General features: G+C 43.1%; 1 protein-coding gene across 1 annotated transcript; it reads left to right on the top strand.

Moving 5' to 3' along the window:
* The first annotated feature begins 21,370 nt into the window (after positions 1–21,370).
* On the top strand, positions 21,371–71,543 carry WNT6 (Wnt family member 6). Its single transcript, XM_070957151.1, has 4 exons — positions 21,371–21,435; positions 61,432–61,652; positions 68,918–69,219; positions 71,082–71,543. Exons 1-4 carry the CDS (start codon positions 21,371–21,373, stop codon positions 71,541–71,543), a joined length of 1,050 nt encoding a protein of 349 aa, XP_070813252.1.
* Positions 71,544–72,089: the final 546 nt, after the last annotated feature.

The following is a 72,089-nucleotide window of genomic DNA, read 5'->3' as shown; positions in this document are numbered from 1 at the left end:
CTATGGTCATGTGATTTATATTATTTTGGATGCTTGACAGCTGACTCACATTTATGACGGTTGCAGTGTCCCGGAGTCATGCGATCCCCTTGTGCAAGCTTCCGACAAGCGAAGTCAATGAGGAAACCAGATTTCACTTAACAACCATGTTAATTTAACAACTGCAGTCATTTGCTTAACAAATGTGGCAAAAAAGACATAAAATGGGGCAAAACCCATGTAACAAATTTCTCACTGAACAACATAAATTTGGGGTTCATTTGTGGTCGTACGTTGAGGACGGCCTGTATTTCTCACCCAGCATTTACTCTTTCCATTAGCACTTGGTTTTCTGAACTCCTGTCATATCTATTAGCTCCTCCTGCCTTTTTTTGATTACAACTTGTATCTCCAGATTTCTAAAAAGATAAAACAGAGAGAAGAGAAACATTTGCCTGTAAAATAAGAGAGGGATATTTTGTGCTTTTCCCTTTCAGCAGTGCTTTAACCCAGGGGTGAAATCCAAAATTTTTCCCTACAGGTTCTGTGAGTGTGGCTTGGTGGGCATGGCAGGGGAAGGATATTGCAAGATCCCCATTCCCTCCCCACTCCTGGGGGAAGGATACTGCAAAATCCCCATTCCCACCCCACTCTGGGGCCAGCCAGAGGTTGTATTTGCTGCTTCTCCGAACTACTTAAAATTTCCGCTACCAGTTCTCCAGAACCTGTTAGAATCTGCTGGATTTCACCCCTGCTTTAACCTACATTTTTATCTTAAGATGCACCAGCCTCCCTTTGCCTGATTGCAGTGTCCATAGAAGAAGGATTCTGAGCTGGGCTTTAGTTCCTTATTTTTATTTTTATTTTTTAATTTGATTTATATGCCGCCCTTCTCCGGAGACTCAGGGCGGCTTACAATGTGCTCAGCAATAGCCTTCATCCTTTTGTATATTTATACAAAGTCAGCTTATTGCCCCCACAAACTGGGTCCTCATTTCACCTACCTTAGAAAGGATGGAAGGCTGAGTCAACCTTGAGCCTTGGCGAGATTCGAACCTGCAGTAATTGCAGGCAGCTGGTCTTAATAACCAGCTTAATAACAGGGTGCCTTAGACCACTGTACTACCAAGGCTCTTATTTGCCAGTTTCCTGTATTTGTAAGTTATGATCGATTCTCTGCTTCAAGGGAAAGCAGTGGCTATCCAGCAGGACATCAGTTTCAGCTACCCAACTCTATAGAATCTAGCCAGTTGCACAGTGGTGGCAAAATCTCCTCCATCTCTAAGAGGCTATTTCCACCCTGGTGTGCTCCCATTTTTTTTTAAAAAAAAATTCATATCCATTTAAATTAGAGAATTACCCAAGAAAGAGAAGTGTGTGTGTGTATGTGTGTGTGTGTTAACTAATCTGGATAAGCCAAAGGGTGTTCTGAAGTCAGACTCCTCATTCCTGCTGCAGTGCCTTAATTGGTGGATGCTTCTCCCACTAGCTGGTGATGGGCTGAAAAGGAGCATCTGCAAAGCCAGAGGAGAAAACCAATCATCTTGGCTATAATGAGCAGGACACTCACCTGTCAGCACTCAACACTCTTTGATGCTTATGAGCCGCAGTGGCACAGTGGTTAGAGTGCAGTACTGCAGGCTACTTCTGCTGCCTGCAATTTGGCAGTTCAAATCTCACCACGCTCAGAGTTGACTCAGCCTTCCAACCTTCCGAGGTCGGTAAAATGAGGACCTAGATTGTTGGGGGCAATATGCTGACTCTGTAAACCTTTTAGAGAGGGCTGTAAAGCGGTATATAAGCCTAAGTGCTATTGCTATTGCTACACACTCAGAATTGATGCAACAATGGCAGCATGTGGATTGGCAATAGAGAGAGCAGATTTTCTCTTGTTGATGGGTGACACTCAACAATAGGGGAAGACTCTCCTTCCAGGGAGGGAATGGTGGACCCCATTCCAAAGCACCATGGGATCCCAATTGTGGGATCCCATGGTACTTTGTAATAGATCCCCCCAATTGAATCCTGATTCAAGAGACAAGTACAGAAGAGTTCAAAAGTCCAGGAATTTGCTCTGTAGCCCCATCTTTTCACAAAACTAATAATCTACGTCTTGTTTACCTAAATCAACATTTGTTTCACTGGCAAAAATTTAAGACTGGGAAGGGCAATGATTTTGCAGCTGCTTTGTGAAGTAGCTGGGATTCAGAAGTCTTTGGAAAACTATTGCAGTTCACAGTAGATCCAAGCATATCTTCTCTTCTTCTTTGGTCTGGAGAAGGAGCATCTACCTGAGGTGGTGGAGGGGGGGAAGGATGTAAAACAAATGCAAAACGGGCAACTATAATCACACAATCAAAGCAGTGGCCTTTTAAACGTGTGTTATATGTGGAAGGGATGGGGCTTCAATCAAAAGATCATGGCCATAGCTTGGCTTTTTTATGACCCTCTCCAGGGGTGGGTTCTAAATTTTTTTACTACCGGTTCTGTGGGCGTGGCTTATTTTGTGGGCGTGGCTTGATGGTCATGTGACAATTTTTAGGATTTAGCAGAGGTACTGGTCTACCAGGCTTTTAACTGCTTGCAGAGCTATACTGGTCTACCCATTTGTTTTTGCAGGCACTGGTCTACTCATTTATTCTTTAGGATTTAGCAGAGGTATTGGTCTACCAGGCTTTTAACTGCTTGCAGAACTGTACCGGTCTACTCATTTGTTTTTGGAGGCACTGGTCTACCCATTTATTTTTGTAGGCACCAGTCTACTCATTTATTTTTGGAGGCACCGGTCTACCAGCACACTGCCTTTTAACACTGATCAGCTGTAGGGCGGCCCTTTGAAGCCCCACAGCAAGAGTTTAAACAGCTTTTTTCCTTCTAGCAGATCAGCTGGGACTCAGGAGGCAGCAATAGATTGGGGGTGGGGCCAAATAAAAGGTAAGAATAACGTGGGGTTGGGGGTGGGGGGGTGGAGGGGGAGAACCGGTTCAGTGACATCATATCATCACCGCTACCGGCTCGGTGGAACCATGCCAAACCGGGAGGAACCCACCACTGACCCTCTCCTCTTGCACCCTTGCTCTGGAGAACTCTGGAGATCTACATTCATTCCAGTGATCTGGTTGGATTCATTTAGCAGACCGCATCTCAAGCCTACATTGAAACAACACTGGGAATTGGGTGGCTTTGGGCCAGTCACTCACTCTTTCAATTGAACCTGGACTATTGCAGGGAGAAAAAGAAATGGGGGAAAATAATGTTCAGTATCACCTTGAGCTCCTGGAAAAAAAACACAAGCTATATTTAAATCTAATTACTCTGTTAGGTACTCTTAGTGTCATATAGATTCGTTCAATACTCTTTTGATCTATTATTTGAGGACTTATGTCCTAAAATAGCCTTTCCTAATATAGAGTCTTCTTGGTGCACAAGATTTATGTAAAAAGCAGCTCCAGTTAAGAGCAAAGAGCAACAATTTCCATCCTTTTAGCAACGACCACAAGAGGGAGCCAAAGAAGCGTACTTTTTATACCTTTCTAATGCTTTTCCCCCCCTCTGGTTCAATTTGTAATGCACAAAACTAACTTTCTGAAAGGCAGAGAGAGAGAAAGAAAATAAACACTTGAGGAGGAAGGCAGGCAGTGGCAGCAGCTGCTGCTTTGGATTTCTGGCTACTCAACAGCACTATCTGTGACCTTCAGCCAGAAATATCTCATAAGGAGATATTACCTCAGGCTTCTCCCTATCAGGATGGACGAGATAACAAACACCAGGAGCAATGCTTTGAATTTGAAACTCATCTGTGGTTTGCGTCTCTTTTGTTTTTGTTTTGTTTTTGTTCATATTGAGGCAAAATGAAAAAATGAGGGTGAGGCAAAATGAAAAAAACCTCTCCATACGCAGCAAAGCATGGAGGCCGAGGCCTATACCAGCAAATGGTGTCTCATCGTTCTCATCAGGAGATCCTGGCAGTGATGAGGTCCAGTTCCCAAAGAGATCCATGTCTCCCTTTCAAGTGGTCTGATTAGGATTTGAAGTGCCTGCAAGTAATGATCAGAGCGAAGGCGTTTTCCAGGAAAACCTAAGGACAGGCGTGTGAATCGCAGCACAGCCACAGCTCCCAGCAAGTGGGCCCGGCCTCTTGACCCCAAGCTCTGGATCTAAGTCCCTGCCCAGAGCTGTCCAGTTGGGTGGAGAAATGCAAAGGGGCCCCCGGCTGCAGGGGAAAAAGATTCAGCATCTTACATACTTTTTAGCTTATTCTTTTTAAAGTGCTCTGGTGGGGTGGGGTGAGAGGGGGGGGGGAATGCATTTGCAGAGCCAGCAAAGCAGTGGTGTCCCAGCCCCTGTTGCATATGGCTGCTTGCCTTCAGCCCTAAGCAAACCTGATTTTTATCTCTGTCTCCAGTCAGAGTTGGCTGCCTTCCCTTGCTAGATGCCTCCTACGCAGGCGAGGCTTGTAATAGTAAAATGCAATCTGGGACAGAAAGAAGCTGTGTGGATGGTTTGCAAATTCTCCTGTTGAGAGCATGTGCTTAAAGCCCCACAAAATGTCCTGTTTTTGCTTAAGAAAGAAAGTGGCCAGAAGTGGCCTCCTCTAAATTGTTAGGAAAAAAAATGGAAGGAGGAGAGCTACCCAAGCACTGCTGTGGTCATATCTCTTGAGCCACTGGAACATACTGCCTCCAGATGTTTCTGCACCTTTACCCAGTATTCTTCTATTGAAGAAAACCTGGAGATCTTCAGAGTCTCAAAACATTGGCCTTTGACATTCATACATGGTTATGCTACAGAGGAATGATAATGCTCATTAAAAAAAACCCAATCTGTATACTTGTGACAGAGAAATGCTGCATTTCCCCGCAAATTTAATCACATCTACCACCACAGCCGTGGTGGCGCAGTGGTTAGAATACAATATTGCAGGCTATTGTCAGAAGTTCGATCCTGACCGACTCAAGGTTGATTCAGCCTTGCATCCCTCTGAGGTCAGTAAAACGAGGACCAGATTGTTGGGTGCAATATGCTGATTCTCTAAGCTGCTTAGAGAAGGCTGTAAAGCAGTATGCAGTGGTATATAAGTCTAAGTGCTATTGCTATTGTTATTTTCTGGTAGGCTTGCCAGCGACTGCTGACTTTCATAGATTACAATACTGTGCCCATATAATTGAGAAGGATTGTTTCAAGCCAATTCAGAAGATGACCATTTTCCCTTTTCCCTCATGCTAATAGCTTTGGAAAATGTGTTGGGATGCTCTTGGCATCCATGTCTTGACTATTGTCTTTAATTATTATCAGTAAGAATAACTAAGATTGTAAAAATAGGCACAGTGTATTATCTGTGGCCCAACTGCAGTTCCCTGGAGGGTTTCCAAACTCTTAAATGTTTCAGCAGCCCATTCCTTCTTCTTTATGGGAACATCTGTGGCCTACAGGCCAGTCATTGTTGGAATGGGGATAGAGGATTGTGGATCCTCCCTTTTCCTCCACTTGGGTAGGGGAGTTGGCATCAATTTTCAAGCCGTTGCATCCAGCCAAATGGCCTCAGTGCGTGAAATGTTTGGAGAAAGAAAGCTTCGTGTGTGCTCTCTTCTTATTACACAGTGCAGCAACAAAGAGCAGAGATAAGAAGGAGACAGCGATATGGAGCAGGGAAGAAAAGAGTAACAGTAACAGAGTTGGAAGGGACCTGGAGGTTATCTAGTCCAACCCCCTGCTCACGCAGGAGACCTGAACTAGGGATTCGAACTGCAGAACTGCTGATCTTTCTGATCGACAAGCTCTTCTGGGATTGAGGGAAGAGTGAGCAAATGTGGAAGAAAGACCTATCATTAGCAGGTTGAAATAGCTGCCTTGCGAGAACGATCTGGGGTGTCAGTTTATAAGAAGAAGAGGTACTTGGGGTGAAAGAATCATTATTATAACCAGGAAATAAAAATAAGCTTTAGTTACTTGAATCATGCAACTCGGATTTCTGCTAAATTGATTTGCCTGGCTTCTTCACTAAACTGAATGCATTCAAATGCTGCAAAATCAGGATTTTAACATCTATTAAACTGTGATGACATACTGTTCCCGAGACAGGTAGGAGTTCCAATATTCAGAATTGATTGTTTACATCTGAAGACACCCCAAGGTGGGAAGGCCGATTCTATGCAGAATTGGAGAGCTGGATGTGTTTAGCCTTGTGGAGACTGAGAGGCGGGGGAAGGTAGAATAGGATATGACGGCACCAGAGGTGGGTTTCAGCAGGTTCTGACCAGTTCTGGAGAACCGATAGCGGAAATTTTGAGTAGTTCGGAGAACTGGTAAATACCACCTCTCACTGGCCCTGCCCTTCATATATTCTCTGCCTCCCGAGTCCCAGCTGATCGGGAGGAAATGGGGATTTTGCAGTATCCTTCCCCTGGAGTGGGGTGGGAATGAAGATTTTACAGTATCCTTCCCCTGCCACGCCCACCAAGCCATGCCCACCAAGCCACACCCACAGAACCGGTAGTAAAAAATTTTGAATCCCACCCTTTAAATATTTGTCACACAGGAGCCAAGACCTATTTTCTTTCATCCCAAAATTCAGGACATGCAATAATAGATTTAAGTTACAGGAAAACAGGTTCTGGTGGATTGTTGGATGAGCAGACCTAAGTGAAGGAGCAGTTTGACAGTACTGTAGAACCAATGACCAATGATGAATGCATGCCTACATTGGAAGTGCTCAGGTGGAGGCCAGACAGCTACCTACTGAACTAGGAATTTTCCTTGGTAATCCATTTACTACTTTCGCTGATGTGGTTGATTCCTTCCTTGCTTTACACAGGTTTTACATGCTCTGGGATATCCAAATATGCTTATAGAGCTTTGTATGCACACAAAATGCAAATATATTTGCTATCTTTTACTTCACCTACATACTCCACATTTTCTTCCCAAAGGTACCTGGACCAGTTAGGGATTCAGCAACTTCATTCTTCCTTTTATGCTCTTTTATCTTTGGCTGTGCCTCTCATCCTGATAAATTCCATGTTAGGACCATCTGTATTCCCTCAACTGGTTTCCTGTTGCAAGGAAGGAGAAATCTGAGAGCCATTTTAAGTGTATCAGATGGGACGCTGTTCTTTGCATTTAGATCCTAAATCAAGCCAAGGACCTCTAACATCCCATCTGATTTATAACAGGGTTTCCAAGCTCATCCCAACAAAAGGTCTGATGTGCATTCCCATCACCATTGATTATGTGCCATCAAGCTGGTGTTGATACTGAACAACTACATTGATCTTCTCCAGGATTTGTTCCCAACTTGGTTCTTCAGGTCCTCCAGTTATGTACCCTTTGCCACTGTAATCAAGTCCATCCTTGCTGGTACCCATCCTCTTTTTCTCTTTCCTTCCATTTTCCCCACATTATGGGCTTTCCTAGAGAATTAACATAATGTATCCAAAATGCAATAATTTGAGCCTGGTTATTTAGGCCTCATGCAAGAATTCTGGCTTTATTTTATGATCCAATTGTTTTCTGGGTTACCCAGAAAACTAGACACAAGAACAGAGTTTTCCCAAACACCATCACTTTGCTAAACAAATAATTCCCTCAACACTGTCAAACTATTTACTAAGTCTGCATTACTATTAAATCTTCTCATCGTTCCTATCACCCATGTCCTCCCACTTATGACTGTATGACTGTAACCTTGTTGCTGGTATCCTTAAGATTTATATTGACTGTTTCCTAATGTGATTTGATTGCTTATTTTGTTCCCTATGACTATCATTGAGTGTTGGAAGTGTTGTACCTTATGATTCTTGATGAATGTATCTTTTCTTTTATGTACATCAAGAGCATATGCACCAAGACAAATTCCTTGTGTGTCCAATCACACTTGGCCAATAAAAAATTCTATTCTATTCTATCCTATCCATTAACACGCCACAGTAATAATCCAGAAATGGCACTGAATAGTAACTGGAAACTTTTCCTTCATTAACAAAGATTTTCCTTTTCCTTTGTTCATACTTCTTATGTAGAGCCCATCATCTCCATCCCTGCCTCGCAAAAAAAAAAAAAAAAAAAAAAAAAAAACTTCAGAAAAGTCCCTTCAGTTAATTGGTTCCTTTATTTTTGTAAGTATTATCCAGTCCAATTTTTATTTGAACAAGGTTTTATTTGCATTGACATTTATTGCAGCATTCCTCCATTGTTTTGGGAATCTGTTTAAATGCAAGCCTACAGGCGGGGAGATGGGCTTGTTTGATAGAGTAGTCTGCTGGTGCTACTGGCTTGTCTCACAGAAGAACCTCTCAGCCACACAGAGGAAGAGAGTCTCCAGTGATCTCTGGATGGGCTCTGGCTCAGCAAACAGCCTCCCCCCCTCCCCCTTTCGCTCCTTACTGGCAGCTCATCTGCTTGTCTGGGCCGGCAGGACTGAATGGGCCTCCTGCTTCTCAGTCACTTCCCAGCTGCAGAGGCCCTGTGGTAGCTGCCTCCAGCTGGTGCAGACCACAATCAGAAGATCAGCTGGGGCTTCTAGAAAGGGAGATTTTGTGAGTCTGACCAGCTCTGTAGTGATGGGGTTATTTAACCTGACGTTCTAGGTATCAAATTCAAGGCCTGCCAGCCAGATCCGGCCTGCAAGCTGTTTAAATCTGGCCTGCGGGGCCGCCCTGGAAACAGCAAAGGACTGGACCTCCGGAGCTCCGTTTTTGCAGGCAGAGGGTTGCAGGAGGCTATCGCAGCTGAAAACTGAGCTCGGCAGTTCGTTTTTGCTGGCAGAACGCTCGGGCCGCCACAGGCGCCCCCGACCTGAGTGACGTCAAACTGGCCACGCCCACCCTGACCATGCCCACCCCAGCCCCCCAAGATCAAACACAACCCTGATTCGGCCCTCAATGAAATTGAGTTTGACACCCCTATTCTAGGTGAGGCCTTTAACTGGATTTGATCTGACGCTAGTGGTGGGGCACTGGGGCAAGAACCCTTGGCCTTAAGTTTATAAAAGACTGTTGGGCAGGCAACCAGGGTTCTGCAGGACCAGGCAGACTTACTTCAAGCATCTGATGAGTCCCTCACATGCTTCAGATGAGGTCTTCTTATAAGCAGGCAAGAAAGGAAGGTATAAAATGCCAAACTCCCAAATATCAGGAGCTGTCAAGTCTACGACAGTCATGATCCCATCTGGAGAAGATGGATGAAGATACATGAAACTGCACAGCATCACAGATGGACCCTTTTGTAGATAGTCCTCAACTTACAACCAGTGGTGCGATTCAGCTGGTTCGGGCCAGTTCGGGTGAACCGGTTGTTAAATTACTGGCTGGCCCCTCCCCTCCCCTTCCAGGAGTCCCCCCGCAGCCTGTTTTTGCTCCCAGGAGGCTGCAGGGAGGCCTACTAGGCCCAAAACGGGGCACGGGAGGGCCCCGTTTTGGGCCTAGTAGGCCTCCCTGCAGCCTCCTGGGAGCAAAAACAGGCTGCGGGGAGACTCCTGGAAGGGGAGGGGAGGGGCCAGCCAGTGCCCCTCCCTGTGACCCGTTTTTGCTCCCGGGGCCTGCAGGTGGCTGAGTGCTGCCTGTCACACCTCCTGGCCATGCCCACCCAGCCGGTCATTAGGGCAGACAGCCGGTTGTTAAATTATTTGAATCCCACCACTGCTTACAACCATTTGTTTAGAGACTGTTCAAAAGTGTAAAGGCACTGAAAAAAGTGACTCATGACAATTTTTCACATTTATAATCAATGCAGAATTCCCATGGTCATATGATCAAAATTTGGGTGCTTGGCAACTGGCATGTACAGTTGCACTGTCCCTGGGTCATATGATCACCCTTTGTAACCTTTCCAGGCAGATTCCAATAAGCAAAGTCAATGGAGGAAGCCAGAGTTGCTTAATGACTGTATGATTCCCTTAACAATTGTGGCCAAAAGGTCATAAAATGGAGCAAAATTCACTTAACAATTGCCCTCCTTAGCAACCGAATTTTTTGGTTCAATTGTGGTCATAAGTGAAGGACTATCTGTATTGCACAGATACTAGTGTAACATGCCAGTACAGGTAGTCCTCAACTTACAACAGTTCATTTAGTGACCACCATTCAAAGGTACAATGGCACTGAAAAAAGGGACTTATGACTGTTTTTCACAGTTACGGTTTTTGCAGCATCCCCATGATCAAAATTCAGACAACCGACTCGTATTTATGACGGTTGATCCCCTTTTGCAACCTTCTGACAAGCAAAGTCAACGGGGAGGTCAGATTCACTTAACAACATGTTACTAACTTTAGCAACTGCAGTGATTCGCTTAACAACCGAGGCAAGAAAAGTTATAAAATGCGGCAAAACTCACTCAACCAATGTCTCACTTAACAACAGAAATTTTGGGCTCCATTGTGGTCGTAAATCGAGGACTACCTGTATTTTCTCAGATTATCCAATCCTGTCAGGTACTTCAATCATAGCCTAAGTATGATGCCTAAGCTACAGCCTGTGCTATGAATTAAAAAAAAACAAAACCCAATTTATATCTTGCCTATGCTGAATGTTCCTCAGGTACTGTTAAACAAACTGTTCTCATTTTTACCTCAGAACAAAGCCCCATTCGTGGGGACAAAGAACATTTCTCAACCCTGCCGTGTTCCAGCAGGGATTACTGGAAGATTATGTACATGAAATGTTTTGAACAGTCTAATATGGGTTTTATTTTAAGCATTCCACATTATGAAAACTAGCAGGCCTGTTCCCAGCTTAGTTCCATATGGCACTTAAAAGGCGGGAGAAAACTGTTGTTAGCTATAAGAAGGGCCCTGAAGTAACTGTGAAAATACAAATAAGTTATACAGAAAGGCTGTTATTTAAGGAAGAAAAGATAAATGTACGAGTGTGTGGCAGTTCTAAAAGTGTATAAGGTACCCATTAATTCATGCTTTGTCTTACAAGTTATTTTTGGTACTTGAAAGGGGAAATCCAAATAGTGTTCCCGGCAGTCATTCTTTAAAAAAAAAAAGCATGGTGATTTGTTGCCTTTTATTAGTTTCCAAGTTTTGCTGAGGGGGGGCTCTCTCATCCTCTGTTCCTGTGATCAATGCCCCCCTTTCAAGGAAAGTGTGCAGCGGCAGAGAAGTAGATAAGCAAGAATAATCATACTGTTATTATTCTTGATACAGAAATTCCGGAGAGTTAAGAGGTAGCCAGTTGTGGGAGAAGTGACGACCTCATTGTTCATGCTACACATACTGGCTAGCCTCTGGACAGGGAATCCAACCACAGCTGCCCCTTATTGGGGAGGAGCTAGGTTTTGTTACAGATAGTCCTCAACTTACAACCATTTGTTTAGTGACCAAAGTTACCACGGCATTTTTCACATTTAACGACCGTTGCAGCATCCCCAGGGTCACGTAATCAAAATCCGGATGCTTGGCAACTGGCATGTATTTATGACAGCTGCAGTGTCCCATGTGGTCATGTGGTCACCTTTGCGACCTTCAGACAAGCAGAGTCAAGGGGGAAGCCAGATTCACTTAACAATGGTGTTACTAATTTACCAATTGCAGTGATTCACTTAACAGCTGTGGCAAGAAAAGTCATAAATTGGGGCAAAACTTACTTAACAAACTTGTTTAGCAATGGAAATTTCGGGCTCAATTGTGGTCATAAGTCAAGGACTACCTGTACTTCTGATCAAAGTGTTTTGGAAGCACTTAATTTAAGTTTAGAGAGCCCCAAGGAGTCCACAGTTCAACCCTGAGCTAGATATCTTTTCTTTTAGAATTTGCATGATAGCTGGGAGAGAAAGATAAGAATGCAAGCTATGGCAACTATGAAAACGTAGGTGCCCTCTGAGGTCAGTTTTTTTTTATATATACTAGACGACCCGTGCCCTGCTGGGTCATCCTTTCAGAGATATTTCCTATTCAGATTTCTCAATGCCTCCAAATGACAGAGCTCTAATGTACCGCTTTCACTGGAAAAGTTGGGACACATCCAGAGATGTAACCTGCCTTGAAAATACTTCATGTTGAACTATACAAGCATAGTCAAACACCAGTACAGGAAATGTTTTATGACATTTCATATTATGTCATAAACTGTTTATGTCATAATAAAATTAGCCAAATGTCAATTTCACAGGAGTCTCCAATTCTGGACACATTCTATAAATTAGCTTATGTGAGGTACATTGCTTCAAAAAGTGTTGCCCTATGATGCACCATTTTGCCCAGTTAAAGGTTACAGGTATCAGAGTAATGGATAGACACATAGACAAGTTACAATTCCCTCCAAGAAAGCTGACAACTGAGATGGGTAATAGCCTTCCTCGGATCAACCTGGCTGACATCTTTGCCTTTTAGGCAGAGAGATTCCTATGCCTTTCATGACTTCAGGTGGGAATCATCAAGCTTTTCCCAATTCCAAGGACAGCAGATCTCATAATCTCCATTGGCCATGCTGGCTGGGGTTGATGGGAATCATGATCCACACCCAAAGCACCATTTCTGACAGATGGCAGTCCAGTCTCTTCTTGGAAGCTCCCAGTGATGAAACTCCCACAACTTCCAAAGGCAAGCTGTTCCACTGATTGATTGTTCTCACCGTCAGAAAATTTCTCCTTATTTCTAGGTTGATTCCATCCTTGATCAGTTTCTATCCACTATTCCTTGTCTGGCCTTCAGGTACTTTGGAAATAGGTTGACCCCTGTATCAGAGCCCTGGATCTGTGCAGAATCTTATTCTAACTGGAGTCCTTCCAGGCTCTTCCTGATATCATCTCCCACAAAAGGCTTGGAAAAGAGTTGCAATTGTCTGGTCTGGATCTATACTGCCTGAGGCCAGAATAGTGATATTGTCCCCACAACTGGTTCTCCCTACCAGTGGTGAAATCCAAATTTTTTTATTATCGGTTTTGTGGGCATGGCTTGGTGGGCGTGGCAGGGGAAGGATACTGCAAAATCCCCATTCCCTCCCCACTCTGGGGCCAGCCAGAAGGTGATATTTGCCGGTTCTCCGAACTGCTCAAAATTTCCGCTACCGGTTCTCCAGAACCTGTCAGAACCTGCTGGATTTCACCCCTGCTCCCTACCCTTAGAACAACAGTGTAGTACCAATGCAGGGTCACCTGGAAGTCTAGTAACCATGTTGCCCCAACACCTTGACTGGAGTGCAGACTAGACACTACCAATTTATCTTTAATTATGTTTTCGTGGGGGAAGTTATACCCGCTAACGAAAGGCAGGCTGGTGAGCCTGCGCTGCACAACCCCAGGGACTAGGTGTGCTGATGGAAGTCCTCCAGACCCAATTCCTGCATTCTTCACTAAGGCTGGGCGTGAGTGGACGGAAAGGGAAGGTCCTGGCAAATTCTGCCGTTTTCACCAGACTACAGTACTGGACAGCCTGTTCAACAGCAGCAGCAGCAGCAACAACAACAGCAAAAACCCTCTCAGGATTAATGGCTCCCTGCTACCTTCTGGGGCGCAGCTCTTGTTGTTGCAACCAGATCATCCCCTCTCTCCCGCCATGAGGTCGCAACCCCGTCTTGATGACATCACAGCCCGCTGCTATTGGAGACGATCGGGATGTCACAAACATGGCTCGATGACCTCACTGCAGGAGCTGGGCACCCCCTCCCACCCCTCCCCGTCTCCACGGCCTTCAATCACCGACGGGACGGGAATAAATATAAGAAAGACCACGCGGAGCGCTGGGAAAATATGCGGCTGCCGAGCGGGCGGCTGTTTGAGTTGGAGACAGCCGAGGTTTTTCCCCGCAGCGGGATCGTCCATTTCCGTTCCCTCCCTTGGTCGACGGAGCGGCGGGGGTCGAGGCGGAGCTGAGATGCCCGAATGGCGGAGGGAGTGCGGGAAGTCGCCGGGGAGGGATCGCGTCCGGGAAACGCGCGTTTGGCGACAGGTGGCTCCGGCCTCTTCTAAGTAGTCCCTGCTGTCCCGAAGTGCTCGCTCCTCGTCGGCCTTCTGCCAGGGGTCGCTGTGCGCCAGCAAGCAGAGCCCGGAAAGCCACGGAGAGAAGCCTCGCCGCTCGGGCCTGGGCTTTCAGCGCAACGATGGAACCGCATCGGCCCTCCTTGTCGGACGCCGGGAGCTTTCCCAGGATCGAACAAGGGTTTGCGGGACGGGAGTGGAGTGGAGAGCGACTCACCACCGGGAGCCCTGCTGCCCTCCTGCTCCACGCAAAGTGGAAGCCTTGAGGGGCCTCCTGGGTTGTCCATCAGCCCTCGCGCTTCTGTCTAAAGAAAAGGGGATGGGACGAAGAAGCGTAACTGGAAATCAGTTTAACCATCATCTGGTCTGGCAGCCTTGGCCATACCTTCTGATGCGGAGGGGATCTGTTAAATTGCGGAGCAGTTATGAGGGCAAAGAGAAAGGAGGTGCCTGTCTGGATACATGTTTCTTTATGTCCACTCCTCCACCCACCCACTCCACCCCCGTGGAAATCTTGGAAGTGGCTAAAATAAGTTTGGCTTCTTCACCCCTCCTGATTTCCTTTGCTGTCTACTGTCCGAAGAAGTCATTTTTAACTGCTCCCTTGGGCAGGTCAGAGTGTTTGCTTGCATTAAAAAAAACAACAACAACAACCCAGGAACTGCTTACTATAGTGATTAATATTCTTAAAAGCTTGTCTAGTCTAGTGCTGAGATCATGGATTCAACAGCAAGATTTCCCAACCTGGTGCTTGGGAGAGATGTTGAACTACGATTCCCATAATCCTAAGAGAGTATAGCCATCTCTTTTAAGTGATAAAACCCTTGGTTTAGGGAGAAGAGAGGAAAGAGAAACAGGTGAAATTGTTTAGAATACCAGTCCTACACTAACCCGAGGGTTGCGTGGAAACCATAGCATCACCTGCACCCTCCTGCATTAGTTCTGAGAGCATCCTGATTGTGCTCCCCATGCAGGGGTGAAATCCAGCAGGTTCTGACAGGTTCTGGAGAACCGGTAGCGGAAATTTTGAGTAGTTCAGAGAACCTGCAAATACCACCTCTGGCTGGCTCCAGAATGGGGAGAGAATGGGGATATTGCAGTATCCTTCCCCTGGAGTGGGGTGGGAATGGAGATTTTGCAGTATCCTTCCCCTGCCATGCCCACCAAGCCACGCCCACAGAACCAGTAGTAAAAAAATTCAGATTTCACTACTGTACCCATGCCACAAAAGTTGGGGCAGAAGCCTTGGGAGAAGCAAAGTTAACATGAGGGTTCCTAGGAAAATGAGGTAAAATTCTTTGAATATATAGGGTAGGCAGGTTAATTGAGCACACCAACTTCAGTTTAATTTTTATAATGGTTGACAAGCATGGTATAATGAGTAATAGTTTATGGCCTATTTTAAGAAGCTAGTCATTGCTTGGAACAATCTTTCAAAATGTCTGAGCTCTGAATTTCCCAGTGAAAACGGGCAGTTAATTCAGGACAGAAATTCACTGAGATCACCCATCCTTCCAAGCCATGGTTTGCCTAAATATGGTTTGTTGAATGAGCCACAATTAGCTTGGTTGCCATACTGTGACAAGTGATAAGCCCCATACTTGGTATGTATGGTATATCAAGCCAAAAATCAAGCAAAGTACATTATGGTTAGCTTAGCCTGTTTATTACAAAATACTATATGTTGGCTTTGGGCTTAGATGGCTTTAAAAAGGGATTAAATCAGGGTTGGGCAGAAGACAGATTGAATCCCACTGGTACATTTTTGGACGATGTGCAATGGAACAGTCAAAATGTTTATCCTGTAATTGTAAGTCAAAACAAAACCATGCTTCTCTCTTTTCTCCCCCCCCCCAAAAAGTAGCTCGCCCTGTTACTGAACAAATCTCATTTTTTAAAAAATGAAATCTTATTTGCCATCCATCTCATATTCAGTGACTCTGAACATCTTACATCATATTTAAAGTAATCTTTGCTATGAAACTTGGACTGTAATACTACTTGGAAAAAGTAACTGCCTTATTCCAGAGTCTTTGTTTTGCACACAGTTCCTGTTGGTGGATCTTGGGTTCTGCTTTGAAGCAAAAAAAAAAAAAAAAGGACCCTGTGAACCTGGGGTCTACCCAAGCACCCAATTTTATGAAACTTTTTCCGTCAGCGCATAATGGGACTTCCATGTACAGAGACAGTGCATATCATTAACTTGTTGAGAGAAACGAGAGAGGGGCTATTACTGGCTGGTATGACTGTAAGTCTGTAAGCCTTTCAGGAACCTGGAAGGGCTCTATTGGGGGGTGGGGGAGTGAAAGGATGCTAGACTAAAGTGGCTGCCTTTAATCCAACCTGGCAAATCTCTTGCCAGTTTTGCAGACGAAAGAGCAACAACCCACCCAGTGCCCAGGGATTGTTGGTGTCAGCAGTGTCCTTCCGTAGAGAAGATTCTCTTAACAGCAAAGAGCAAGGAATTCCAGGGCAAAGATGGATTTCCACCAAGGAATTGTGTGCATGGCTTGCAAGCTATGCCTCCTAATTTAAGACTACACAAGCACCACCTAAGGTTTTCCATTAGCTGGAGCACTGCTCTCGCCCTCTACGTATGTATCTGTAGGGTTGTTCTCTGAAACTAATCCAGACCCCACATAGTTCCCGAAGAGTTGTTGGGAAGCCACGCCCTTCTGTTTTAAAGCGCCACCCTCTAGTCCTCGGGGTTTGCTGGCCAGTCTCTGGGATGTTGGTTCTATATGTCGGCTTGTTGCCAAAGCATCGTTGCCTCTTTGCCTGGACAGATAGCGGCAAGCACCACTGCTCCGGTGTCCTTGAGCAAGCCTCCCCCTATACGAGTTCTCCGGTTCAGTATGTTCTCGCTTCTGTTTAATCAAGGGGACAAGAACAGTGATGAAATCCAACATTTTTTACTACCGGTTCTGTGGGCATGGCTTGGTGGGCGTGGCAGAAGGATACTGCAAAATCTCCATTCCCACCCCACTCCAGGGGAAGGATACTGCAAAATCCCCATGCCTTCCCCACTCCTGGGGGAAGGATATTGCAAAATCTCCATTCCCACCCTACTCTGGGGCCAGCCAGATTTGCCGGTTCTCCGAACTACTCAAAATTTCCGCTACCGGTTCTCCAGAACCTGTCAGAACCTGCTGGATTTCACCCCTGGACAGGAACGATCTACCCAGTGTGATGTAGGGACCGCGGATGAATTCTGCCCAACCCAACGGGCCCAATAAAAGCAGCATGCGCGGACACACACACACACACACACACACACACACACACACAGAGGCAGGACAAAGGACTGGGCTTTTCAAATTTAGGCAGAGGAGGTTCCCGGGCCTTTGGCAGACGAGGCGGGGGGTGGGGTGGGGGGTTCAGCGGGCCTCAGCTCCCAGGGCTCGCGAACGCGGCGTGCCTGACCGGCAGCATACGAAGACTTTTGCTCCGCGGCGGTCGCTCAGCTGGCCAGCCGCATCCCCCCCTCCAGCAGCCCAACACAGCCAGCAGCGATGATGAATGGGGATTTGCCATCGGACGCACCTGCTGCCGCGGCAAACAGAGTTTCGTTTTCTTCCCGCTTTGAACTCCCCGGGACGAGGGAAATCAAAGGGATTTTTGGGCGGTTAGAAAATCAGATAAAGGGGTTTCACCTGCCCCGTGGCCTCTCTGCTCAAAGCAGAAGGGGCGTGGTAAGCTGTGCGGGAGTGGAAACTGGCGATCGCTCTGGTGAATCTCTGTCTCTCCCTCTCTCTCCCCTCTCCTGTTTCTCTCTCTCTCTCTCTCTCTCTCTCTCTCTCTCTCTCTCTGTGTCTTTCTTTCTGTCTCTCTGCGCGGGAGGGAGAGCGAGGCTGAGACAGACTCCCTGCGGGGGCGTTTAAAGGGCTGCGCTTATAGCCGCGAGCCCTCTTGCTCTTAAGAGCAAGGTCAGAGATCAGGTTAGGGATAGATCGTCACAGAGAAAATCTATGTACCGCTAGGAATCGAAGAGGACTTGATGGCACATATCAATCAAGAGCAAGGAGCTGCTCTCCCCCGCGCGGGGCGGGAATTCCTTAGGACTTCACCCTGGGGTGTGTGTGAAGACCTTTCTCTATTTGTTGGAGGGGAGATTATGTTGGGCCTGTGCTCATATGATTCATATTGGGGACGCCCAGAAAAGAAAAAGAAGAGCTGGGTGGATTTGGGCAAGTTGAGTGGTTTCCATAAGAAAGTATTTTTAAATGCCCTTGTTCATAGAAGAAACTGTTGGAGTAGGTAAAAACAGAAGAGAGAAAACACCACAATATAGCCAGCCTTTCTCTAGATGCGATTTTTTTTTTTTTTATCACCAAGCACGATTTCTTACACGTGACTCTTGTGGATATACATAGTTTTTCATTGCTTTTTATGCCAGCCAAGGCGGGGCAGCTTCAAAGGAGACAAATGCAGTTGGGTTGATTGACAAGCATATGCAGGCTACCAACTGGGATTACGCTGGATTTGGATTTGCCGCACTTCGGTTCCCTGCCAGCTTGTCTAGCAAAACAGATTTAGGTAAATGAGTGACTTTAAATCGGGCCCTTTGCTGCCTCCTGGTTCCGTGAAATGGGTACCTGATGCCCTCTTCTACCTGGGGAAGGACTTTCTATCCCCATATTTCTTCTATAGCTGGAACAGTGAGGAGAGCCACACTTAACATTTTTTGAGTGGGCAAGGGCTGCTGTGGGTGATCACTGATAGAGTGTGGCTGTATCAAAGAGGGTAGGGATTTTCTTTTCTTGGAACTGGGGGGAGGGATTCTCTTTTTAAAAGCAGGTTAAAACTCAGGGAACATGGCAACAATGTTGGTGGATCCACCTCCTCTCCCAATTGTGGGAAGCCATGCCATCAATTATGGGCCACACGTGAATTCAGGAACCTCCAGGGCTGCAAAAGTGATATTCGGGACGCAAAGCATTTAGCCTGAGCTCCCATCCAATAAGGCTTAACTAAGAAGTGTGTGTGTTAGTCCTGCAAGGAAGCCTGTCCAGCTATCCACGGAGAAAGTTCTACCTACTGGTCAGCAAGGCAAGGATAGACAGGACTGTAGCCTTATGTGGGCAAATGGCCAGTTTTAAACAAGTAGCTGACAAACTACCAATATATATATATATATATGCAGCATTTTGGGTGAACTTTCCTGAATCTGAATTAATGCCAGCTGTGCTAACAGTACTATATTAGGACAGAACATACAGAAATGTATTTCTTTTCCTTCTAAAATGTGGCTAGTGATAACATGGGGGGGAGCCTTGGGGATACTATTGTTACAGCACCTCCTCTAGTATTTATATACAGCAGCAACTAATGTAGACAAATACTATTTGATCTTTCATACAAGGCAGAAGCTGGCACTTTTTAAAAAAAATTGATTTATATGCCGCCCTTCTCCGGAGACTCAGAGCGGCTTACAGTGCGTTAAGCAATAGCCTTCATACTTTTGTATATTTTATACAAAGTCAGCTTATTGCCCCCACAAACTGGGTCCTCAATTTACCTACCTTAGAAAGGATGGAAGGCTGAGTCAACCTTGAGCCTGGTGAGATTCGAACTTACAGTAATTGCAGACAGCTGGTGTTAATCCCAATGCTTTTAGTTTGCTGAGCCACCAGGCCCGTGAGCAAGTGATTTGCAGGTGAACAGCCACTTGGCTCATAGCTAACTTTCTGTATTGGCTCACTGTTTGCTTTATAACGCAAGGCACCCTGAGGTTCTGTGAAGATCTGGACTATGATTCACACAGCATCTGCCTAGGAGGTTCTGAATTAACCCGTTTTTCCTGGGATCACACAATACCGGGAGCAATATATTAACGCCCTGAACTTGATTTAGATAATATGCCAACAAAATAATAATAAAAAAAACACAACATAAAAACAGTATTAATACTTGCCAGGCTTTCTGTATGTATCAGGCCAATGGAATGACTAAACCTTTAACGGACCTGACAATGTGTCGTGTGAATGCTGCCTATACAGCATGTGTGACTCATCTCTATGTAGGAGGGATTGTGAATGGAATGTGCGTGTGTGCTGTTTAGGTGTGCGTGCTCGAATGACAAATTGTGTGTGTCTGAATGGAGTGTGTGCATGAGAGTGGCTCTGGGTGTGCATGCGGCCCCACCCACTGCTGGCACGAACCAGTCTTCCAAGTCAGCTTGGCACCCAGACAGAAATAGGCTGAATATTCCACAGGCGCACTTGTATTGTCTTGACACTCCCTTGACCATTAGAGGTTAGCTGTACATTAGATGAAAGGGGAGGGGGGGAATAGAATAGGGGATATTAGAATTCAACATGTTGAACTTCAGTTCCTAGCAGTCCCAGCCAGAATGGCTAGTTGAAGGCAGTAGGGGAATTGTAGTCCTGCAACATTCTGGAGGCACCAAATTGCATCTGCTATTAATCACTGCATTTTAAATAGTTTTTGAACTGGGTGAGGATGTTAAAGTTGTCCCAAGGGTTTATGCTGGAAACTCTCAATTTGTTCTGATGAAAACGCCTATGACTTTTTTGGGATCACCCAGATTATTTTTTGAAGGGCGCGCGCATCCCCATCTGCCACTCTTAAAAACAAATAGCTAGTAAGAGCGCCTCGGCGGAATCCAAAGCTTCAACAGAGCGAAGGGAATCGAGGCTAAAGATTAAGAGGCAACGAAGACTCAAAATGGAGCCCTTGCTTCCAGAAAGGAAAAAAAGCAGGAGGCCTTTGTGAACAGAGATGAAAACCGGTTAAAAGATCGTGGGTGGGTGGCGGGAAAACTATTCCAGCCTGTGCACGAAGAATGATGTTGGCGACCTTGGGGATCCGACTAGGAAGAGTCCCACGCCCCGGTGCTGAAAGGAAGCGGCTCCAGAAGCTGCCCAGCTGATGGAAACCACCAGCGAGCAGGAACAATCCAACAAACCCGGTTGGGAATCGAGGTAGGGCTGGCGACGTACGGGAGAGCCGTTTAATGCCGGCGAAGTCAGGTTTTTGGTGATCTGGTCTGGGGCGGGTGGGAACTCAACTTCTGCCTTTTCTCCAGGCGGGCCCCTCCTTCGAGAGAATCCGCGCTGGTCCCCCTGCCCGGGCCGGCGGGAGATGGCGATCACGGTGCGCTCGGATCGGAATGCGCCGCTTGGCCCTCGCTCAGCCCCCGCTCAGCCCCCTCCCCTCCCACTCTCCCTGCCTTTCGCCGTCCCCTCCCCGCGCTCCGCTTTGCCTGTCAAGGGGAAGCAGCCTCGCCGGCCGTCCCTCCCTCCCTCCCTCCCTCCCTCTCTGGCTCTCTTCCTCCGCTTGGGACGGGGCTTGCGAGGAAGCGCTCGCCCAGCCGAGTGAAGCCGGTTTTGCCCTGCAGTGCGCTCTCTCTGCGCCTTTCGGGGCGCCCGGTGCGCCGCGCTGGAGAAGGGGTCGGCGCCCCAACGGCCGGGATCATCCGGGCGCTTCTCGTGGTTTCTTCACCGCCAGGATGTTGTCCCAGCTGGGGCTTTTCTTCATCTTGCTCTGCCCAGCCAACATCATCGGACTCTGGTGGTGAGTAGCTGGGAAGCCGGAGAGAGTTGCCGGGAACGACCGAACGGAGGTCCCAATCTCTCTCTCTCTCTCTCTCTCTGGAAGGTCCAGGCGCGCGGAGCTTGGTGGGGAGGAAACGACCTGACTTAAGGACGTGTGGAAGACCCCCGAGAGCCCCTTAAAGGGAGGGTGCGCGCGCGCGTGTTTGTGCGGGGTGCGGGGGTAAAGGAAAGCTGCTAGAGAGCTGGAAGTTTTCGAGGTGCGGTGGGGCGAGAAGGGGTGTCAGAAGTCTGTTTCCAACTTAGCACTCTCCTCTCCAGCTTCAAGCGCGCCTGGCTGGCCTGGAATGAAAAGCCGACGGGGGCAGCTTCAAAGAGGGACGCTTGCACACTCCGGAGGGCTCATGCTTCAACGGCAGCCTCCCTTGCACTGCAGGGCTCCCTCTAAGCGTTAGGACAGCTGGACGGTTGGGAGGACAGAGACCCTCTCAGAGTCTAAGAGCGCGCGCGTGCCCCTGTCGCAAGCTAAACCCTCCCCACGTGCCCTAAAAAAAACCCCCGCGAGTGGCTCCTGAAAGGACCTCCGAGGTGATCTTTCATCACCCCGGGACGCATCTCTCCCTTCTGTCGCTCATCTTCCGGGAAAAAGCCCTCCAAGTTTTTTTTTTTTTTTTAAACCCTTCTCCATCTCCCGCAGCTTGGCTCCCCTTTCTCCGCCTCGTCCCAGGTCCTCGAGGATCATAAGGTAAACGCCACAGACGCTCCTGTTCAGATGGGAGCCGACGCCGGGCGAGCTTTGAGTTGTCCTCGGGCTACATTCCTACAGAAGGCAAGAGAAGGAGGGGGGGACTCGACCGAACCCTTGTCGAAAAGCTCCAAAGCTCTGGAGAAGCAGGCTGTCTTTACTTGGCCTCTTTGCTAAAAAGTTAAAAACTTTTTTAGTTTTAAAAAGTCATGGTCTAAGGAAAACGCCAGAAGGATTCCAATAGCATCCTGTCTGTGCCCCATTTATGATCGGGCCTTCATCAAAGAATGGGGGGGGGGAACAAACCCAAGAGAGCAGAGAGAGGGTGGGCGGGTTCATGACAAGAAGGAGCTGTAGCTGAGAGAGACCCAGCCTTTGGAAGCCTAGATATCTGTCGAAACATGACCTATTTAAATCTATTAAGAATTTCACCAAACCTGTCCTGATCCCCTTTTAAGTGCTTTCCAGCCTAACTTCCTTCCAGGCGATCCAGAACATAATTCATTAGTTAAGGTGATTCGTCTCAACGTTGTCACACACTTGCCAGACCCCCAGAATCAAGTGTGGAGTAATCCTTTCATGGCCTTCTTCCCAGCTAGTCCTGACCAGCAGAGGAGGTCATCTCAACCACCTGTTGATTGTTCCAGCCAGCTTTAGGAAGGGGGGGGGGAAGGCCATACTCTTAAGACTAGATTCCGATTTTGCAGAAGGACAAGGGGAACTTTAACTCCCTTGAAAATGTTCAAAGTAGGAACTGAACTATACAATTTGATCAATGGATCATCCCGTACAAAATCACTGTCAGGCTGATCTGGAATTGGGGGGCAGATTTTACAGTAGCTTTTATGGATAGAGACAATTTTTCCTGAAATGGGAAAAAAAACCATCCTGCAGTATTTTGGTATCTTGTCAATATATTTTATTTATTTCAATTTGGATGCTGCCAGCTCCAACCAATTCAGTTTGGAACACATGGATCAATTAATAACTATATTGATCCAAAAGATATTGAGCTGATTTATCCATGGCTTTGCCCCAGACAGGGCTGATTCAGACATGCATGGCCACAATTAACCCACATTCAGTGACTGATAGCTGAAGAATGAACCAACTCCATTTACTAAAGCCATAGCATGCGAAACTCTGCCTGCTAATGGCTAATCTCTGAGGGTGATCTTGACATCAAGGGCTGACTACACATGTAGTGGTGTCTAGCCAGAACTGCATTTTCTTTGCTGTGCATAATGGAAGTCAATAAATCAACCTGATTCACACTTTATGCTGTGCCATGTCACAGTTTTTCTACACTGTGATTTGGTTTGTGGTGTAAACCCAGCCTGTACTGGGTATAAACTACGATTTGAGCATAACATGTTTGGTGAGCATCATGATGAAGCAAATGATAGCTTAGCAAAATATGTGACTCCAATGAAAAACATCCACAAACTTTTTTTTTTTTTTTGAGAAATGAGAAACAATTTTGCCTATATGTATATACGTAGATGTACCGGTAAAATCTGAGTTTTGTGTAACAATACACTGCCAGGGAAACCCAGATGTGTAATAACCAAATTGTTTCAATGTGTAATCTTTGACTTTGATATGCTGACATTCACCACAGAAATGCCAAGGGCACTGTCACCCCGAGGATCTGAGCCAAGATCCTCCTGGATGAATCTGAGCACTGGTCCTGCCAGTTCTGTTTTTGCACAGATTTTGTTTGAATTTAGTAGGCCAAGAACCTTCTTAGACTGCTGAATGGGGGAAGGAGGATTGGACTACTGACTTTCTAGAGGATAGTTGGGGTATATGCAGTAACATATTTGGGGAAGTAATCTTATGAATCTTTAAGGAACTGGTCTTCATGCAATATGAAACTAACAATGTTAGTAATGGGAGCATCTGCCAGTTACAGATTCAGGAGTCATGTGCTACTTCAGCCTGCTTGTCTACTTTCCTTCTCCAAGAGTGTTAACAATGCAAGAGGGGGAAGAAGGAGCCAGCAGCATCTACTGTATGCACATAGCCCCCCCTTCCCCTCCCAGGATGTGAACAGGTTGGAGTCAAGGGAAAAGGATTGAAAAATGGACAGAAGGAAGAAGCTCTACTAAGGGCATCTGCCAAGATTGTATGTTATTCAACTCTCCCATCCTTCAAAAAGCCTTTTGCCAGAGATGCTTTCCTTTTACTTTCACTCCTTTCAAGAGCATTTCAAACCAGCTTCCAGTTCCCCATGTCTCAAACTATGTATGTGACAAAGGATGGTTCCCATTGTAGGTTCTGTATCCATGCTGCTTTCCCATTTCTCTTCCAAATACTTTGCTGGGAATTGAGGGGCCAGCAGCTCTCATGGATTGATAACTGGTTAAAGAGTAAGAATAATAGGTTATTTTCACCTGAATTTATTCAGTGGGATCCCACAGGGATCAGTGCTAGGAATGGTGTTCTTAAACTGATATATGAATAAAAAATAAGTCTAAGTAATAAATTCACTATATTTGCTGATGTCAAACTGTTGAGGTTCAAAACATCAAAGAAGGGACTGTGAATGCTTCAAAAAGATAGCTTTCCACTTAAGTGAAAGAGTTTGACAATGGCAAACATAGTCAATATAAATAATATGATGCACACCTGCATAAAATATCCAAATATTACTTTATTGAGATCCGACCTGACATTTGCTCACCAAGAAGTGAATACATACTTAGGCAAATTCTGTGCTTGGAAGAATTTGATGAATAAAGAAATAGAATTGCCAATATCATCCTATATCAGTCAGTGGTGAGATCACGTGGATAGAGGTGATATTTCTGATCCCTGCATCTTAAGAAAGTGATTATAGAGTAAGATGTTGGAATTTGGAATTATAGTTTGGTGTCCTTTACGGAACTGTCCAATGCATTATAGTCAACTCTTCTTTTCTATGGTAATTCTTGCATTCTTGAAAAAAAATGAGGAAGTGAGCTATATGGGCTTTTGTATGCCAACTTTTCAGCACTCTTTAGAAGAAAACCCTCACCTAACCAGTAAGATGGTTGGTCTGACTTTTGCTTGTCCAATTGTTCCATTCTACAAGTATATCAAGGCCAACTCATTGACATCTCTTGCTTAAAACTGTTATTTCATCCAGGGTGTTGTGCCACATCACTCAGCCCCCCAGAAATGTGATTGCATGTCCTTCTGTCCCTATTCTCCCACATAGTTCCTAGTTTGGTATTGAAAATTTTAGATTTTATTGCCCCCACTTGCCTGTCCCTTTGCAAGAGTGGTTCCAGTGTCAAAGTGACTCTTCCAAGCTCTATTCAAAATGTTCCTTTGAAGAATCAAAGCAGAGAAAAATGGACAGATGCTTTGAATTATATTTAAAAATCCAGCTGCCTCCCTAGAAACTGATTTAGCATCACTGATGCTCAGTGTATGAGAACTGATTGGATGAATAAAGCTTGATGGTTTGACTCTTGGATCTGTGTGTTCCACTCCTCTTTTTTTCTCCTATTATTGTAGTTCTGACCTTTCATGTCAGCTGTCACAATTCCCATCTTCCAGCTTTAAAGAAGCACATTTGGTTCACCCTTCTTATAGAATCCTCAATTTCAATACATTCCAGAAAATGCTCTTGGACAGTTATTTCAGGGACATTTCCATGAGGTTCTGTTACAAAACATACCATTGAAGTCCTTTGTTCTGTATCATTAATGTCCGATGTGTCATCCAGAATAACAGAGAATAATAGAATAATATCTTGGCTACTTTCGATCTGCCATAATTTTTTTTTTTTTACTTTTCTTGCCAGTAACTCTGTGATCTCATTTTGAATTTCTTTTCCAAGATTAGTGGTGTGTTTTCACTGCGCCCGAGTGCAGCATCAAACGCAGCCATCTGTTTCACAGTTTTAAAAAAGTTTCCACAGTTTAATGCATGCAGAAGATTGGAAATGCCATACTGGGAGAGGTGTCACTGTTAAACATCTTTGCTACCCAACCATATGTTTTTGGGAACATTTTGTCAATAAAGACTTGGGTTGATCTCCGAGAACCTTCATCCTTAGTCTCATTTTAGGCCTTTCAGGCCACATAGAGAATGTTTCCTGGTGATAGAATAGAATAGAATAGAATAGAATAGAATAGAGTAGGGTAGGGTAGGGTAGGGTAGGGTAGGGTAGGGTAGGGTAGGGTAGGGTAGGGTAGGGTAGGATACGGTAGGATAGGATAGGATAGGATAGGATAGGATAGGATAGAATAGAATAGAATAGAATAGAATAGAATAGAATAGAATAGAATAGAATAGAATAGAATAGATTTTTTTTAATTTGCCAAGTATGATTGGACACACAAGGAATTTGTCTTGGCCCATATGCTCTCAGTGTACATAAAAAGAAAAGATACATTTGTCAAGAATCATAAGGTACAACACTTAACGATAGTCATAGGGTACAAATAAGCAATCAGGAAACAATATCAATATAAATCGTAAGGATACAAGCAACAAAATTACAGTCATAAATGGAAGGAGATGGGTGGTGGGAACGATGAGAAGATTAATAGTAGTGCAGACTTAGTAAATAGTTTGACAGTGTTGAGGGATTTGCTGCTTCTTCATGGTCTACCAGATTTCTAGCCAGCCTTTTCAGCCTTCTGTTCAGTAGGACCCACTCTGTCTGGAAAATTAGTCTAAGAAGAGTTTGCAGAATCCTGGGTTTTTGAGTATACAACCTATGGCCTCTCTGCTGTGTCACCAGTAAGATTTTATGCCAGAAGTGTTTTGGATGGAAATGTTCCTTTTCACCACTTTTGGAAACATGATGTTTTTCACTTTTTGTGAAGTACACGGAAGTCCCCCCAGGCTGCTGCTGAAGTGAGTCCACACTCCTGGATCATGTAGATTTAAGAGCAGAACTGAATAGCAGTTGTTTCTTTCATCTCAACCACTCTCTCCTTTGATCTACACTTTTCTTCAGGAATGTGTATGGCTAGATCCCTTGCAGATGGAAATATGGATACTGCCTGCATGCTAATTACCTGAAAGATCAGGCACCTTGTCACAACCTACATCTCCATGACAGCCAGGAGTTCATGGTGAAGATTTGTGTTTCATGTATCATAGGAGGAGATCTCCTCCTGCTGAGATTAAAAAAAGCTACTGCTTTCTTTCTTCTTCTGCTCCATATTATCTTCTTTCACTCATGATTTCTGTTCTGGGCCAGTTAATCAAGTGGATCTCAATATTCAGTTGAAGGGGACCAATAAGTAAGCTAATACAAGTAGTCCTTGATTTACAACAGTTCATTTAGTGACAGTTCAAAGTTACAACAGTCCTGGAAAAAATGACATATGACTGTTTTTCACACAGTTGCAGTATCCCCATGGTCACATGATCAAAATTCAGATGCTTGGGAACTGACCCGTATTTATGATGGTTGCAGTGTCCTGGGGTCATGTGATCACCGTTTTGGTGACCTTCTGATGAGCAAAGTCAATGGGGAAGCCAGATTCACTTAATAATTGTGTGCAACTAACTTAAGAACTGCAACGATTCGTTTAACACCAGTGGCAAGAAGCGTCGTAAAATGGGGCACAACTCCCTTAACAAATGTTTCACTTAGCAACATAAATTTTGGGCTCAACTGTGGTCGTAAGTCAAGGACTCCCTGTAACAAGTGATGGAGTGTGGGCTACTTGGGATCCTTCTAATATTTCCCCCTCTTCTGCCTCTAAGACGTTGACCAACTTTTCTTCTCAAATGGATTTAGGAAAGTGATTGGACACTTCCTGTGAACTGCTGTTAATTAATCCGGGCTCCTCTGGGTCCTAGAGAGATACAGAAGAGCCTCACCTTTCCCCCTTTCTCCACATATGCCATGCTTTATGCGAACCCCCTTTTGCTTTCTTGCTGAGTCTCTTATGCCTCTTTTCCTCCAGCATAGGAAATTCTGTATATTGAGAGGAGAGAAAATCCATGTTTTAGCAAAATAATTTGGTAGACCCCCGGGATTTATTGAGTCCCCCAGGCCCTCATCCCATCCCACCCCCCACCCCCATCCCACTTGGTGGCACGTAAGGGGACTCCCTTAGTTCATCTCATAGCAAATCTGTGATCATCCTGTATGCATTGGCAGACTTGGGACTTTGATGCTTAAGTGAGTAATGCAGAAGAGGGCAGATGTTCAGTGTGCATTGGCTGCCCTTTGATTTTCATTTAAAATTAATAAAAAGAGAATAGCCCAGCTGCAAAATCATGCAAGAAAAAAAAAAAACTTTGCACAAAAGAACTCTCTTTAAACTCTCTCTCGAGTTCCTTCGGAGGATAGGAATACTAAACCAATTCAGATGATTTCTCCTACACTCCCTTGCACTTTTCTCTTACACCTTCTCTTTATTTACAGCTTGGCACCTTGATGCTTTAGTACTCAGCCTTCCTTTGCTCTGCAATCAGACATCTGCTCCAGTGGTGAAATCTGAATTTTTTTTACTACCGATTCTGTGGGCGTGGCTTGGTGGGCGTGGTGTGGCTTAGTGGGCGTGGCTTGGTGGGCATGGCACAGGAAGGATATTGCAAAATCTCCATTCCCTCCCCACTCCTGGGGGAAAGATATTGCAAAATCTCCATTCCCTTCCCACTCTGGGGCCAGCCAGAGGTGGTATTTGCCGGTTCTCTGAACTGCTCAAAATTTCAGCTACCGGTTCTCCAGAACCTGTCAAAACCTGCTGGATTTCACCCCGATCTGCTCTGCCCAACTGGCAGCATCTATAAAGGGTGGGAATAAAGAGCGGGTAAAGCAACACTGCTGGAGAAATCAGCACCCTGACATACTCAAGGATTGTGTTCCTGAAGCAAATACCCAGTTTCTGGTTCTTAAAAGAATCCTCAAGGAAATCAGTTGTTTACAAGAAGTTGATAGCATTTTTCCTTAAACGAACTGCCTGTGGAGCTCCTCTGGAAAAATGCAATGAGATCTGGATATTTTCTATCACACATTATGTACTGGCTGAAACAAAATGGCCCACACTGGATTCCTGACCTTTAGTGCAAGACTCTGCCAGATTGCAGAAGAAAAGTGTTCTATACCAAAAAACCTTCCTCTTGACTCTTAGTCCAGCCAGCCTCATTTCAGGGAGGGGTGGCATTTACCCCATATTCTCAGCTTTGGACGTTTTAATGCGGGGAGCTCAACATACGCAGCTAGCTTTTATCAAGAGCATCTGTAGAGAGGGCAAGAGAACAAGACTTGTTGCACATGTCATGACATCATTGCACGAAGGATGTTAATTGTGTAATGCATTGTTTGTGCAACGACTTCTTAAAGTGCATGACATCATTGTGACTTGCGCCAAATGCCTGGGCCTTATAGAGAATCAAGCTCTTAGCCCATTGTCTAGTTTAAGACTGTTTCTATTAGTTGAACTATAGCATGCTTACATGCCAAGCCACGATACCGCTTGTTTAATTTTGATTTAGCGTAAAGCGTGAACTTCAGCCATTTTATATTATGGCTAGCTGTGAGTCAGGATTCAGTGGCCTATTCAGCGAATCACAATCAAAGCAAACTCTCTCTCAGTACAAGAACAGACAACTTGTGCAACTGGGGAGGAATATTGATTGATTGATGATTGAGGAACCAAAAAATGACAGAGGGCATGTCTGATGCAATTCCTGGAGAGGCAGACAATCTTGACTTGCTTTTTGTGGAGTCTAGGGCTCAAGTGCAAAGTAAATGCAAAATTAGGGCCAAAAAAAGGCAAAGAATCGTATTTAAAATGGTGTGTTTGGTGCTAAATTTTGACAGTTCCATTTGGCAGGATTTTGGGAAATGCAGAATGGGTGTCGGGGTGCCGTATTTCCTGAACCTAGGTAGGAAAAGGTTGAATTTGTCATTGTTTATTGGAAAGTCATGTGTGTAACATGGACAATCCAACGATGTTCCACCTGATAGGGCAATGGATATTGCGTGTAACTAGGAGAGAAACTATTTAGAGAGGTAGGCAGCACAGAGTATATCATCTGATTTGGACATTTCTGTCTACGTTTTTTTTTTAACCTTTAATAGGGTCAAGAACCCATACCTCACATTCTAAACAGTGCATGTTAATTCTGCACTGATAATCTATGGAGATTCTCAGTCATCCAGGTCATGGCTGTCCCAAAGGTGCTTTTTCAAAAGGCAACTGGGCTTTGTTTTTGCTTGAAAAAGTTTCACTTCTCATCCAAGAAGCTTCTTCGCTACTTCAGAAGCAGCGAAACATCCTCAAGCAAAAACAAAGAAAGCCCAGTTGCCTTTTGAAAAAAGCACCTTTGGGTCTGCACTGATTAATTATCCCAACTCTATGTCAACTCTTTCTATCCAATGATAAATGTAGAATTCACCTTGCACTGAAGCATGGAGTCCTGTAGCCATGTTACCTATAACATACTTGATGGCAGCCAGGAAGAAGAATTTGAGGAATGGCAACAACTAATTAAGCTGTACTATATCAATTGATTTTGAAAAGGAGCATGTGCCCCAAAGCTGATTCTCTATAAGTTATTGTCTTTTGCGTTGCAGGAAATGACATGCAAAGGAGCCAGAGATAGGCCAAACAATACTTTCCAGATACGTTGGATCATAGTTACCACAAACCCCATTGAGCATGACAAAGTATTGAGGAATATATTTAATTCAACCAGGTCTTATGAGAAACAAGTGTGAGTTTTCATGCTGTTGCCCAGTCTCTCCACAGTATAGACACACACACACACAATTGTAAGGCTTAAGCAGCAGTTACCAAGCTCTCTGGGCACAGGATATGATTGATCTCATCCAGCGGTTTTGACATTATCGCCATCTTGTTCCTTAGGGGACAAGAAAACCTTAATTGCGTCATCTCAAATGTACTTTTTCCCACCACAAACACGTTGGCAAATGAGACCAGCCTCTTAATGTGAGTAATAGCAGATTTATATCAACACAGATTAATGTCTTAAACACTCAGCACGGGGGCCTCTGGGAAATGTATTCTGAGATACAATGGTTGCATGTTCCTGGGAGGCTGTTCTTTGAGATCTGACAAACTCCTTCCCCCCCCCCTTACAGCACTAAAACCATTCTTTGAAACCGAAAGAGCAGCATTTACATATGTAGGCAGGAATTGTACATTCTGATGAAGCACCATGGGATTTGAGTCTGGCTTTGTGCGATGTGTAAATGTGTCACTATGGTTTCCCTTGCCATTTCTGTAAATGAACTTTTAATGCTGCTACTTTGACTACAGTAAAACGGCTTGGGTTTTGATAACCACTATCTTGGCTGCTTCTGCCTTGATTGTGGTCCATGTGAAGCTTTCAGAGACGGTTTGAAAAAGCTGCTTGAGAACTTGATACTGCTGTGGCCCTGAAGGTTTTTAAAATCCCGCCATCACTGAATCAAGGTACACACCCTTTTACTTTGACCGTATCACCATCCTACACAACAGCTCAGTCTTTAGAAGGGCCTCTGATTCGCTTGGCAGAGTTGTTTTCATCTGAAGAACCCTTGCCTATCGCTGGTAACTCTTGAGACCCTTGAGCAAAACAAGCGCGGGAAACAAGAGTCAGCTAGAGAGTAGCTGTCTAATAATAGTAAAAAAAAAAAAAAAAAAAAGGCTGGGGACCTAGAATAGAGCTGAAGGATTGGAACACATAGACTTGAGGGGAAAGTCAGCAGGGAGCGTTGAAAGGAAAGTTGGAGAGAGTGAGTAGAATGAGCAGAGGGATTTTTGAACAGACCCAGAGTAGGAAAGCGAGTGTTTTTTGTATGAAAAACAAATCACAGCCAGACTTTTGACTGCAAGGTTTTTGTTGCTAATCATGATGTTGCAGAGCAGAAAGTTGTGAGTGTGATTGAAATTGTACATCCTACAATTTGGCTGAATCAAACCTAATGGAGAGTTCACACTTAGCACCGATTCATAGATTATTCCTTGCAATCTATAATGGCTGGCTTCATAAACATACCAATATGAAACACGTACTGTTCATATAACCGATTATATCATTTTGTCATGAAAAGAAGATTGGAATCCAAAGCCAGCATTTAGGCTGGCAAACCTACCATTTTGGATGATAACATGTAGTTTTGAAAACTTCAGCAAGTCTTGGTGGACCATATTTGGACTTAGAAACTAAGCAGGGTTGGGTCTCCCTACTTCTTGGGAGGGAGACTGCTATGGACTACCAGGACTGTAGGCAAGCTGAAAAAAATACTGTATATCCTGGAAGAAGATCAATGGGAAATCACCCCTTTACTGTTCCTAAGAAAACTGTACAGATGTATCTACTGTATGTGATCACCAGGAAATGAATCTGACTTGAAAGGGATTTTATCTTAAATACTACAGGTAGTCCTTGAATCACAACTGTAATTAGGGTCTTAAGTTGTGATGGTCATAAAGCATGTAATCACTGACCAGACCCAGTTTTATTACCTTTCTTTGCAGCGGTTGTTAAGCGAACACTGCTGTTGTTAAAGGGATACACTGTTCACTATGAACTGGTTTTTGCTGGAAACCAGAAATATAATGCCATTTTCTGGCAAGAATTTCATAAATTATGGTTATGAAATTGTGGGATGCTGAAAAAGCTATACTGTAAGTGCAGTTCAGTTGCTGAGTGCCCGAAATGTGGTCATGTGACTGTGGGGATGGGAGGGGTAGAGGTTGGAACTTTAAAATTGGGTTTTAAGTAACTTTTTGGAGATCAGTCATTAACTCTGAATGGTCACTAAATGACTGGTCATAAGTCAAGGACTACCTGTACCCCAGGGCAACTAGTTAATTTTGGCACCGGTGGCAGATAATGTTACAAGTCACTTTGTATTCCTGTTAGTAAAAATTCAGTAGGAATTTTTATGCATGTATGTTTGCGTGTATGTGTATATATGTACAGTATGTATTTAATTTATATAGCCATCCATCTCATAAAGAAATAGTTCTGTGTGGTGTACAAAAGAACTAAAACAAAATGTAAAACTATTTTCATTAACAAATATTAAAAACATTAAAAAAACAACTATAAAAACAACTGAAACAAGAATAATGGATAGATGTCAATAGTAATGGAGCAGTGGTGGGTTCCTCCCGGTTTGGCCCGGTTCTCCCGAGCCGGTAGCGGTGACGATATGATGTCACCGAACCGGTTCTGCCTCCTGCCCCTCCGCCCCCCGCCCCCCTGCGTTATTCTTATCTTTTATTTGCCCCCCCCAATCTATTGCTGCCTCCTGAGTTCCAGCTGATGGCTAGAGGGAAAAAACCTGTTTAAACTCTTGCCAGGGGACTTCAAAGGGCCGCCCTACAGCTGATCAGTGTTAAAAGAAAACAAATGAGTAGACCAGTGCCTGCAAAAATACATGAGTAGATCAGTGCCTGCAAAAATAAATGGGTAGACCAGTGCCTGCAAAAAATAAATGGGTAGATCGGTACAGCTCTGCAAGCAGTTAAAAGCCTGGTAGACCAATACCCATGCTAAATCCTAAATAATTGTCACATGACCATCAAGCCACACCCACAAAATAAGCCACGCCCACAGAACCAGTAGTAAAAATTTTTAGAACCCACCCCTGTAATGGAGGCATCTCACTTGTTCACCCATCTCCTGAGGTCCCCAGGCCTATTGGCATAACCAGGCCTTGAAGGACCTTTGGAAGCTTAGAAGCAATGAGGCCATCAAGTGGGGAGGATATTTCACAATGTGGCGGTCACAGCAAAAAAGGCCCACCACCTAGGGCCCATCAAATGTAGATCCCTAGATGATGGAACCTATAACTTGCCCATTTGATTAGATCAGGTCTCTGTTGTCCAGTTTAATGAACAAGATCTCACATCTGGTGAAATGTGGGCAATGCCCCCGAAAGCTAAGAAATTGTTGGATAACAATCACCACATCCCCACCTCTGCTCTTGCTTCTTGTCTGATGCTACACTTGAAGGTCAGCTGGGCATAGAAAGAGTCATACACATTACACACCCCCTTCTGGGCCCAGCTAACTCTTGATAACACATGCTGGGCCAGACCTCTCATCCACAATCAAATCACAGATTAGGGAGGCCTTATTCAGAGGTAGGTTCTATTTACCTTTACTACCGGTTTGCTCACGTGTGCGCACACACACTTCTGCGCATGCACAAATTGTCAATAAATAAAATAAATAAATAACTTTATTGTCATTGTATGTGTATACACAGTATACCCATACAACAAAATTCACTTTTAACACCCAAAGACCAGGCCCAACACACATAACAATCCCCAAACACACTCCCACCCGCCACAATTCTCCACCCCTAAACCACCCAAATTATTATGACGTCCGGGCAGGTGAGCGGAGCCTCCCACCGCTTTTACAACCTGTTCTAAAGAACCGGACAGAACCGGGAGCAACCCACCACTGGCCTTATCTAAAGACCAACCTAGCATTAAAAAAAAAAAAAAGCCAGAGTGGGAGCCTCTAAATTAGAAAACACAGTTGCTACAATTTCATGACACTCAAACCTGCTAAATGGTTGGGCTGGTTTGAGTGGTAACAATAACCTTATCTATGATTTTACTGTTCCAGGAAGGAAGGAAGGAAGGAAGGAAGGAAGGAAGGAAGGAAGGAAGGAAGGAAGGAAGGAAGGAAGGAAGGAAGGAAGGAAGGAAATTTTAATGGTTTCTTCCATATACTTCCAGAAAGAAAGAAAAATCCCAAGTTCCACCATTTCATTGTGCAATCACTGAATTTGTAAAGAAAAAAAAAGGGCAGAAATTGGGAAGGGGATGTTCTAGCTACACCATACAGGAAGCAGTTCGAATGGAAGTATTTGCCTACAGTGAAATGAAACAACAGGTGAGCGTGAGCCGGAAGAGGCCAGAGAAGACTTTTGATGCATAGAAAAGACGGGTAGAGGCTGCATCCCTGGTGGGTGGGCCTGGGGCAAGTAGATGATATTGTCTATTCTGGCCTGTGAGAAATGGTCAGTTGCCTAGTCTTGCATTGGGACAAATGGTCATGTGTATCAGCTCCAAACCTCCTTTTCTTTTCTCTTTTCTAGCGGACCCTATAAATCCTCCAGTTTTGAATCAACCCCCCACCTCCATAAAATAAACCTTGGTATTGGTTTGAATTGGGTTGCATTGGTTTAATCAATGAATCTCTTCTTGTTTCTGCTTTTGGCCATTTATAATTTAAATGCACTGAGCTTTTTGGTTTAGCTGGCCAATTGCTGATTCATGAGCAACTTAAGAAGCAACTCAAGAAGCAAATTAGCTGGTTCCTGGCAGCTGTACCAGATTTTAATCAAGGACTGGGAAACATTTTTGCCCACGGTTTCCACATGAAGCCAAGAAAACTATTAAAACCTAGTATGAGATAGCAACAGCTTCTGAAGCTAGACTTTCATGTTAAATCTCAGAGATGTGGTACTTCTCAATATAGGCTCCATAATTGTGAGGATCTTATTACTAAGAGTGTTGTGGTGTTAATTATAGGGCCTGACTACCAGGAAGAGGTCAGTGTTCTCTCTCTCTCTCTCTCTCTCTTTCTCTCTCTCTCTCTCTCTCTGTGTGTAAGAGAGGGAGGGGGGTGGGGGAGAGAGAGAAAGTGAGAGTTTCTGGCCTTCAGATTAGCATCCAGAAAGTAGAATACAGGTAGTCTTTGACTTATGATCACAATTGAGCCCAATGTTTATATTTCTAAGTGAGACATTTGTTAAGTGAGTTTTGCCCCCATTTTATGACCTTTCTTGCCACAGTTGTTAAGTGAATCATTGCAGTTGTTCAGTTAGTACCCTGTTTTCCCCCAAAATAAGACATCCCTTCATAATAAGCCCAATCGGGCTTTTGAGCGCATGGCATAAGGCCAAGCGCTTATTTCAGGGTTCAGAAAAATATAAGACAGGGTCTTATTTTTGGGGAAACACGGTAACACGGTTGTTAAATGAATCTGGCTTCTCCACTGACTTTGCTTGTCAGGAGGTCACAAAAGCTTTCAAATGGCCCCAGACACTGCAACCATCATAAGTACATGCCAGTTGCCAAGCATCCAAATTTTGATCATGTGACCATGGAGATGCTTTAACAGTCGTAAGTGTGAAAGATGGTGATAAGTCACTTTTTTTTGGAGTACCGTTGTTACTTTGAATGGTCACTAAATGAACTGTTATAAGTGAAGGACTACCTGTGCTGCTTGAAAATGCAGAATTTGATCATCCTGGCGCTGAGCAACAACCATCCAAAGCAGTGAAATACAACTATATGTGGCCTTTGTAGGTAAGTTGTCAGAAAAATTGTAAGCAATGTCCTGATCCCACCCCATGAGATCTGATAGGCTCAGAAAATGAATTGCTATGCACATTAGCCAATAATATTCTGCAAGATTGGCACACTCTGGTCCCTTTGATTAAATATTGGGACCTTGGAAGCGCTTCTCTATAGTTGCGATTGCTCTCTGGTATGAAGTTCACCCTGGATGCCTCCCCCTCCTATTGTTTAGAAGAGCCTTGAAGACCTGGCTCTTTGCCCAGGACTTTGGTGAGGGACAATCAAGACCATTTGATTCATCCTCACCCCATCTTGCTTTATTTTATTTGTTTTTATATTATTACAGTTGATTCACGCAGTCACTCAGATGTTTAGACTGGATCTGGCATTTTTATCCACCTATCGAGTTCCTCCCAAGGACCCAGGATAGACAAATGTTGCTTGTTGATGTTGAGGGTATCATAGCAGGATGTAAGCTTTACTTGACTGCCTTTTTGCAATAGGCTGATTTTGATTTTATTAATGCCAATGGTGTTCAGAAGGTGCTTCAGATACTTTAGGATTACATCTATTACTAATGTTACTATCTTTGCTTTCTTTTGCTACAGTTGTTGTACTTTTGTTTTCATTTGTATTTTGTGATTTTCTCTAGTTCCTTGTTTTTTATTCTGCTGTCTCCAGGTACTGCAACATCCACTAGCCAGACTTTTTTTGGTGGTACTTTTTGTTAACAATTGTTAAGTTTGGGGTGTTGTGTGGCGGATGTTTATTTGTTTGAATTCTAAAGTCCCAGAGCACTTTGGCTCATTTTCAATTTCTATTCCTTTGTCTTTTTTGTGATTTCACCAGTTCTTGCTTGCAGGCAAATAGCGTTCCTTGCAAATATTCCAATGCACCATTGTTGCAACTTTGATGGGTCCTTGGTGCTCTCTGAGCTTGGTTGTTTTCATGCAGATGTTTCATTAACCAAACTAAGTAACACTACCAGTCAACTAGCACTGATGGTGTAACCTAGTTTGGGTAATGAAATGTCTGCAAGAATACAACCAAGCATAGAGAGCACCAAGGACTCCTTATTTCAGTCCTGAACTACAAATATTCTCCTTTATTGGTGTTGTGACTTTGTCATTGGCAAATTCACCATCAGTCAATTGCAAAAGGCAGCTTTACTTGGAACACCTTACATCCTGCAACAATACCTTAACACCATCAAACAACATCTGCTTATCTCAGGTCCTTGGGAAGAATTTGACAGGTAGCTAAAAATGCTAAATCCAGTCTAAACATCTGGACTGATAGTGTGACTAATCACAATAATTCTGGTGCCCAAAGTCAATCTAATCCAGTGTTTCTCAAACTTGGCAATTTTAAACTGTGGGGACTCCAACTCCTAAAATTCCTCAATTTTAAGAAGTTAGGTCTATCCTATCAGCAGGGGTGAAATGCTCTGAAGTCTGCTACCGGTTTGCTTTGCTACCGGTTTGCTTAGCATGTGCATGCATGGTGTGCACCAAATGTGCATTTCGTGCATACATGCACAGTGTGCGCCAAACACAGTTCACATGCATCCGCACCGCAGGTACTACTACAGTGCTGGAAAAGGAGGATTAAGAAGCCTTTTCTAAGGTAAGTAGAATAGCGAGGGCGGGGGAACAGCTGTGCCACGTGATTTAGATTCACTAGAAAGCAGGATTTCCTGCTTGCTAGCGAATATTAATCATGCGGCACAGCTGATTGTCAGAAATACCAGTTTGCCTGAACTGGTACAATTTTTTTTTACTACCGGTTCGCCCTAACCGGTAGCTTTTATTACTACCAGTTCAGGCGAACCGGTTCGAACTGGTAGCATTTCACCCGACTATCAGGATTACAAAAATCCAGGTGACCACTGGATAGCGGTAGAGAACCTACACTGTAATCTAGTGGTCATCTAGATTTTTGCAGCTGAGATTCAAAATCCCAGGTTAAACAAAGGCATAATGGTACTTGCTACCTGGCATTTTGCCATGCAAAAATACATTATTTCTCAGACTTCAAGCATTCCCAGACACTGATTGCTGTTTTTCAAAGATTGCTTGCAAAAACGCAGTAATCTCTTCACATGGATCAAGGGGCATCTGAGTTTCTCAGGAAGAGCAGCAAAGAGCTCAAAACTCATTCAGAAAGCTCTGAGCCGAGTTTGGACCATGTTTGTTTGTTTTATTGTTTTATTAAATTTATATACCATCTTTATTGGTATAGACCATTTATAGACCATCTTTATTGTATGTATGAAGTGTTCAACAGTTGTGCATACTCGACCGTGGGATTGAGGTTTTATCAGTAGAACAGTTGGGGTGATTAGTTACTCAGTTACGAAGGCAGGGATGAGTCAAGCACATGAGTGATGTCCAGGAAACTCTTTACCCCAAGCCCTGGAGACAAGATTATGTATTGTGGGGATGCTCTTTGGGTATGTGATTATAACAATCCTTTCTGACCTTAATGCCTTTGCCATCTACAAGTATCACAGAGATGTTGTGTTTCACCCAGTTTTAAGGGGATCACAGATGCTTTTGTGATTCCTGAATTTATTTGTCATTTCTCCGTTTCAAAGTGGGGGGAGATGGAAAACCTGTGGGTAAGACCAGGATGCTGGCGGGAGATCTGGGTTTGGTTCTCTGGTTTGCCAGAGACTCTCTGGGGGATCTTGAGAAATACACTTCCTGTTTGCCTCCAGTAGTTGCTCTCTAGTTCTCATCACAAATGCTTGTTTATCTTTCTGTTTACTGTACACAGAGATCCCGAAAGTACCGAAGCCCTTGTTGCATAAGAGGCACTGCTTTCATTTTTACACATCATAGTGAGCATTATCAGTATTTATGTTTAGGGATTATATATATGTAGGCAAGTATAGCTTGTATATGTACTAATTCAGAATCTCCTCAAGCAACCAGGTTTTTCCTGCAAGCACATTTATGGCATTAGTACAAATGCCCAGATGTTACTTAGTTACGCCACTAATTACAGAATGTATTGGGTTATGAACCAAATTGACTTAGTTCATATCACACTAATCCATGAGTTAATAATCCACCATTGGCTAGGTTTATACATTAGTCTATAAACCAGAGGTGTCAAGCTCTATTTCATTGAGGGCCGCATCAGGATTGTGTTTGACCTCAGTGGGGTGGGTGAGGTGGGTGTGGCCAAGGTGGCATGGCCAGTTCGATGTCACTTGTGTCAGGGGTGCCTGAGGTGACCCAAGCACTCTGCCACCAAAAATAGGCTCCCGAGTTCCGTTTTCGGCTGCCACGGCCTCCTGCAACCTTCTGCCCTCTCAAGCTCCATTTTCACTGGCAGAGGATTACAGGAGGCTGTGGCAGCTGAAAATGGAACTTGGGAGCCCGTTTTCACTGATAGAATCACCACGGGTCAGTCCTTCACCGTTTCCAGGGCGGCCCGCAGGCCAGATCTACATACCCCGCGAGCCGCAGCTGGCACCCAGGCCTTAAGTTTGACCTTCCTGCTATAAATTATAGTTTAGAAACCACACTGGGTGGATTCCTATATTGTTCTAAGCCACATAATACTGTAGATAATGGATCAGAGCAAGATCAGATCTGATATTTTAGGGCAGGGGTTCCCAATCTTGGCAACTTTTAAGCCATGTGGACTTCAACTCCCAGAATTGCCATGCTGGGAAATTCTTGGAGTTGAAGTCTACAGGTCTTAAAAGTGCCAAGATTGGGAATCCTTATTTTAGGGGCTGAAAGGCAGCTGGCCATATAATAGCTTCATAAAGTTGAGGGATCTTCCCTACAACTCCTGGTTTACCTATATCTCAGCTATGACCTTTGATTAGAACTACAGACAATAAGAAATGTTACCCCAATGCCATTGGACACTAGGCGAAGCCTTGGGGGCAGTTTGGGGAGGGCTGAAATGGTTGTCTTGATCCTTGTAGAGCTGACTTAGAAAAGTAGAAACTTTCTGTCTTCTGTCAACATCTCAGGGAAAAACATTCTGTACAAAGCCTGGTCTATTTAGTTTACAGTGAAGTTTGGCTCCAGTTGGTCTTTGGAGAGAGTAATGGATATTGAATTAACCTGACAGCTTTGTCCTGGCAATTTAAAGCAGCCTTGTAAACAAGCCCACAAAAGTTACTAGCCTAAAAAAAAAAAAAAGACCAGTTTCTGAAGGGAGGCAAAGGTGAGATGGGGAACATTACACTTTTTTTCAGGAATAGCCTAATGCTGGGAAAGATTGAGGGCAAAAGAAGAATGGGACAACAGAGAGTGAGGTGGCTGGATGGAGTCACTGAAGCAGTAAGTGTGAGCTTAAATGGACTCCAGAGGATGGTAGAGGACAGGAAGACCTGGAGGAACGTTGTCCATGGGGTCACAATGGGTCGGACATGACTTCGCAACTAACAACAACAACAACTACAACAACAACAACAACAACAAGGCCGGTAGGAGGACAGTCCCATTCTTTTGCAGTCCACTTGGTTTCCAGGCTGGATGAAGACAAATGTTAGATTGTTCCAACGCTGAATCACCACCTGATTTGGTCACTTATTCTCCATGCTCTTGCTTTCATGGCCACCTTAGGCTTCAAAACAAAGCCAAACCATACCACCCAGGGCACGATGATGGTAACAAGAAAAGCTGGGAAAAACCTGTTTCTTAATCAGACTCAATATTTTGGAAGGGCCTCTTCATTTTAGTTTAATGTAACAATAGTTGAAGGGATTCCATTCTTGTTTTCTTGGCAATATTTACAGGATACACAGAACCACAAAATGTCCACACTTTAGCTGAGTGCATTGTAATAATCCAGCCAAGTTGGAGAATTGGTGGTTCAATGAGTCATGCAAATCCAGAAAAGGGGATTAAGTTGACCACAAGTAAATTGCTGCAGAAAAACAGCCCGCTGAGTGGACAAACTGTTTTTCTGGCAGGGATTTTGCTCCCCATCTCCACTTTAAAGTAGCCCCTTCTGCAAGTGAAGAGTTCCCTGTTCTCGAATCTACTAAAACGTCAAATGTTTGGACTTTGCTTACCAACCTTGAATGTAAAACCTACTCCCAATACAAAGTGGCATGTAAGCAAGTAGTATTTAGAGCAGGGGTGTCAAACTTGCGGCCTGCGGGCTGAATGCGTAACGTGCTGGCCTCTTCCCCGCCCAGTTTAGCGAAGGGGGAAAAAGTCCTGATACATCACGTAACGACGCCGTGACGATGCGAGTTTGACACCCCTGATTTAGAGTCTACTTGAACCCCACATAACAAGAAAATATAGGTGAGTGTTACGACTTAAGAAAAATAATTAAATAAGTTATAAGCTTCAGAGGAAAAAGACTTTTGTCTTCAGCATATGTAAAATAAAATCACTCCACTAACAGCACTCTTAGACTTGCAACCATTCATTTAATGACGATTGAAGTTACAACAGCACTGAAAAAATTGATCTATGACCGGTCCTTGCACTTACAACCATTGCAGTATCCCCATGTGATTAAAATTTGGATGATTGGCATCTGGCATGTATTTACAAAGTTTGCAGCATCCTGGGGGGTCATGTGATCACTATTTGCACAGTTCCCAGCTGACGTCCTGCAAACAAAGTCAATTTGAGAGAAGCTGAATTGGCTTAATGACTGTGCAATTTACTGAGTGATTCTCTTAACAACTATGACAAAAAAAAAAGACAGTAAAAGCAGGCACATTTCACTTAACGACTGCCTTGCTTAGTAATGGAAATTCTAGTCCCAATTGTAAATTGAGGACTACCTGTACTTATTGCATCTAGAAATATGGGTAGATCACATTCTGTCCTGAACCTTTTCATCTTACCACCTGGGATGCATTTATCTTCATTTCTGCTCCACAGCCAGCTGCTGCTTATAGGGAAATTCAAAGAATGAAAGCCTCCAGCAAACTCTTCCCTTGCTATTTAACCTCACGGATTTACTAGAACAGATTAGCGTACAGATCAGTTGTGGGTCTGCTGCCATAGCGAATCTCTGCTGTTTCCATTTCTAGAGAAACCCATTACAGCTTGCCTAGTTTAATACTGTAGAAGTTAAACAAGCTATGGCTTGGCCATTTCATAGAGAAGGCATGGGAAAATTCAGGTATCTGCCAATATTTCAAAATAATATGAATATGCTAACAGGCATAGACACATTATTATTTTTTGCTTCTCTCCAACACACATTCTGTTTCTCATTCATTAAAGGGTTTTTCATCACGTCGTAGAATTGCATATGGAGCAGTCCAGTAGTGAAATCCAATTTTTTTTTACTACCGGTTCTGTGGGTGTGGTTTGGTGGGCGTGGTGTGGCTTGGTGGGCATGGTTTGGTGGACGTGGCAGGGGAAGGATACTGCAAAATCCCCATTCCCTCCCCATTCCTGGGGGAAGGATATTGCAAAATCTCCATTCCCACCCCACTGGGGCCAGCCAGAGGTGGTATTTGCCAGAACTACTAAAATTTCCACTACGGGTTCTCCAGAACCTGTCAGAACCTGCTGGATTTCACCCCTGGAGCAGTCTCTTCCAAGTTAGAATTATTCACAGGTAAGGATATAATCCTAACTAAATTAAATCAGAACGGCTATCCATTTGGTATCTTTCCCACGTTTGTTTAGAATGCTTGGGTCATTAATAATAGCAGATTAATAAGAAAATGTCTATATCACCCAATATGGGTTTGAGGAACCCAGATTGGAAAGTGTTATTTGAATCTTGCTTATAGGTTACAGGTAGTCCTTGACGTATGACCACAATTGAGCCCAAGATTTCTGTTGCTAAGTGAAACATTTCTTAAAGTGAGTTTTGCCCCACTTTATGACTTTTCTTGCCACTATTGTTGAGTCATTGCAGTTAAGTTAGTAACAGGGTTGTTAAGTGAATCTGGCTTCCCCATTGACTTTGCTTGTCAGAAGGTCGCAAAAGCTGATCACATGACCCCAGGACACTGCAACCGTCATAAATATAAACCAGTGGCCAAGCATGTGAATTTTGACCAGGGGGATGATGCAACAGTCATAAGTGTGAAAAATGGTCATAAGTCACTTTTTTCAGTGCGGTTGCAACTTTGAAAAGTCACTAAATGAACTGTTGTAAATTGAGGACTACCTGTATATGGGCTGTGGTTTTAATTCAGCAAGATATATTCTTCTCTTGCCTGGCTTGCCATAATGTAGGCATATGCATGTTTGGATTGTACAGTTCTCATCAGTGGAATTCTTTGCAGCTGGAAGTGAGCACTAAGTCATAACATCTGCAGAGGCCCTTAGTTAACAGTTATTGATATTTCTGTCTTTCAGTGATTCGTCTAATCTTCTATTTGTTATTCTCTTGGTCATAGCACTGTGCCTACAAGCTCCAAGCTCCACAAATTAGATACATACTGCATGAAGTAGAGGGGTGTGAGCGAGAGTCTGAGGGTTCATTTGTTGGTTTTAAATCTGTCGTTCATCAAGAACTTTTAAGTGATATATATGAAATCTGAAAAGTTCTGTTTGTTTTCACTCTGCCCAACTTTACATTACGTTTGGATTACACACACACACACACATAGCTTCAATTATGTATGCAGCACATATGTGCATGCTTTATTAAGGTAGCCCTCTGGGGGAGCAAATACCAGAGTCAAGTTTGCAACATGTAACCTTAGCTCTGCATTTTTGATGTCATTCCCAGCTCATAATTACATAATCCCCTCCAATGAAAATATATCACACTCTCAGTCATGACTAGAACATACAAACTTGGAGCCCCCTGGTCATTTCTCAATGCCCAGGAGTATTTCAAACTTGGTTGGGTGGGGTGATTATTTCTTCCTAATGCCAAGCAGAGATCATTGGGCACAGTGTTTATAAAAATAACAACTGTACACCGTGAAAAAGCAAAGTTCAAGAAGCCGCACGAGTCTTCCTCTGCCAGAATGTATTTCTTTCTTTTCCCTCCTGCTGCCACCCCCCTCCCAATTTTCAGCCTCCTGTACTTGTATTTTATACACAACACTCCAAGTTTGAATTCTGGATCTCTTACTCTTTAGAAGAATGTTTCATTAACTGAGTGACAAAGGCAAGACTTTAACTTCTAAGATACTACATGCTGACAGCTGGCCAGACCCCTCCACTACACTCCTTTTTGCAAAACTATATTTTTTTTTTCTAGGAGCAGGTATCCTATTCAATAAGAACCAACTATTAACTTCATACCTCAAGATACAACTCACCAATAATTCCCACTGTGGATTATCAGAATCATATTAAGCTTTAAGGAGATTTTTGGATCTATAGAAGGACAGGCCAAAACAAAAACAGCTTTTGAAATGTCTGAGAGGGGATAAGTTTGTTTAAGAGTTTATTCCACTATTTATTCGATAGAATTTATTTCCAAGAAGGTGCAAACAAGTCAGCTGTAATACAATGGATCATTCTTTAGAACAGGCTTCCCCAGCCTGGTGTCTCCAGAAATGTTGGGATATCATAAGTCACAATATTTTCAGGTAGTTTGGGCATTGTCCATAATGACTTAGAAGTCCGGGAGTTTTATCTTGATTCAGATGAAGAGATCCAATATAAGAAACAATATTAGAAAGTAATGCTTAAGAAAAGTTCCAAAGCGGATATACTAGTGATCCAGGGAGATTAGGGGAAAGAAAACAAATGGCGAACTTTTAAATGTGAGAGCAAGATACACTAAAATCAAATAAACTTTTCTGATTAATGGATTATATTATAAAGAGGATCATATTTAAGATGCTTAGTTTAATTTTAAATATGTTTACTTAGAAATCAAGGTGTTAATTGTAGTTCACTTTTAGGGTAATAAGCACAGGATCGCAGGCCTAAAAAGCTAAAAATGTGAAAATATTTTTGCTCTCTCTGACATTAACCTTATTTAGCAGGAATCTGGGAAGAAACTATATTTTAACATGCATCCGATTTGCAGAAATCTTCCTCAAAAATGTTTTAAGATAATCACTCCTAAGTTAGATCAAAGGATTGCCTTTACTAGCACCAACCTTTTTTCAACAGGTTGTTGAAAAAAGGTTTTGTTTTATTTATTAAATTTATGGTATATCCAAAGTGCATGGAGATCTTTAAAAGGAATCCATGGAAAACAAGCCTTTCAATAGCAGGGGGATCTCAATCTTTTTAAAGCTTGTGATACATTTGGAGAGCTCTCACTGAAGGGTTGCTATAGAGCAGGGTAGTGGTGAAATCCAATTTTTTTTTACTACCGGTTCTGTAGGCGTGGCGTGGCGGGCGTGGCTTGGTGGGTGTGGCAGGGGAAGGATACTGCAAAATCCCCATTCCCACCCTACTCCAGGGGAAGGACACTGCAAAATCTCCATTCCTACTCCACTCAGGGGCCAGCTAGAGATGGCATTTGCTGGTTCTCCGAATTACTCAAAATTTCCGCTACCAGTTCTCCAGAACCTGTCAGAACCTGCTGGATTTCACCCCTGGAGCAGGGGTCCGCAGATTGATTAGGAACTGAGCAAGTGAACAAACCATCAGAGCATGAACAGAATTTAGGCAGCACATGAAATCATGCCCCCACCAGGGGAAAAATCATGAGGGGTCTTTGATGTTCTCTGAACTTGGTTGCTTCCTTGCAGATGTTTCATTACCCAAACTAGGTAACAATATCAGTGCTAGTGTGTGTGCATGTGTGTGTGTGTTCTCAATTTATATTCCAGTGGTCCTGTTATATTGTCCTGGCAGCATTGGTGGGAATAATCTTGATGGCTCTTTGGTTGGGCTGTTTATTGTTAGCTTCTTTGGCAATTCCTTGATAGGGTATTGTTTACTCTTTGGTTGTTGGTCTGATGTTAATTTTGGTGTTAATTTATGCTCATTAGGTATTGATTGCTGGTGTGGAGGTATTTTGGCTTTTTCTTCCCTTTTTGGGTTGTTGATTGTCTCTTTTCAATGGTATATAAATGTTCTTTATATGTATGTGCCTGTTGATGGCCGATTGGTCAGAGTACTAGGCTTCCAGGAATTTTCTAGAATTGGTCTAGCATCTGGACTTGGTTTGGTCTGTTTCCCAGTTGAAATTATGGTTAAGTCTGTTAATATATTATGAAATTAAAGAGTTTTCATAATGTCTTCTGAACTGTTAGTGTTCATGGTTGCATTCTCCTAGTCTTCTGCCTGTTTGTCCTGTATAGTGGTTGTTGCTGTCATTACACTATATGTTGTAGATCAGTGGTCCCCAACCCCCGGTCCGCGGACCGGTGCCAGGCCGTGGAGTACCTGGCACCGGGCCGCGCAGCGGCCGGGGGACATGAACGCTGCAGTGCAAAGGCTCCTGGGCCGTGCGCAATGGGCCGTGCGCAAAAGCTCCTGGGCCGTGCCCCCACCCCTGCGCGCGCTCAGCGGGCCGCGGCGATAAAAAGGTTGGGGACCACTGTTGTAGATGATTCATGTTTTTTTTTCCCTGGGGATGCTGAGTCATTTAGTTTACTTAGGATGTTTTAGACAGCTTTAGTTGGTGTCATGTGGTTGTAATAGTCTCTTAGTGGTTTTGGAGAGGTTTTTGATGCCTGGTAGTGTTGTCCTTTTTACACCTTAAGTTGATTGTACTATATTGGGTTGAGTGTATGAAGATGCATGAATATCCATTTTGTTGGAAGACATTGTAAAGATGATCAGTTTCCTTTTTTCCGATGTTCAGGGTTTCTGCAGTATGTTTGTACTTGTCTAGTGTTCTTTACTATTTACAGCTTCTCTGATGGGAGGTTGGGTGATTATTTAGATCGTGGAACACTTGGTTGGTGTGGGTGGTTTTTCCATGGACTTATGTTTCTAGTTTGCTATGCAGTCTGTCTGCTGATAAGAATATCTAGGAAGGGTAGCATGATGTTTTCTTCTTCCCTTGTGATTCCTTTGAAGATGATGTTGATGGTTTATTGGGTATTCCCTAGCTAGCCCTTTTTTATTACGGTAAAGGTGCTTTTCACATATCTGATCCATATTTTGGGTTGTATGCATTGGAATGCTATCGACTCCCAGTGTTGCATTATGACCTCTGCTATGAGACCTGAAAATAATAATCACATGGGTGTATCTTTGATTTGTTGACAAGTATGCCCTTCAAATTGAAAGAATGCGGTTAGGCAGAGGTTGATGAGATCCATGATTCTAGATATTTCAGTCTTGGTGTATTTGGTTAGGTTGGGTATTTTGTAGACCAATGTTGTCATGGATTCTTTGGTTAGTTCTGGGTCGATGTGAAAAGGGCTGTGATGTCAAATGAGAAGCATTTCTTTTCTAGACAGGTAAAAGAGTAGGTTTGCACTCTAGAAGTACTATTGCTACTTACTCATGAGTCCTTATATTTCCTGATATAATAAATCAGAGACTGGCCTCAAACAAGCTGGACCTCTTTCCAATACTAGAGGTTGTTTGCCATTGCCTCCTTTTATCTTGATGCAATGGGATACTGCAGGATCTGTGGCACCTTAAAGATTAACATGATGATTATTTTGGGAAGTAGAATCTACTTTATCAGGGCTATAAAACATTATCTTTTGCTGAAAGTATTTATGGACAGATTTATGAAATGATTGTGCCATACAATATGCCAAAGCAAAAATAAACAAAACATTGAGGCTTAACAGGATAGCCCGATTCATGCAATATGCTAATATATAATGAAGTTGATCTGGTTTTGGCTTAATCATTGTGATTTCTAATTCCAACCAAGTTTTAATGTGTGAACATCCTTCTGTTGTGCGTGCACATGTACTGTATAATGCACATGTGAGAAGTCCAGCCTGAAACAGTGAGTGAAATCAAGAGAAGTTGTGCTTATCTTCTTTCTCCCATAGCAGGAAATGTAAAATTCTCTGTGTTCTGCACCAGGGTTGCAAAGTAGCTCTTCTACCTAGAGATGTTCCCAGAATTAGATTTTGATAGCCAGAATTCTTTTTCTTAATTGCAATGTTTACAAGCAGTGTCTCCTTTTCTGAACATTTATACTCAAAACATTGTAATTCTTAGATGGGATAATGAAACATAGGTTTTTTTCAAGCTGCATGACTTACAGTCAAAGGCCTTCACATTGCTATTGTATTTATGAACCCTCAAAATATTTTAACGTGTGTGAGATTTAAGAAATGATAGTAAAATAGATTAATCTTTAAGGTACCTAAGACCCTGCGACATCCGATTGAATGAAGAAAAAGGAATGCTGAGAATGAAAATCATCATTGTTTAGGCCTTCATAAAAACCCATGTCATTGGGAAGCACCTACTATGCTTCCAGATGTCCCAGTGTCCTTTAGTTCTAAATAAACTAACTTTTTACTTCATTTATTCTAAAATGCTGGTTTTCACCCAAACTTAAAAGACTTGGATCTAGCATGTCTTCAGGAAAAGAATTTTGTCATTATTAGTCGAGTGCCAGTTTTGTATCAACATAAGACTTGGGACTTTCACATTCCAGAGCTGGATACTGTATTATTAGTTATCTTTTAAATCCCACGTTTACTCTGAGGTACGCAGGAAGGCACAGACTGCCTTGTTCTCTGCCTTGCTCCCGTTTTAGCCTTACACATTGCCACAGTTGTACTAATTGTGGACAACGGGTGGCAGAGTCCAACAAGATTGCTCCTTGAGAGAAGGGTTCAAAGCAGGGGTGAAATCCAGCAGGTTCTGACAGGTTTTGGAGAATCGGTAGCGGAAATTTTGAGCAGTTCGGAGAAGCGTCAGCAGAAATTTTGAGTATTTTGGAGAACCAGCAAATACCACCTCTGGCTGGCCCCAGAGTGGGGTGGGAATGGAGATTTTGCAATATCTTTCCCCCAGAGTGGGATGGAAATGGAGATTTTGCAATATCCTTCCCCCAGGAGTGGGGAGGGAGTGGGGATTTTGCAGTTATCCTTCCCCTGCCACACCCACCAAGCCACACCTCGCCCACAGAACCGGTAGTAAAAAAATTTGAATCCCACCACTGATTCAAACCACTCCAACCAGTGAATGGAAATTTAATTTTCTCCAGACTAAGGCTAAACTGCTAATAAATCCTGGCTCAATTTAAGCCCTTGTTTAATTAAGACTCATAAAGACCCGTTTTATTACTGGTTCCGTTTTTTTCCCCCTTCGTTGTTCGATTCTCTCAGGGGCGAAATTAAGTTCGCCACAGTCCACACGCAGGCCCTCGCTTGCGCGCGCGCTAGTCCCTTTGCAGAGGCGCGCCGCGTGCCAGGGAAAGCCAGCCAATTTACTCGGGAGGGGCGTGGCTATTTGCATGGATTAATGGTCTGACGGGTCTCCCTATCTAGCGGGAAAGCCACGCCCGGAGTCTCAGGGCGCGATCTTGTTGCAGGTTTGCAGGCGGGGCGGAGCGCGCGGTAATTGCAAACCCGAGCGAGCTTTGCGTCGGGGACATGCTCGGGCAGTGCTCGCGGGAGCTCACTTTCCCCTAAGCAGAGCAAGTAGCAGTTTGGCAGCATTTTTCCACCCCGTCCCCTGGAAGAGGGGGCGGGGGGAGAAAGGAGGAGGGGAGAAACGTAGTGGAATTGACAGCTTCTGGCCACACACACACACACACACATTCTCTCTTTCTCTCCCATCTCGGGGTCCGGGATGAAAGGGAGGAGACCTGGGTTCAGAATTCCTCTTTTCTCTGCCCCGCGCGCCTTGTCTCTTGCTCCCCCTCGCTTTCATTCCGTCCTGTCAGCATTCAGCGCTCCCTGGACCACCGTGGGTGGGAGGAGAGGAGGGACTGCTGGCTGAGGGCTTGCTTCCTCGTCGGATCTTCGCCGGGGTGAACCGCAGTTCAGCGTTTGATCCTCTGCCCCAGGGCTCGATCGCTTCGTTTAAAAGGAGGGACAAATTGTCCCTGCTTAATGATAGCCTTGCCCAGGCCAAAACTACGGTCAGGCGCCTCTTCCTGCACGCTGAAGCTCTGTCCCTCCCGGGCTTAATCTGAGTTGAAGATAGATGCCCTTCCTGGAACTTGCTCTCCAGGACAACCGTGATCCTGGGAAATGCATGAGGGGTATTTATGGGTTTAAAGCATTTCTACCCTGCCCTTCATTTAAGTGAGATTATGATTCAGCTAACAGGAAGTTAATTGCCACCGGCCCTAGGCAGACAAATAAATAAACATCAGTAACACAGGCAAACTGGGAATTTGTATCAAAGACACCAGTAACTATCTAGCTAAATAGAGATATCTTAAACTGGTCCCAGAGTGAGAGAGAATCAAGTTTAGAGTTTGGCTTACTATTTGAAAGAGAGCATTCCAGAGCTGGTGAACCGTTACCAAGAAAGTAATTATAATCATAATTACATATGGGAAAGGTAGCTGGAGCAGAGCCTCCGTGCGAGGCTGGTTTGGGCTCCTTCCTTTCAAATATTTGGGCCTGCTCCAACAAGCATTCATTCGACAGGCACTTTGAGAGTTTTGACAGTATAAATTAAAATTTTGACAGCCATATTGTGCACTAGTTGGAGTTTCCATACAGTATTGTGTTCAGGGGCAGTCTCATATTTAACCCAATACTCAATCGGTAGACACCAAGATGTAGATTATAGTCATCTCCATCTAGGAATGGCTGCAGCTTGCATATCTGTTTCACATTGGCTAATTTTAGACTGGATGACAGTACATTACTTTACCTGTGGCTACCTTGAAGATATCTTTCTAGTAGCAGATAGTGCAAAATATCGGTGGGTGTTGAAAACTGGAACGCAGGTAGTCCTCGACTTGTGACCACAAATGAGCCCAAAATTTCTGTTGTTAAGTGAGAAATTTGTTAATCGAGTTTGCCCCATTTTTCAACCTTTCTTGCTACAGTTGTTAAGTGAATCATTGCAGTTGGTAAATTAGTAACCCGGTTGTTAAGTGAATCTGGTTTCCCCATTGACTTTGCTTGTCAAAAGTTGATCACAGGACCCTGGGACACAGCAACGGTCATAAATATGAACCAGTTGCTCACCACCTGAATTTTGATCACCTGTTCATGGGGATGCTTGCAAAGTTCATAACTGTGAAAACCGGTCATAATAACTCACATTTTGTAACTTTTGAAGAGTCACTATATGAACTGTTGTAAGTCGAGGACTCCCTGTACTAGGAATATGTGAAGCAACCGTGCGTTGTCAGGACAACACACTTTGTGCTAGGGCGGTGGCAACATTTGCATCCTTCTGTTGCCTTGGTGCCTCACTTGGCTGTTCCATTAATAGAACCACTGGAATGGTAGCATCAGGCCTCCGGAACTCATGGATAAACCCCTTTGCCTCACCTACAGACGGGAGGCTGCTGGTTGCTTTTCAAAGCAGCTTTGAAGAAGACTTTGCATGAAGATTCTTTGAAGCTTTGCACATGTTTACTAAATAACTCCCAAGCTTAAGATAGTTGCATTTGTCAGTATGCTTATTTTCTAATTCAAAGTGCTGGTCTGAAAATGTAGTAGCTTTACTCGGGTTAGCTAAAGAATAGTCTTCACTCAGATAAGATCACTTCCATGCTACCTCATCAGCCTTTTAGGAGAGATTGATTTCTTCTAGAAATAGGGCCTTTTCAGCTGTGACTCCACTTATTTGAAATGCTTTTATAGTCTAACTTTGGGTTAGGTTTCCTCTTGGCCAGTTCTGTATGTAGGTAGAGCTTATTCAGAATAAATCCTAGATATCTAAAGCAATTATCTTTAATTTTTACCTTGACCCTTCCCTGTTTCTGGATATTTTTTGGGGCAGTAGCTGCCCAACTACCTTGTAGACCAGGGGTGTCAAATTGGCGGCCTGTGGGCCGGATGCGTCACGTGCAAGCCACTCCTATCCCAGCTCTGTGAATGGGAAAAACATCATGAAACATCACGTGACAGCAATGTGACACTGCGAGTTTGACACCCGTGCTGTAGACTCTCCTTGTCTGGAAATGGTGACAATTAGAGAAACAACCAAAGATGCCAAAGTGGTCAGTGCCACTGAAACTATCTGTAGTGGGTAAGAAGTGGGATAAGAATCCTCTGCAATCCTCACTCAGCCATAACATTCAGCTGGCAACATTGGGGGCAGCTCAGGGGTGAAATCCAGCAGGTTCTGACAGGTTCTGGAGAACTGGTAGCGGAAATTTTGAGCAGTTCAGAGAACCGGTAGCAGAACTTTTGAATAGTTCGGACAACCGGCAAATACCACCTCTGGCTGGCCCCAGAGAAGGGTGGGAATGGAGATTTTGCAATATCCTTCGCCCTGGAGTGGGGTGGTAATAGAGATTTTGCAGTATCCTTCCCCCTGGAGTGGGGTGGTAATGGAGATTTTGCAGTATCCTTTCCCTGGAGTGGGGTGAGAATGGAGATTTTGCAGTATCCTTCCCCTGCCACGCCCACCAAGCCACGCCTACCAAGCCACACCATGCCCACCAAGACACGCCCACAGAACCGGTAGTAAAAAAATTTGGATTTCACCACTGGGGCAGCTGTCCACATTCCCCTTTAGATAAGCAGTTTATAATGATTCTGCATGTAGAAAGTGACTTGATTTTGAGTCACTTTTGTCTCATTACCCATAGCAATTAAAAATGAACATAGATCGGTCAACCTTGTATATCTCCCATAAAGGACCATCTTCTGCCAGATGACAAGTTGAGGACATGGAATGGATGCTGTTTCTGAGATGCCCTGGCTTGCAAAGGGGAGACAAATGCCTTCCCTAGCCTGGTATCTCCTTGGTGGATTGGAACAGCAGTTCTGTAATTCCCAAATAACTCAGACAAGATGCCATTGTGAGTCCCAAAATGTTTAAAGGGTGCTTGGTTAAGGAAAGCTGGGTTATAGGGGAAAAAATCTGTACCAAATTGAGTCTTGGTTATGAAACACCCTTCCCCAACATAAGTGCGGTTTCTGTCTTTAAAACAATGAGTAATCTTTTCCCACTCTCATCCCAAATATTTAGAGGGCATTCATTTATTTTTTTATCATCTGTGCTTTGTGTGTGTATGTGGGGGAAAATGCTTCTTGACATAGTTTTGAATAAATACTAATATTGTCTTGAAGATCAGAAATCATTTCCATGGAAGGTAAACTTTAAGGAATATATACTGTAAGTCCTTTACATATATTATAGAAGTTACAGACAAAACAAAAGTAATGACTAAAGCAAAAGATGAAAACTGGGTTAATTTATACCCCTATTCAGTTTTTAAAAGAAAATTAAATTGTTTAAGAAGTACTCCATGTTCTCTGTATTCTTGTTAATATTTATTGAAGATATCTCATGTGGAGCAATAAATATGTCCCAATGAGGCTGCTATAAATTTGTTACAGGGATGTTTAGCAGAGCTTTTACAAGTCAATTACCCACTGACATGGCCAAAAAATGACTGTTCATCAGAAGCAGAATCATTATAGGAGCCGCGATGGCGCAGTGGTTAGAGTGCAGTACTGCAGGCTACTTCTGATCACCAGCTGCCAGCAGTTTGGCAGATCGAATCTCACCAGGCTCAAGGTTGACTCAGCCTTCCATCCTTCTAAGGTCGGTAAAATGAGGACCCAGATTGTTGGGGGCAATATGCTGACTCTGTAAACCGCATAGTGCTGTAAAGCACTATGAAGCGGTATATAAGTCTAAGTGCTATTGCTATTGCTATTATGGGTAGAGTAGATTTACATGAATAGCCTTTTCGCTATAATAGAAGTAATATCATTTATTAAACTTGTATGTCACTTGATTCTCAGCAAGTTCTGATAGCTCACAACAATCTACTAGGTTCCCAGAGAAATAAAGTTTCTTGCCTCATGGCCGTGTATAGAATTGAGTCCAAGATAAGTAGTTCCTATTGCTAATCTAACATGTATGGGCATCTGTTGACCAATAAGCACTTTAAAAAATAACAATATCTGCTTTTTACTTTCTACAGAATCTTTGTCCTTGATATTTTAACATATGGTCCAGCCTTATCACAATCCAATGTCCTTCAGATGTTTGGGCTATAGCCTCTATCACCCATAGCCAATACAGCTGTAATGAAGTTTGGGAGCGGGTGGTAAAAGAAAACTGGATAGTGTAACCATTGCTGGAGAAGTGAAGATTTATTGCCCTGAACAGGGTAAATGCCTCTCTCCATGGTGCTTATTTTAGACTGAAGCACTTTACCAGCCTGGGCCAAATATCAAACCTGTAGGACCAAAAGTCACTATTGATGGCCCCCATCTGATAAATATAAACAGCTTCCAATACTTGGGAAGCATCATCTTGAGTTTTGGGTCTTTAAACAGAGAAATTGATTCAAGGATTAGCAAGGCCAGCCAGGCACTGGGACGGCTGTGTATTGGAGTGCTCTGTCAATACAACATCCACACCTCCACAAGCCTGAAAGTCTACAGGGCTGTGTTTTCCACTTCTCTCCTATATGGATGTGAGTCCTGGACTTTGTACTGAAGGCAAGTGAAACAACTGGAAAAATTTTACATGCACATACATCCATCCTTAGCATTTGTTGGCAAGACTTGGTTTCAAACCTGGAGGTCTTGGATCATGCAGAGTCCACCACCACAGAGTCCTTGATTAACAGAGACCAGATGACATGGGTGGGGCATGTCATCAGGATGGATGTATTCTTTATTTGTTCAATTTATTTGACACCCATCTCACTGTGGAGCTACTCTGGGCAGCTATATGTATGCTTTGCTCATTGCTGGAGTCTGGAAAGAGTTCTCAAGATCCATGCAAATGCTACAAAGATGCTGTGAATGAAACTGACTTCTAGCTAAGGGAACTAGAAGCTGCAGCTGATGACAGAACCTGCAGATCAGCCCTATGCTATGAAGCCTCCATTGGCTTTGAAGACACGTGTCACCAAATACTGATAGAAAACCAAGACTTGCATCACAAAGGAACACCCACAGTTATACAACAGTGGACATTCAGAGACCCCACTTTGCTACACACTGTGCTTCTAGAGTGGGACTGCAGAGCACCTCCATGTCCACAGATGAACTACATAATAGCATTCTTCTTGAAATTTGAGCACCATATATTTATCTTCCTAATGCCACCTGGCCCCTTTTCTCTCTTGCTATGCAGTATTTATATTCCATATTCTGTCATGAGCATAGGACTTATATTCAGTGTAATTTAATATAAAGGAAGGACTCACTGGAGAAGAGCCTAATACTGGGAACGATTGAGGGCAAAAGAAGAAGGGGACGGCAGAGAATGAGGTGGCTGGATGGAGTCACTGAAGCAGTCGGTGTGAGTTTAAATGGTCTTCAGGAGATGGTAGAGGACAGGGAGGCCGGGAGGAAAGTTGTCCATGGGGTTACGATGCGTTGGACATGGCTTTGCAACTAACAACAAAAATTTAATATACCAATAGCACTTAGATTTATATACCACTTCACAGTGCTTTACAACCCTCTCTAAACAGTTTACAGAGTCAGGATGTTGCCCCCATCAATCTGGGTCCTCATTTTACTGACCTTGGAAAGATGGAAGACTGAGTCAACCTTGAGCCAGTGAGAATTGAACTGCTAGCAGTCGACAGAATTAGTCTGCATTTTAACCACTGTGCCATCACGGCTCTAATATTAACTTAATGTTAATATTTAATATTAATGTTAAGTTAATATTAACTTAATACTGAATATTCCTGCTGAACTTTCAAGAGCTTCAATCAGCTTCCCCAAATTGATCCTATTAGATGCACTGGGACAGTCATGCCGAGAGAATTATTGAAAATTCTTCTTAGGTATATCATCCCAAAGGATCTTTAAGGGAGCCAGGATGGGGAAGACTATACTAGGATATATAATATCTTTATGCTAATAAGATCACTGTCTATTATTCCCATTGTTTCCTTTGATTCTTTTGCACTTCCATGCCTCATCCATTTGCATTCAGGGTTTCATGACTTACAAGCAATAGCAATTAAACAAGGGTCTAAATCAGAGGTCTTCAAACTTGGCAGCTTTAAGACTTGTGGACTTCAACTTCCAGAATTAACTGTTTGCCTGATCACATATATATAAATTTAATTCTTTTTCAATCTGTATATAGAAAATAATGTAGTTGAAATTAAATCATTGCTTTATTTAATGCCTTTCTGAGATTTCTGAGAGCAATTTTTTTCTGACGTAAATTTTTTTTTAAAAAAAATCCACTACCCTTTAAGTAAACCCTCACAAGGGAGCAAGTGCATGCAACCTTGACTGACCATCTGCATATAAAACTGGCATGCTATTACTGAACTGCAGGTCCTTTCTTGCAGTTCTTCAGTAAAAAAAAAAAATCTTATACCCATATTCTGTATTTTTCTATATATTTTCTAATATTTTTGATATTTTATGTAGAAACATATTTTTCCATTTTAAACCACCAGAACCCATATAATTAACCATCTAAAATTTTTGAATAGAAAATAGAGTACATTCAACTTCTGTATTACAAGCAATAGCAACCATATAAAACCTGAAGTGAGACATGTCTAGTAAGTGTGAAGTGTCATAGAACCGATTAGCGTAGTCCTACTTTGTTTGGTTTTAGTTGTATGCCCTTTTACAACCCTCACTATGCCTATGAGTATCTTCTACTGTCATGCCCCGCTTTGGCCTCTGGTAAGAAACAGGAAATTAGATAAGAGGGAGCTTTGATCTCCTCAAGAGGAGTCTTGTACTCTTAAGTGTGGCATGTTTTGTGCCACAATCTACTCATGAAGGATTGCCTTAAAATACATCCATTGCCAGGCGGAAGCAGACAAGAAGGAGTTCATACCTAGATCATAAAAGATGACCCACAGATAGCCTAGGTAGAAAATATTTGTTTGGGCAGATAGAAGCACACAGGTGCAGACATATCCCTGGATACACATGGATTTTTTTAATTCGAAGCTCTTGCATTCCCTCTCCGTATTACTGCATTGAGAGATTTAATCTTTTGAGTTGCTAGAATTTCCTGGCTCTGGTTCTCTAGTGATCCATTTGATTAGTTTGGATTTTTTCAAAACTTCCTGGGGCGTGATGGACTCGCAGACTGTAGGCTTCATAGTCAAGCAGTAAGGGCTATTCTGTATCCTGTCAATCAATGTAATGGGGATCAAAGTGAGAACATCTAAACCAGTGGTGAAATCCAATTTTTTTTACTACCAGTTCTGTGGGTGTGGCTTGGTGGGCGTGGCAGGGGAAGGATACTGCAAAATCTCCATTCCCACACCAGCCAAAGGTGGTATTTTCTAGGTCTCCGAACTGCTCAAAATTTCCGCTACCGGTTCTCCAGAACCTGACAGAACCTGCTGGATTTCACCCCTGATCTAAACTGATCATGACTCCAGCCTTTTGTGAAGAGTAGGTGGCCATTGGTATTTTAAAAGCTGTGAGGGTTATTTGTAAAAATATATTGACCCATAATACTGAATAACACATTATTTCATCCGCGAATAGGCATAAAGAGTTTACCTCTCTTGAAAATATGTTTTTATCCATAGATATTGATTGCATCAGTTCACAATCCATACCCCTCTTTGTGTTTTCTCATTACAGATAGCAACAGCCAGCCTAAGAATGGTTTATTGAATCAACTATAATTGGCTGGATTTGCACAACATGCTAGGTCTTAAAAACATTATTTATAAAAGAGATTGGCTCAGCTCGCACAACATTCCACACCAAAATATTAACAAAATGTTATGGCTTTGGATAATGAATCCAATCATGATTAAAATATGTCAATTTACAAAACATGAAGGGTATTGATAGCTGTTGGAATGATAAAATGACAGTTTCTGGGCCCACTGATGGGGAAGAAATACAATGGAAGCAGAATTTAAGCGGATGAAAATCTTGCAATGGATAAGAAAATATGCAGAGTATATTAGTGTCCTTCTCTCTTTCGCTGAGCATAGGAAGCGTTAGTTTAAAAAAAAAAACCTTGCGTTTGAAATTTAACAGATACACCTGGCATGTTTTCAAGTTTTTTTCCCCTCCTGTGATTGCAAAGGAGGGAGGAAGGTGGGGCTTTTTGGGGTTTTTTTTGGAGCTGAGCTTCTCTGGATTTTGCATGCAATCCTGTGTTCTATGGCATCGGCAGGGAAGTTTGTTCATTGTGTAGTATAAAATAGCTTTATAATTTCTACTCTGGATCTTTATGTTTTACAGCCTTCAACTGTTTTTTTGGTGAGCTTTTTGAAAGAAAATAGTTAAGGGAAACTCCTGTACTGAGAGTAATCTAGAAGCTAGGGAGAAAAGCTGGCACAACATTAGAGTTTTGTTTATAAACTTTTATCGTTTTTTCAAGGTTAGTCATTTTTTCAAAAAGTAACTCGTGCTTTCCTTGTTTACCTGCTCTGGTCATACAATAGAATGATAATAACCCTAGAATGTATTGAATTTAAAGAAGGGCTTATGCCCTATTACCACTCTACATGGAAAATAATAGTGAAATGAATGAAATTGGATTATATACTTCAGGTAGCAAGGGTCATTTTTTAATGCTCTCTTACATTATACCAACAGCTGCAGCAACAGTAGTAGGTAATATATATTGGACAATTGATATATTATATACTATTTGGTTGGCTAAGTAGGAAGTATGCCCACCTAAACCCTCATAGGTTTTGCCTATGAGCAAGTGCATCTGAGTGTTGTCATTGCTTTAAAGAGCATGATATACACGGATGAGCATCTAACTTTGTCTGGAAGAGGCCAAAGAAGCAAGACACTACAAATTAAAATTGACTATGGCTCCTATCTCTTGTTCCTTGTGGGCAGATAAAACCATAGTCCAGCATTTACACAGTTCATTAGCCATATCTGCTTTTAGATGGAACCAGTGCAAGTAGATTATCCTCTGCTAAATCAGTATTGTGGCTTTGCTTGACATGTACATGGAGAGGGATTGGGTTTGTTTGTTTAATAAATTTTATAGTCCCCCAACTCACACATAGGTGACTCTGGGCAGCTTACAAAATTTAAAGGATCCACTACAGTGGTGAAATCCAATTTTTTTTTACTACCGGTTCTGTGGGCGTGCTTTGGTGGGTGTGGTGTGGCTTGGTGGGTGTGGCTCGATGGGCGTGGCAGGGGAAGGATACTGCAAAATCTCCATTCCCACCCTACTCTAGGGCCAGCCAGAGGTGGTATTTGCCGGTTCTCCGAATTACTCAAAATTTCCGCTACCGGTTCTCCAGAACCTGTTAGAACCTGCTGAATTTCACCCCTGATCCACTATATATAATAAAAGCCCTAAAATAACCCCATCCCACCCTCATGTCAGCAAAAACACAATCCAAACAGCCACTTTATCATCTCTGTCTCCATTTGTGATCCCCAGGCCTGCTGGCAAAGCCATAGCTTTAGGGTGTTTTGGAAAAGCAATAGGGTTGGAGCTCAGCTAACCTTAACTTGGGGGTGGGTGGGTTAATGCAGGATGAAGAAACTTTGGCCCTTTAGATGTCACAGGGTTTCAATGCTGATAACTGCAGCAAGTGTAGGCAATGAGGAGTGAATGTGATCTGACATATGGAGGAGGATCTTGTTCTTACAATTACTGTAGTAGGGAATAGTTTTTTAAAACATGCACGAACATTCAAAAATACGACTCTACCAAATCTAAAATGAAGTATAGCCCAAACTGATTTGTTTCTTGTATTAAAGGTCTACCTAAAAGTCACTTTGTGTCATTTCAGAAATTTAATGTGACCTAGCTGTTAGGTAGAGAAGGGTGATAGCTAGAAAAAGGTGTAACTGTATTGGGTGTTCCTTCCATTTGTTTCAGAGGCCATCCTATTTGAGACAGATCTGGCTCTGGGCTAAGGCTGAGAAGGCACCAGCCTTGGGTGCCAAATTTTAGGGGGTATGCCCAAATTGGCAAGACTTAAAAAAAATCCACAATAAAAAGTGAAAAGCAATAACAGCTAACTTTATGAGACAGTGCACTTGCTTCAGGGTTATATTTTATTATTTTATTTTATTTTATTTTATTTTATTTTATTTTATTTTATTTTATTTTATTTTATTTTATTTTATTTTATTTTATTTTATTTTATTTTATTATTTTATTATTTTATTATTTTATTTTATTTTATTTTATTTTATTTTATTTTATTTTATTTTATTTATTATTTTATTTTATTTTATTATTTTATTTTATTTTATTTTATTTTATTTTATTTTATTTTATTATTTTATTTTATTTTAATTTAATTTCATTTAGTTTCATATTATTTCTTCAATTTCTATGGCTACCTAACTCCGCCAAGTGACTCTGGGTGGCTATATAATTATAATATAATGAAAACAATTATAAAAACATTAAAATATTGAAAACATCCATAAAATAAATAAGTACAAACAGCAGCTGTGATGATTAATCATCTAATAGTAAAGCCAAGCAACAGGGCCCTTAATACACTCCAAGCCCCAGACCGAGGTATATAGCCAATTTTTAAAAAACTTTGTGAAAAGCCAACAGAGTTGGGCCATTCTGATCTCTGAGGGGAGGCTAGTCCATAAAGCAGGGGCTACAGCAGAAAAAGTCTGTCTTCTAGTTCCCACTAGTCAGTTCTTTGGCTGATGGGATCTGCAGCATGCCCAATCTGTTGCATGAGATTGGATGGGTAGAAACTCTTGGAAAAAGATGGTCCCACAGGTAAATTATTAAAAAAATTACAATATTGCATTGTAAATAAGGTGAAAATTCTGAGAAAAAGAAAAAAATTGCCTAGACCTAAAAATCATAAGTATAATGCTCAAAATCTCAAAGAAAAAAACCTAGAGTGTGTGTTTTGAAATTCCTTAAAAAATTGGAAGAGGAGCCAATGGAAGAAGGCAGAATATGACCTTGCGTAAGGTGCTAAAATGCCTAAAACTGATTCTGGTCAGAGAGAATGTTAAACTGGAAAGTCCTGGAACATACAGCAGAAAATGATACCACCTTTGGAAATATCCTTGCATAAATTCAGTGATTAATTTCATAATTAACTTCTATGAGAGCTCTAAAGAGCTATTAAAAAGGTTTAAACCTACTAATTTCGATGCAGCTAGAGTGTTCCCTTGTCTTTCCTCCAATCTTTCCAGGGCAGTGGGCAGCCCGTTGGTCATGGATCCCAACAGCATCTGTCGGAAGACTAAGCGCCTGGCAGGGAAACAGGCTGAATTGTGTCAGACGGAACCTGAGATTGTACAAGAAGTCGCCAAAGGAGCCAGACTGGGTGTGCGTGAGTGCCAGTACCAATTCCGTTTTCGTCGCTGGAACTGCACCAGCCACAGCAAATATTTTGGGAAGATCCTACAGCAGGGTGAGTGGGATAGGCTTTGTTGCTTAAGTAGACCATTGCCCTTTGGGATTCTTCCAGAGCAGAAGGAGAAAAAAAGCATTTATTTTGTTCATTAAAGAAATTCCTCATCCAAATAGTCCTCACAATTAAAGAGAGAGAAAAAAAGAGGACCGAAATTGCCCGTGGGATATAAATTCTTATGTGGAGATGATTCATTCATTCAGAAGTTTGGGGGGGGCACAGAATAAATTTGAAACTCTTCTCTGCTTGTTTTGAAATTAAATTGGGCAATAGGTGGGATGAAGACATTTGTTCACTGAATCCTTGCTGCATGCTTTGAGCTGGGCTATTCAGATAGTTCTAGGGCAGTGTTTCCCAAACTTTTGACATATGTGTACCCCTTCTATAATTTTCGTAACGCTGAGTACCCCTCATGAAAAACATATGGTACCCCTGGGGGTACGCGTACCACACTTTGGGAAACGCTTAGATAACACTGCAATTCTCCGGCGTTTAAACAGCTCCGCGGCTCAACGTCAACTGTTAATGTTCCCGCAGTTTAAAAATGGCCGAACCCGAGCTGCGCGAAGGATGCACAGAAGTTCCCGCCATAATGAGTTGCGATACGATGTACGATGGCCCCAGTTCCCGTGTAAAAACTGCAATACGCGCCTATTTCTTTCCTTGTTCTGTGGGCGCAGCTAAGCACGGTGCAGTGGATATTCCCACGTGATCCCCACCAAACTCCGGTGCAACGCGTACCCCCACCAAACTCTTCCCATACCCCTGGGGGTACGCGTACCACACTTTGGGAAACACTGTTCTAGGGTTTGGGATTAATTTAGTGCTTCTGTTGGAGGGTGGGAAACAGGAACTCTGCAGTCATAACAAGCACTGTTCTTCTCTAAATTACAGTGATGTTTATTATTTTGTGTAGTATTTTTATTTTGTGCAGTATTTTATCTACTTCTCTCCTTGACTCACACAGCTGTTTTCAGTTCTTTTAGCTCAGGGAGGTGAACAGAAACAGGAAAAAATATTCTTTCCTGAGCATCTTTGTCAAGCTCTCCTCTCCAATCTCTAATTTGTACTCCCCACCCCACTCCATGCTGCAATAATATCCCCCAGCCAGTCTGCTCAGCAGATCTTTCTTTGGATCCTGCTGGGCTTTCACTTGCAGATTCACCTGTTCCTTGTATCTCCAGTACATGCCATATAAATATACAATTTCAGCTATGGCCAATGGTGCCCCCTCCATTGCTTAACACTTCTGTCCTTTCATATATTTTCACTTGCATCAAGAGTCTTAATTAGGCATAAAGCTTCTTCGTGTCTGTGTGAGATTGTGCCTGGTTTTGGCACATAGGAAAAAACCCATTTGAATGTTAAGACCATAATATCATCTCACATCCTACCATAGCCCCAGATGATAAAAATTATTTGTCTGAAATGAAGCCAATGAACTTCTTACAAGTGCTCATTTTATTAAGACACATAGTTAAAAGTGAAAAATCTCTCTTTGTGTTTATAGCAGAACATCTAGTTTTCTGCCATTGCTTTCTTCCACGGGTTTTTTTTTTTTCATTTTCCCAATTTACTCTACAGCACTGAAATTCCTTGTTGGTCTCCTCTTCAAGTACCACTAATAGACAAAGAGGCAATGTAGCGATTCTAACTGAACCTATCTATAAACCCATTTCATCTTAAGTATTGGATTTCAGGATCAGCAGAAATATAAAATGTTTAGGCCTCTGTATGGACCTGCGTCCAGAGGGACAAGCAATTTTTCTTATATTATTTAAATTATTCAATTAAAACACTGAGGGACTGTGTCTACAGTGCTTTAAAGACAAGAGTTAAACTGAGGCCTAGTTTAAATGTGAACGCATTTAGATTAATTTAGAAAGCATTATTCCTAGTTGAGAAGATGAATGTAGGCTTGGGTATGTTTGGTATGTTAAGTTTATAGGTAACATTTTGATTCTTGTGTGCCTCTTCCAGTACCCACACACATTGGGTATTGCAGTGATAGGAAGGACAGAAGCTTTAATTTTTCTTCCCCTGCCATTGATCCTTTTCCAGATGAGAGAAGCCACTAACCTTGTACATGGTCACTAGTGTCGATAGAAGATTTATCTTCTTCCTTTTTAGAAAACGACTCTTTTTTTATTATTAACTGAGAGGAAGCAGTAATCTGTTCCCCTTATTCAGGTGTAGGCTGATCAATTGGATAGTCAGAAAAAGCTGCCATGCGTCACAGAGACCTAGGCATTACTGATAAGGAATGTAGGATAACACTTCTAGATCTTATATATATATATATCCATATAAGATATACCCAGAACATAGTATCATATGATCACTTTAACCTGTTTTAGTGTATTCAATTAGAGTATTAGATGTTTTATTTCCCTAATCTGAAAACAATTCTCTAAACCTTGCACAATGTGATTAATTGATTGACAACATTTAATTAATTACAAGGTTTTCTTCAGCCTTTTTTAAATTTAAAAAACCCTGCAGTTATTGTGTCCTTTTGCTCACATAAAGGAAGGAATGGCTCTTTTAAGATGATGCCTGATGTTGGATCATCAGAGGCTTTTTTTTACTTTTAAAAACATTTTTTTCGCCTGAAGAGGTTGTAGAAAAAATGCTTTTAAAAGTTTTTTAAAAAAGCCTCTGATTATTGCGTGGCTCAGCTGGGCATGGGGGGGCAGGGATTTTTGCTACCAGTTCTCCAAACCACCCGCCACCATTGCTACCAGATCGGGCGATCCGGTCCAAACTGGGAGCATTTCACCCCATATATATGTGCATATATATGCATATATATATATTGCAAAAACAAAGCAAGCATGCATTTCCCTGTACAGTTTATTAATATGCAGATACAAGGTGAATTCTATAAATCATTTAATATTTATACAATTATTTGATAAAGAAATTAGGCCACCATTGTATTGTTTTAAAAATAGAATTGGCTTCTGCATTGCCCTTTGCTTCCTGCAAAAAAAAACAAAAAACGCATTGTCCACCTCAAATCTTCTTAGAACAGTGGTTGACTATAACAGCCCTTTTGGTGGAAATCAGGAGTGCCTGACAAGTTTGGAACAGTTATCATAACCTTGAATTATTAATCAGGTTACTAAGATATATGAAAGTTGTATGAAAACACAAAGGCCACTAGATAAGTTATTCTTGGTTAGAGTTGGATTAGAATTGGAACTCCTTGGGTACAATCCCCATTCACATATTAAATTATTAGGGTGTTCTTGGACGAGCCTCTTTCTCTTGTTTACCTCTCCTGGAATTGGAGAAGATGAAGTTTGTGTGTGTGTGTGTGTGAAAGCAGAGGCCCATATACAACACCTTGAAATCTACAGAGGAAAGGGTAGGAACAAATGAAATAATGCAGCTGGGACTGTAGAACTGAGTATCTGATCAAGCTGTGTGGGATCCCCTTGATCGTGAGGAGGAGGGGGAATATAGCACAGAATAAACCTTTGCTGTTAGGTGAAGACTGAGAATAGAAGGATAAGCTACTGATGATGACCAAGGAACGCCAAGAATCCTGGCTTGCTTATAACCACCTTTTCTCTGAGTGGAGACAACCGATACACAGGCTCCTAAGGGGTTGTGCTTTGTTCTTTCTCGCCGTGTGAGAGCGTGAGCGGTACAGGCATCTCCGAGGCTTTGGGGAGGGAGGCAGCAGATTATTGCTACAGGCCGAAGGTTTACTGCTGTGACATGTCTCCCTGTCCTTGTAATGAAGCAATTATGGATGCTCCCAGACAGCACAGCAGCTTTTAATAAAGCCCAAGAATGTATCCACGTCTGGGAGAGATTTACTGCCCCTCCCCCCTTCTCAAAGACTCTGCTCCTACATGTCCGTAGAGCTTCCTCAGACTTCCCAGCAACTGAGAGAGCAGAGCTGGGCCATAAATATGGCCAGGGAGCCTTTCTGGCACCTTCACAGTGAATAACAGCCCCTCCTTTCCCCTCACTCTAAGGGCAAAGAACCCCCCCCCTTCCTTTGTCCTTCTGCAGGCTCCTCCAAAGGCCAAAACAAAAGATGCTAGGCGGGAGGAAACCAGAGTGGTAGGTAGCGTCTACCCAAATGCAACGTTGAACTGAAAGGGTGTGTATATTCCCTAATGGAATAAAGTTAACAGCAATCAGAACAGGGCAGCATATACCAGAAGCTTATCTTCTATACTGCCGTGCTGCAACAGGTGCAGGAAGAGTGGCAAATGCTCACTTTTCGTTTGTCAGTTCCCTGATAACAACGGGGTCGAGTCAGTGGTGAAATCCAATTTTTTTTTACTACCGGTTCTATGTGGCTTGGTGGGTGTGGCAGGGGAAGGATACTACAAAATCTCCATTCCCACCCCACTCCAGGGGAAGGATACTGCAAAATCCCCATTCCCTTCCCCACTCCTGGGGGAAGGATATTGCAAAATCTCCATTCCCACCCCACTCCAGGGGAAGGATACTGCAAAATCCCCATTCCCTTCCCCACTCCTGGGGGAAGGATATTGCAAAATCTCCATTCCCATCCCACTCCAGGAGAAGAATACTGCAAAATCCCCATTCCCTCCCCGCTCCTGGGGGAAGGAAATTGCAAAATCTCCATTCCCACCCCACTCTGGGGCCAGCCAGAGGTGGCATTTGCCGGTTCTTCGAACTGCTCAAAATTTCCGCTACCGGTTCTCCAGAACCTGTCAGAACCTGCTGGATTTCAGAAAGCCACGGCGCTTGGTACGGCGACTGGTGCTTGAATTGAACTCACAAGACGAGCAAGCCAGTGGGAGATACCCGGGGAGAAAATAGCACCCGTTCTGGCAAGACGGATGGAAGGCGGACCTATTGGACCGCCGCAGAGATGTGGACAAAGAGCCCCATACGAAAGCGATGCCACTGCATCGCCTTACAGAGGAAAAAAATCCCCCGCAAGCAGTCCTTTATTGGGACACAGAAGTGGGGGAGAGGAAGAGAGGAGACGGAGCCCTCGGCGGTGCGGCGCCTCATGCTGGAATAGAGCAGAGCAAAGGAGAAATCCTCACCCCCACCCCCACCCCCCCGTGGCCGTGGCAGGTCCCAGCATGGCGAGGGATGCCTGGAACTCATGTCCCGCGGCGGAGGGGTGACTGGCGCCCCCCGTCATAAATTTAAATTTAAAAAAAAAATCCAGTTTGTTGAGATGGGAAGGGGGCTACTGCATCTTGGAATCCCACCCCTCATTTGTTCCTGCGTTGCTAACGAAAGCGATCTGTTGAGACGGCAACCTGTGTTAAAGGCTGTTCTGCGCTTTTCAGACGGGGTCCTTTTGGGTGGGAAGGGGGCGCCTTTCTCTGCGATGCCTTTTGAATGGCACCAAGCGCCATTCCCAGCTGGTTTAAAACTAGGATCTCTACAAAGAGCAGGGTTAATTCATTCGCCGGGTCTCGTTATCTCCGCCCTTTTCCATAACTATCTTTGTAGAGTCCAATCCGATGTATATTTACTTGGAAAAGAAGTCCGTTTTACTGATTTCAGGAGGCCTTATTAACAAATAAGGGTACTTGTGGGTACATCCCAGATTTCTGATGATTGGAAGTTAGTGTTGAATGGTAGATCTTTTTGGTTGGCAGACACATACCCAGAACGACAAAAATCATGCTCTGACAACATCAATTTTCCTCCTTGGTTATACAGTGTTGGTTTCACCCAGTGATGAAATCCAGCAGGTTCTAACAGGTTCTGGAGAACCCGTAGCGGAAATTTTGAGTAGTTCAGAAAACCGGCAAATATCACCTCTGGCTGGCCCTAGAGTGGGGTGGGATTGGAGATTTTGCAATGTCCTTCCCCCAGAAGGGGAGGAATGGAGATTTTGCAGTATCCTTCCCCTGGAGTGGGGTGGGAATGGAGATTTTATACTATCCTAACCCTGCCACACCCACCAAGCCACACCCACAGAACCGGTAGGGAAAAATTTTGGATTTCACCCCTGGTTTCACCTCATTTCTAGCCCGTCTTTTATTGTCACTTTAGCCATTTCCCCACAATTGAGCTAAAGTACCATCCATCCTTTCTTGGGTGGACCCAGAAAACTGCCTGTTGTAAGATTGATGGGTTTGCATCACCAACCTCTATCTTGCTTCTCCATTGCTTGTTATCACCACTGGCTGCCAAAATGCTGTCTAAATTGGCAGCTTCACCAAGCAATGTAGACTTGCTGATTGGTTTTCTCATCGTCTGATGAAGTGCTGAAAAGGGCTCACTGAGAACCAGAGATGAAACCAACCAGCAGCCAATGTAACAGATGCCATGGAGATAGGACTTGGCAATGTCAATAGCATTGCTTTCTGTCCACATCAACAACATTGAATAATACTTTAAATCAATGGTTGGGAATTGTTCTATGAGCCTTTCCTCACTCTAAGGCAGGGGTCCCAAACTTGGCAGCTTTAAAATTTATGGATTTTCCCATGCTGACTGGGGAATTCTGGGAGTTGAAGTCCACAAGTCTTAAGGCTGCCAAGTTTGGAGAGCTTGCCCTAAAGATATCATTTGGCTAAAGAAGAGCCAATGATATTTATTGCCCAATCTCCCCAGGATACAGACACTTCCTACTGGTCTGATCACATAACCACACCATTCCAAACAGGGCAGGAAACGCAATAAAATGTACAAACCATATCTATGTTGCATTTTAAGTGGGAAACTATTATTTTACAAAGGATGAAGGAAAATCATCATTGTTTATGTAGTGTACTGTATATTGGAGGTGGTGACCCTTTGAGGGCTGTATGCAACAAAATTTCATTTTAATGTATGCTGATTAGTGTACATTCAAAGAATGAATGCTAGGTGGCTCAGTGGCAAAGATGCTGAGCTTATTGATCAGAAAGCTTGGCAGTTTGGTGGTTCGAATCCCTAATATAGGTCTCCTGCGCGAGCAGGGGGTTGGACTAGATGACCTTCAAGGTCCCTTCCAACTCTGTTACTGTTAGAAAGTTATTCTAAGAGGATGAGTAAATGCCAACATACATTATTGAACTAGAGCTATGCCTTGTTATGTTTGCCAAAAGCTGTCCTTAAATAAGTAAGTTTTCTATAAGTAACAGCCAAGATAAAGCAACTACAGGTAATAGTGTCTGAGAAGCCTTCAGTGGCTTGAATTGTTGTCTATGATGACATGGCCTGCCAGTACCACTTGTTTTGCTTGGCCATTAAGGTTATTTTGAAAGATGACTTTGCCTAATGTGTTTTCCATCCCTTTTTCCCTCTCTCAATTTACAAAACAGATATCCGGGAGACAGCCTTTGTCTATGCCATCACGGCAGCTGGTGTTAGCCATGCGGTCACCCAGGCCTGCAGCATGGGTGATCTGTTGCAGTGTGGCTGCGAGGCAACTCGGAGCAGGGCACCTCCCCTGCCACCTGCCATCATGGGATCGGAGAGCTCTGCTTGGGAATGGGGTGGCTGCGGGGATGATGTTGACTTTGGCTATGAGAAATCCCGGCAGTTCATGGATGCTAAGCGCAAGCGTGGCAAAAGTGATATTCGGACTCTTATTGACCTGCACAACAATGAAGCAGGGAGACTGGTAAGGGCTGTATTGCTTCTTCAATCTATTTTATGCAGGAACCTCTGCTGATGGGCTGCTCTGCTTCCTTCTCTGTGCATAAACCAAGATGTACTTATTTGTCGGGTCATGTCCTTCTCAGAGGTCCTTCTCTTTTCTGTTCCATCTTGTCTTATATGTAGACAATTTTATATGTTCTAGACCTCTTAACCTAATGTTCTTTTACACTGCTGGGTTTCTGATCCTCTACATAATTTGAGAAGTAATTTTATGCATGTGTGTGTGTCATTTTTAAATTCCATTTTATAAATGAGCAGAGCAGCCTTAGATCACCAGTGAAAACATATTCCCTGACAGAACAAGAAAACACTATTGCTACAGAACTATCACTTGTGTTTCAAAAATGGATGATATTGCAGTTGAGTAAATGAATGGAGAGGGAGGAGAAAGTACAAGAACAAATATAAAGCATTAAAGGATGCTTCTGGAACATAATAGCTAAGGTTCGAAAGTGTGATTTAAGAACTTGGATCAAACCCCATCCTGAAAAAGATCTCTAGATGGATTTTGGCAAAACCTTATCACAACAGACTCTGATGTGATGATAGGAATATTGGACTGTTAAAATATCTGCTTCAGCTCCCATATTTAGGAGATGTTTGGATAGTGTATTCCGTCTAAAATTAGTCTGTATCAGATGATGATAAATGATTCCTCCAAAATACAATTTTTTATTATCTAGATTTCAGAAGCATGATGCTATAACATATCTTATCTCTTATTTTTCTTTTCTTTTTTTTTTAAATGTAAGAGAGGAAGCGCTAATTTATTATTTTCAGGCATATTATATTCTTGAAACAATCTTGAGGACTACAATCTGATTTTCACAGTTTAGCTGACTGGCATCATTGATGTAATACTTTCAACACTGAGCTTAAGTATATGAAGCTTGTCAGCTCAGACGTTAGGAAAACAATTGTGTTTCTTGTAAGATATTAAGAAACAGCCTCTATAAAACATAGCTTAGATAGTGATACACTCATGGTTATATGAAATAACAACTGATCGAACATACTTCTTTGCAAATGAAACTGAACATAAAAGAAATTCAAAAGTGCAATTAAAATTTGCTCGGATCCATATAAAATGGCTTTGGGTATTGACATTGACCTGCTAAGTTGTCTGTGGGATGTCCACGTTTAAAGCGTTAGCTGTCACATATTTTTACAAGCTGTTGTGGTGGCAATAGGTAGAGATACAATATCTGTTTCCGGAAAAGAACGCACCCATCTAACCTTAGAAGAAACTTTCCGTCTCCCTGCTTGTTCTCACTTCTTATCTAAAATAATCAGCTAGGAGACTTCACTCCAGGGGTGAAATGCTCCTGGTTCGGACCAGATCACCCAATCTGGTAGCGATGGAGATGGGTGGTTCGGAGAACCGGTAGCAAAAATACCTGCCCCCCCTCTCCATGCCCAGCTGAGCTGCACAATCATCAGAGGCTTTTTTTTACTTTTTTTTTTACTTTTTTTTTTTTTAACTGATAATCACGCGGCTCAGCTGGGATCATCAAAGGCTTTTAAAAGAAAAAAAACCTTTTTTTCTTTTAAATGCCTCTGACGATCCTAGCTGAGTTGCCTGATTGGCAGAGGCTTTTTTTAAAAAAAAACTTTTAAAAGCATTTTTTGGCCGAAGAGGTTGTAGAAAAATTGCTTTTAAAAGTAAAAAAAAAAAAATGGCCACGCCCACCCAGTCACATTAAACCCCCCCAAGCCACGCCCACAGAACCGGTAGTAACAAATTTTAGATTTCACCACTGCTTCACTCTGATCTTACTAATCTTGCAATTGCCATTTTGTTTCCTATTTATTGTGGCTTTCCAGGCAGTGAAGAACCATATGCGGACGGAGTGCAAGTGTCATGGCCTTTCAGGTTCCTGTGCCTTACGCACCTGTTGGAAGAAGATGCCACCTTTCCGAGAAGTGGGTGACCGCCTGCTTGAACGTTTTAATGGGGCTTTTAAAGTGATGGGTGGCAACGATGGCAAAACACTCATCCCTGTCGGTCGGAACATGAAACCCCCTGACAGACAGGACCTCATCTATTCTGCCGACTCGCCTGACTTCTGCATTGCTAACCGCAAGACGGGTTCGTTGGGCACACGTGGGCGAGTGTGCAATAACACTGCCATGGACATGAGTGGCTGTGACCTGCTCTGCTGTGGACGGGGTCATCGTGAGGAGACACTGCTCTTGGAAGAAAACTGCCTTTGCCGTTTTCATTGGTGCTGTGTAGTTCAGTGCCGGAAGTGCACAGTGCGCAAAGAGCTCAGTTTATGTATTTGAGTGGGTTATGGGAAGAACATTGAATAAGGATGACCCAAAGCAGAAGGACAGGAAAGTACCCACCGCCTGCCACAGAATCCCGAAAGAGCAAGCGTCGCCAAGCTGATTAGGGCATGTGGGCATCAAGGTAATCTAGTTGGAATCAGAATAATGTACTAGAGAATGTGCTGAATCCACTTTGGATTCTCAGAGCAGGTTCTTGTTGGTGGCCAATATTGTTCCTAGCACTTGACTACAACTTCTTTGTAGCAGGTCCTTGGCATCTAGCACCAGGCTATGGTTTCAGAAGGTCCTACCATTCCTTGCTACACTCGACATGTACTCCTGAAAATGAGGAATCCTGTCTTATCTGATACTCCCATGATCATTTCCAGCTGCTTGGTCCTATCTAGGCCTCTCACTATGGATTATGAACTGATTCTCTAGAGAGAGGTGCTGTGCTTCACTTATTAATGGATCTTTACTGTGTTTTAAGAGGACAGCAGAGATTTCTTGACTATCCAATCCCCCAAATTCCCTTACTCCCCTTTGGGCTGCCATTTCTTT

This window comes from Pituophis catenifer, unplaced genomic scaffold (assembly GCF_029215685.1).
Source record: "Pituophis catenifer annectens isolate HBS135680 unplaced genomic scaffold, rPitCat1.0.hap2 SCAF_1, whole genome shotgun sequence".
NCBI classification, from domain to species: Eukaryota; Metazoa; Chordata; class Lepidosauria; order Squamata; family Colubridae; genus Pituophis; species Pituophis catenifer.
Note: the sequence above shows the minus strand (reverse complement) of the source record. Positions and strands in the feature narration are given on the sequence as shown.

What these genes read in the sequence shown, in the direction of transcription:
- WNT6 (XM_070957151.1), top strand. Translation starts at nt 21,371, where the DNA reads ATGTTGTCCCAGCTGGGGCTTTTCTTCATCTTGCTCTGCCCAGCCAAC. An exon ending in AACATCATCGGACTCTGGTG is followed by an intron (nt 21,436 to 61,431) that starts GTGAGTAGCTGG and finishes CAATCTTTCCAG; the next exon opens with GGCAGTGGGCAGCCCGTTGG. An exon ending in TGGGAAGATCCTACAGCAGG is followed by an intron (nt 61,653 to 68,917) that starts GTGAGTGGGATA and finishes TTTACAAAACAG; the next exon opens with ATATCCGGGAGACAGCCTTT.